Raw genomic sequence first — 72,089 nt, 5'->3', positions numbered from 1 at the left:
GGTCATGAGCAAGAGAGGGAGCTTCTTTCATTTTGGAATCCACACCTTCTGCTGTGGACCCTGTAGCTGCTAGATCCACATGGCTGAATGTACCCAGATGAGCAGCTTTCTCTCTCACCCTCTCTCTCTTGCCCACACAGTTATGCACTTGCTGTTTGTTCATGTGTTTTCTCACCAGGGAGCACATGACCATATGTATCTACCTCTATCATGACCTGCACTCACATGGTGCACTCACCTGTTCCCTCCATGGCCGTGTGGCCCTAGCAGCCATGTGGCCCATGGCCATGCAGCTCCACACACAGACTCCATGAGGGAACCTAAAATGGACTGCAGCTAGAAAACACACACTTAAGCTAGCTGAGTGCTGGGCTGGACTGTACTTTGTTATGGAGCATACTGGGCCGAGACCTTCATCCTGGCCCTGCTGAAGACAAGACTGGACTTCTTCCATGGAAAGATTCAGAGATGGGACATTAAGGAGTCAGGAAGGGAACCCCCTTAAATGTACATCATCAATAAAACATACCACAGAGCCATATCCTCCCACGCAGGTCTCAGCAAATTCTTTTCCTTTAGACACCACAAGAACCATACTTTCACTGGTAACAATACTTCCTGCTCCTAGATTTATTGCAAAGAGCTTGGTTTTCTTCCAGTGCTTCCTGGGACTGGGGCAAAAAACCTGACTTCTCTCCTCAAATATTTTAGCAAAGGTTCGGGCACCAACACTGGAATATATTTTTCCAGGTGATTCACTCCCAGCTTTCCTTCCAGACTCACAGAGACCATGTGCTAGAGCTTATTTCACTGGCTTTTCTTCCTTAAAATGTGACTACAGACCTGAAATTGAGATAAATCCATGGCCGTCTGTGTAGACCTACCCTTGATTTCTCTAGCATTCTTGAAAATAATCCAGCATGGATTGACCTCTTCCATGCCCATAATTTAAATAATTCATTTGTAAGGGGAAAGGACTGAGATGCAACCAGGCAGTGTTCTCCTGCCCTACTTTATTTTTTCTATTCTACCATTTTTTTAAATGAGAAAAAGTGACTTTTTAAAATTTATATTGTTTAAGCTGTTACAGTTCCCATATTTCTCTGCCTCCCCTCCCTCACCCAGCTTCACCCTCTCCCCACCCCAGGACAAGCCCCACATTGTTGTCCCTGTCTATGGGCTGTGTGTGAATGTTCTTTGGTTAATCTCTTCACCATCATTCATCCCATCCGCCCCCTGGCTTCCCAGTAGCTGTCAGTCTGTTCTGTGTATCTAAGTTCCTTCTTTTTTACATCTTTTTAAAAAAATCTTATTGTTTATGTTATTACAGTTGCTCCACTTTTCCTCCTTTGCTTCCTCCACTCAGCCTGCCCCCACTTCCATAATCAGTCCCCTCACGGTCTGTCCATGTTCGTGGGTCCTTCATCTACGTTCTTTGACTAATCTCTTCACATCCTTTCAATCAGTCCATCCTCCCACTTCCCCTCTTACACCTGTCAGTCTGTTCCATAATTCTAGGCCTCTGGTTCTAATTTGCTCATTAGTTTACTTTGTTCAACAGATTCCCCTTTTTTTTTTAAAAAAAAAAAAAAGTATTTATTTTTAGAGAGAGGAGTAGGGAGGAAGAGAGGGAGAGGAACATCAATGTGTGGTTGCCTCTTGCGCTCCCCACTGGGGACCTGGCCCGCAACACACACATGCCCTGACTGGTAATAGAACCAGCGACCCTCTGGTTCACAGGCCGGCACTCAGTCTACTGAGCCATGCCAGCCAGAAGAGAGTCCTCTTATAAGTGAGACCATATGCTATTTGTCTTTCACCAACTGGCTTATTTCATTTAGCATAATAGTCTGCAGTTCCATCCATGCTGTCACAAAAGGTAGGAATTCCTTTTTTCTTTCGGCTACATAGTATTCCATTGTGGAGATCTACCACAGTTTCTTGCTGTAATTTGTTTTTTATTGTTGTTCAAGTACAGTTGTCTTCATTTTCGTCCCACCACTCCCCCAGGCCCCACCTCCCACCCTTGATCCTACACCCCTTTAGCTTTGTCCATGGGTCCTTTATACATATTCCTTGGTGACCCTTCCCCTTCTTTCCCCCATTATTCCCCTCGCACCTCCCCTCTGATTACTGTCAGTTTGTTTTTTACTTCAATATCACTGGTTATATTTTGCTTCCTTGTTTGTTTTCTTGATTAGGTTCCACTTACAGGTGAGATAATACGGTATTTGCCTTTCACTGCATGGCTTATTTTACTTAGCACAAAGCTCTCCAGTTACATCCATGCTGTCCCAAAGGGTAGTAGCTCTTTCATTCTTTCTGCTGCATAGTGTTCCATTGTGTACCATAGTTTTTTGATCCACTCATTTATTGATGGGCATTTAGGTTGCTTCTAGCACTTGGCTATTATAAAGTATGCTGCTATGAACACTGGTGTGCATAGGTTCTTTCCAATTGGTGTTTTAGGATTCTTAGGATATAATCCCAGCAGTGGAATTGCTGGGTCAAAGGGCAAATCCATTTTTAGTTTTCTGAGGAAATTTTGTAGTTTTCTACAGGGTTGCACCAGTCAGCATTCACAGCAAGAGTATACTAGGGCTCCCTTTTCTCTACAACCTTGCCAGCACTTGTTGTTTGTTGATTTGTTTATGATGGCCATTCCGACTGGTGTGAAGTGGTAACTCGTTGTGGTTTTAATGTGCATTTCTCTGACAGCTAGTGATATTGAACATACTTTCATATGTCCCTGAGCCCTCTGTATATCCTCCTTGGAGAAGTGTCTGTTCAAGTCTTTTGCACATTTTTTAATTGGATTGTCCTTTTGGAGTGGAGCCATGTGAGTTCTTTATATATTTTGGAGATCAAACCCCTGTCTGAGGTATCATTGGCAAATATATTTCCCCATATGGTTGGTTCCCTTTCCATTTTGCTGATGTTTTCTCTAGCCATGCAGAAGCTTCTTATTTGATGAAGTCCCATTTGTTTATTCTTTTATGTCCCTTATTCTAGGGGACATATCAGTGAAAATACTGCTGCGTGAGATATCTGAGAGTTTCCAGACTAAGTTCTTCTCTAAGACTACTATGGTGTCTCAACTTACATTTAAGTTTCTTATCCATCTTGAGTTTGTTTTTATGTATGTATGGTGTAAGATGGTGGTCAAGTTTCCTTTCTTGGCATGTAGCTGTCCAGCTCTCCCAACACCAATTGTTGAAGAAGCTATTTTTACTCCATTTTATGCTTCTGCCCCCTTTGTCAAATATTAATTGGCCATAGAGACATGGGTTTATTTCTGGGCTCTCTATTCTGTCCCATTGATCCATGTGTTTGTTCTTTGCCAGTACCAGACTGTTTTGATTACGGTGACCTCATAGTACAGTTGGATATCAGGTATTGGGATCCCTCCTACTGTGTTCTTCTTTCTCAAAATTGCTGCAGCTATTCAGGGTCATTTATGGTTCTACATAAATTTTTGAACTGTTTCTTCTGTATCTGTGAATATGTCATTGGTATTTTAATAGGGATTGCATTGAATCTATAAATTGCTTCGGGTAGCATGGACACTTTGATGATGTTAATTCTTCCAGTCCGTGAACACAGAGTATGTTTCCATTTATTGTGTCTTCCTTAATTTCTTTCTTCAGTGTTTTGTAGGTTTCTGAATACAGGCCTTTTACCTCTTTGGTAAGTTTTATTCCTAGGTACTTTATTTTTCTTGTTGCTATAGCAAATGGGATTGTTTTCCTGATTTCTGTTTCTGATATTTTGGTGGTGGTGTACAAAAATGCCTTTGAATTCTGAATATTGACTTTGTATTCTGTTGCTTTGCCAAATTCACTTATTAGGTTGAGTAGTTTTTTTGGTGGAGTTATAGGGTTTTCTATGTACAAGTTGGACAGAAGCTCCTTTCCAACTTGGTGCTTCTTATTTCTTCTTGTCTGATCACTGTGGCTAGAACTTCCAACATTATGTTGAATAGGAGTGGTGAAAGCAGACATCCATGTCTTGTTCCTGATCTTAGTGGGAAAGCTTTTAGTTTTTGCCCATTGAGTATGATGCTGGCTGCAGGTTTCTCATATATGGCCTTTATTGTGTTGAGGTATGCCCCCTTTATTCCCATTTTGCTGAGTGTTTTTATCATAAATGGATGCTGTACCTTATCAAATGCTTTTCCTGTATTTATTGATGTGATCATATGATTTTTGTCTTTTCTTTTGTTTATGTGATGTGTTACGTTTATTGATCTGCGAATATTGTATCACCCTTGTATCCCTGGGAGGAATCACACTTGACCATGATGGATGATCTTTTTAATGTATTGCTGGATATGCCAATATTTTGTTGAGGATTTTAGCATCTATGTTCATCAGTGACATTGGCCTGTAGTTTTCTTTGTTGTGTCTTTGTCTGGTTTGGGGATTAGGGTGATGCTGGCCTCATAAATACAGTCTGGGAGTCTTCCCTCTTCTTGGATTTTTTGGAATAGTCTGAGAAGGACAGGGGGTTAGCTCTTCTTCAAATGTTTTGTAAAATTCTCCTGTGAAACCCTCCAGTCCTGGGCTTTTGTGTGCCAGGAGTTTCTTGAATACTGCTTCTATTTCCCCAGCTGTTATCAGTCTGTTCAAGCTTTCTGTTTCTTCCTCCTTCAGTGTTGGAAGATTGTACATTTCTAGAAATTTGTCCATTTCATCGAGGTTTTCAAATTTCCTGGCATATAATTGTTCACAGTAGTTTCTTACAATCCTTTGCATTTCTGTGTCTCAGCTGTTATTTCTCCTCTTTGATTTCTGATATGATTTTTTGGGTCCTCTCCCTGTTTTTCTTGATGAGTCTGCTTAAATGCTTGTTGATTTTGTTTATCTTTATCAAAAAACCAGCTCCTTGATTTATTGATCCTCTGAATTGCTGTTTTAGTTTCTGTCATTTAATTCTGCTCTGATCTTGGTTATTGAAAAAGTGACTTTTTTAACCAGAGGAGTAGAATAAGATAAGGCATGATAAAATGATTCTATTCTTGTTTAAACTAGACTGGAAACTAAACTTTTGAACTTTCCAGTTCTGTGCTAATGCCTGGATACCCATCAAATCTCCTGATTACTCCGTGAAGAACTAAGGAAAGAATGTTCACATATCCAGACCACCTGACATTCACTATCCAGACCACCAGTCATTTATAGGATTACCATCTCAGACCAATGTAAAGGGTAAGAATACAGGACTTATTTTTCACAGGTCTGTATACTATAGTGACACTCAGCTTTTCTTTCTTCTTTGCAACACTCTGAGTATTGCCAAGTTGTGTTTTCAGTTTGTAAACCTTAAGACAACTGTTTAAATCTTTATCATTCTGGACAAAAAGGAGCCACACACTAAACCTTACAAGCTGAGGGAGAACTACATTGCAGCCTGATTAACTCAGAGACCTAAAGTAACCACAAAGGATGGTCTGAAATTAAAACATTAACTAAAGGCAGTTTATGGCAGGTAATCATGTCCTAGGCTAGACTCTTCCCCGACAAAAGCCAATCTTTACCTTAACTGAGCCCATCTATTGTCTTTTTGAATCCATGATAACAAAACCTTTGTAATGTCAAAGTAGATTTCTTTTTTGGACTCCTTAAAGCACAGATACCACACCTGAGCACCAGAGTAAAGACCACAAATACCCTCACTGCTACTGAGTTAATTGTTGACTGTTAACTATCCTGTATCCAGCTACGTAAAAGAAGTATGTTTATCAGTTTACCTTTTTAATCCAATCTCAGAGGTCTTTCTGCTTTGTTTTTTTCCTCCTTCCTAAGCTATCACCAGTTGATTTTAAGTAACCTACTTATGGCCTCTCTTGTGATTGTAATTTATAAAGCAGGATGCAGAACTGCACTTTGCTGAAGAATGTTCCAATCCATTGAGGTTTTGCTTCCCAACAATTGGCAGTTTGGTGCAAATAAGCTCATAAAAATTCTTACAGATTTGGATGTTTCTTATGTTGACCTCACTTATTTCTAGCAAAGCCTCTAGATTCTGAGTTTATTCAACACCATAAACCACTTTTCACATTCAGATACTTGGGTTTTATAAACTCCCCCCATGCAATATTCATACCCTTGAAGCCTGACTTGGTAGCACAGCTGGAAAACTCCAAACTTCATTCATTAAACATTTTTTTATACTGATTGCTGTATCAGGTCACAGTGAAGTTGAGAAGTAAAAGTGAATGAAACATGAGACTTCCTTTTTTATCATTTCAGATGAATGGAAAAGATTGCTTTAGAGCAGCTCTTGTGGAGCACATACATAGCGTAATGATGATAGAGGGTGGAAAGAGTAATTCTGTGGGGCTCATGATGGATTCACAGTGGTGTCGTCAGTCGAGCTGGGTTTACTGTGAGGAGTGATTATATGGATAGTGGAGAAACAATCTAGGCAGAGTAAATGCATGTGCAAAGGCATGGGTGTGAAAGAGCTTGCAGTGGGCAAAGCATGACTATACTTTGAGTATGGAGGAGAAGGGTGTGGGCTGGGGCATGGCCCACAGCGAGTTTGAATAGGGTGAAATAGGTAGAGTAGGGCTGGACTGGAAAGGATCCTTATTGCCAGTCTAGGAATCTGAGTTTTATCAAACAGGCAATGGGGAAGCATTACAGGATTTTAAATAGAAGAGTAACATTATTAATCAATTCATTTCTTTTTCTCTTTCTTTCTTTTGTAAAGTAAAAATCATATAAATGGAACCCTTTTAAAATGAAGTCAGAGCTGCCATTCCAGAGAATCTGTCTTGCATGTTTTATATCTTAAATCTTTGGAATGTTAAAACAGGGCAAATTAACCTAAAGCAACATTGTGTGCCGAACAACTGTAAAGATAACAAGAAAACAGATACTATGATCACCAGAGGAGTGACTACCAGGCTGAAAATTAACAACACTGTATAGAATTAGCATCACTGTGTTAGCTTGTCTGTATCAATAGGAATGCCTTCCTTCTACTGATGTAATTGTTCCCCTTCCCTTTCTTATAAACACGCCTTGCTGTTATCTCTTCATCAGAACCCTCTTTAGGTTTCTGCCTGAATCAATGTGCCTTGAATAGTTACTTCTTTTTTAAATATTTTATTTTTAGAGAGAGGGGAAGGGAGGGAGAGAGACATCACTGTGGGAGAGGTACACCAATCGGATGCCTCTCACACACCACCAACTGGGGACCTGGCTTTCTACTCAGACATGTCCCCGACCAGGAATCAAACAGGTGACCTTTGGGTTCAAAGGCTGGCCCTCAATCTACTGAGCCACACCAGCCAGGGCAATAGTTATTTTTTTTATCTCAAATAAATGCTTGTTGCCTTTCACTTTGGCCTTCTATGTATAAGTTAACTATCTCTTTCCTTCCTTCTTTCCTTCCTCCCTTCTTCCCTTCTTTCCTTCCTCCCTTCTTTCCTTCTTCCCTTCTCTCCCTCCTTTTCTCCTGGCTTCTTCCTTTTCTTCTGTCGCCAACATTAGCCATAGAATAGACTGAACACAAAAGAATGGTGGCAGCAGGGACCCTACACAGCATGGGCAGTGTTCATGCTGGTGATGCAGAGAGCTAATTGGGAGGCAGAGATCATAGTAAGAAGCCTGTCAGGAAAAAGTCCAGCCATTATTAATATAAAAAGAACAGTTTCTGCGACACCAATGTAACCTGGCAGCCAAGAAGAGTGGACTAAAACATGCATGTGTGAATAATGATTTCACTGCACTAGTCAGTGGGGGCAGTAGATACCCTTGAGTGAGCATGTGTACTGTGTGGCCATCACACTCAAAATGACTGAACAAGTAGAGCAATGAACCTGCGTCATATTTTGCATTAAGCTTGAGCATTCCTTCGTGTAAACTATTTAGATGATTCAGAAGGCTGCAGCCATGGGCAACTGGTGATTGGCAGCTTCATCACAACCGCACACCCACTCATGCATCAAGTCTCATGCAGAGTTTTTTGGTGAAACACCAAGTCACCCATGTGTCTCAGTCCCCCTATAGTCTACACTTGGTTACCCTGTGACTTCTGGCTTTTCCCAAAACTAAAATCACCTTTGAAAGGGAAGAGATTTCAGAACATCGATGAGATTCAGGAAAGTATGACAGGGCAGCTGATGGCAACTGGGAGGACTGCGTGAGGCCCCAAGGTGGCTACTTAGAAGGGGATTGAGGCATCATTGTATGTACATTGTTTCTTGTATCTTCTATCTTCCTCAATAAATATCTCTATTTTTCATATTACATGGCTGGATACCTTCTGGACAGACCTTGTATATAATGACCAAGAAAATTTGGGGGAAGGGACAAGGAAAAGAATAGAATTCCAGATGATTTTTAGTGTTCTAAGATAACTTGATACCTGATGATATTAATAACCGAAAGAAAGAATATTAGGGGACTATCAGGTTTGAGGATCAAAGAAAGAACTGTTTTGACTCCAAAGGTGTATATAACCCTTGTGAAACATTTAGGTGAAGATGGCTAGTAGACAGGTAGAAATAAAGACAAAGGTATGGGATACATGCCAGTAGCCATACGAGGAATGCATTGGCTTAGTCAAGCTTGCTTATCAGGAAGGCAGCTGTCTGAAGACAGAAGCTAGGATATACCAACCAACATCATAAAAGACTGCTAGGAAGAGACCACAAGGCAAAGAAAATGGAGAAGACCAAGATTGGACAATAGATAGCGAGGTCAATAGCATCGGCTGCTGGTTCCATGAGGAAGTAGAGAATTAGAATTAAAAGAGACCACTTTCTCATTTCCAGATCAACAGTTACATTAGTGACAGGTGGTATAAATGCCAAAGTGAGTGGGATTCAGGCATTGAAAGAGACATGTGAAAACAGCTGACTTAGAATATTCTTTGAAGAGACATAGCTGTGAAAGAGAGACAGAGCTGGAGGTAAGCTGTAAAGGAAGATTACATTTTAAGGACAAAAGAGAACTGAGCATGTTATTTGCTTTTTGAATAGTAACCACAAACAACTTCTAAAATACTAGGAAATTGAGAAGTTTTCTGATTTAAAAAATATCTAAAATAAAAAAATGATTGTTTTTTCTCAAGAGTAAAATAGTGAAGCAAAGCAATTCTGCTTATTTCCATCTTGACAATTATTTTGTTATCTAAGGTCATCTTTAATCCAATAAAGTCTCAAATAAAATTTGCACTTTTCAACTTGACATGTCAACTTAGCACCTGAAAGACAGATGCCCTTTAAAAAAAGCGGGGGGACTGCAAGACTTAGAGGTGGTGTTGTTACAGAACAGACCTGTTGGGGGAGAGGCCCAAATGCCATTACCAAAAGAAGCCCCCTCCCCCGTGGTCTCTGTACCACACCACCCTTAGGAGTTATGGCTCTCAGTGCCAGAGTTTGGTGGAAAGGAAAGGAATTATTTATTCAAAAGTTATACAGGTTTAGAATAATGGCGGAATGTCACCGTTAAATCTCCAAGTCCCTTTAAAACACCCACCAACACAGAGACCTGCCTTCCCTGCCCCCCACACTTGCCCAGTCAGGCCAGTCAGGGGTACCATATCTCAGGAAAAGAAATAGAAGTCCGTGGCCTGGCTAGACTCCTGGTTCCTCTCAGTAATCCATATGTGGCTGGGCAGAACCCCCGCAGGTCCTAGCACCATCAGCTGTGTTGATGCTACAATCTCCAGTTCTTAATCCAAAACCACGTGGTACTTCTTCATAGCCTGCCAGCAAGAAGCCTCTCACCCCTTTTCTTCCTGCATGGTCTTGCATTGCTCCCCTGTGTGACCCCACATAGTCTCCTGTTTTGTCTCAAATTGCCCACCCCCCCATACAGTCTCCTGTTGTCTCAAATTGCAAAGAGAGAACTCTGCATGGCTGCTGTTTCTGGGTTTAAATCCTGGCATGAATCTTCCTCTATAACCCCATTTCCAACTCCTCCCACAATCAGATACACCTGCCAGTAGTCTCGTATTCTCTGCCTTTCTTGGCTGCCATAGTCAGTCCAGGTAGGCATGGCCCTGCGGCGTGGACAGAACATTCTCCAAGCTCCCACACAGGCACTGTAACTGGAGGAGCTGCCTCCCAGTTACATCATGGGTCAAAGTTATGCTTACCTTCTGGCTCCTTTCAGGCTGGAAGACTAGTCTGCTATTATTGATATGCAAAATAATCACTTTTGCCTATCAGGTATGAAGCTGGCCTGTTATTATTGATTTGTAAAGTAACTCAATGGCTTTGCTCCATGTCTGCCATCCCCAAGACAGGTCTATGGGGCTATCCTATATTCCCGGACACCCCAAGTTCTGGACCCCATTACAGTATGACTCACTATACCTTGTCAATGTAAGAAATGCCCACAACTGTAAGAATTTTTATTAATTTATTTAAGCCAAACTGATGACAATTGCTGGGAAGCAAAACCTCAATGGAATAAGAAAGTGCTCCAGGAAATGGCAGTTTTGCACTTTATTTTACATTACAATCAAAAGAGAAAACCTAAACTGGTTACATGAAATCCGTTGATGACAGATTAGAGAGGCAGGAAAAAGCGAAGTGGGGGTGGGGGGATTGGTGGGACTTCTAGGATTGGATAAAAAGTAAAATGATAGACACATACTTCTTTTACACAAGTGGGTACAGGATAGTTAACAGTCATAAGTAACATGATAACAATAACAATGACAGGATATGTGGTCCCCTCTGGTGCGGTGCCTGTGCTTTGAGGGGTCTGGAAAAAGGAAATCTGACATTCCAAAGGTGGGTATCTAAGATGCAAAAAGACAACAGACAGGCTCAATTAAGGTAAAGGCTGACTGTTGTTACAAAAGATTCTAGCCTAGGACATGACTGCCCACCACAACTTGCTTTTAGTTAGAAAGTTTTCATTTCAGACCATCCTTTTTGGTTACCGTAGGTCTCTGAGTTTATAAGGCTGCCACACAGGCCTTCCCTGGGCTTGTCAGGTTTAGTGTGTGGCCCTCTTCATCCAAAATCTGAAATCTGAAAGATGTTTTTCAAAATCTGGGTTTCAGTTATTTCATTTTATTCAGTTATTTTATTCAGTATTGCTCTTAAAATTATACTCTTTTATTTAAAATCTCAGTTAATTTAAGAGGATCTTGTTACTCTAGGTACTTTTTAATATTTCTGATCATAAAATTTTAATAAATAGTAAATAATAAGAATGCTAAATAAAAATTAAAAAATAATATGTAATAGTTAAAAATAAACACAAATATAATACATAAATATAGTAAAAAACTGTTAATTCCTCATCATAAGACTTTAAAAACAGCGACGTGATAAATAAATAACTGAGACGGGGCCGCTGACTTTGGGAAGCCATACTCTGAGTTCCCAGGTCATTACTGAAGAGAGCGAGATATCTGCATGAGAGGTTCAAGGAAACAGCTCTCTCAAATGCCAGCACTGAACAGTTATGAAACAAGTATCAGTCAGTGTGTGGCTTGTGCCATGCTGCATGCAACTGTCTATGTAAGAAACATTTGAACCTGTAGAGAATTTTCGTGAGTTTATTAGCCCAACTGACAACTGCCAGGAAGCAAAATCTCAACATAGTGAAAAATGCTCTGGAGAATGACAGTTTAGCACCTTATTTTATACATTACGATCAAAAGAGGAGGCCTAAGGAGATTACAAGAAATACATTGGTGATAGATTAGGGAGGTAAGAGAAAGCAAAGCAGGGAACCTCTGGGATTGGATAAAAAAGTAAAATGATAGACACTTATTTTTATACAGGTGAGTATAGGATAGTTACTAGTCAGCAATAAACATGAAAACAATAACAATGAGAGGATTTGTGGTCTCTCCCTGGTACAGTGCCTGTGTTTCGAGGGGTGCAGAAAAAGGAAATTTGACATTCCAAAAGGTATGTTATTACAGATGCCAAAAGATAACATGAAACAGGGTGCAGAGTGAGGGCCCACTAAAATTCCCCACGGCCCGTGACTGGCGGTTGGGAGATGGGGGAAGTGGATGATACAGCTTAAAATACTTTGCATAACAAAAAGCCAAGTTAGCAGCCCTAGCTGGTGTAACTCAGTGGATTGAGCACATGCCTGCAAACCAAAGGGTTGCCAGTTCAATTCCCGGTGTAGGGCACATGCCTGGTTGCAGGCCAGGTCCCCAGCAGGGGGCTCGCAAAATGCAACCACACATTCATGTTTCTCTTCCTCTCTTTCTTCCTCTAAAAATAAATAAATAAATAAAATCTTTTAAAAAGATATGGAAAAAAGGAAAGCTAACAGCTGTGCTACTGCCCTGAGTGAAAGATCTTTACCTGACTCTGAGAACTTTCAGAGACTTGTGACATAGCCAGGGGAGGTGAATGTGCTCCCCAGAAGCCCCCGTGTCACAGGAACTCTTGCCTTGACTAAAGACAGCAGGTGAGAGAAGGCTGAAGTTACAGGAAACTGGCAAATGTAGCTCATTGCAGGAGGAGCCAGAGATGAGGTCACATAGGAAGCTCCAGATCAGCATTTAATCTAAGGGCGGGCAGAGAGAGAGAGAGGCTGATCCACCAAGAGGGCTGAGAGAGTAGATAACAATCGTGCTGATCTGTAGGGAAGAGGGCAGCAGTGAAAGAGTTTGCCATGCCCTCTGTAGTGAGGGAGGAGCTATGTCGACTCCTCCGGGAATTCAGCTATCACCTGGGGCTTAGTAAGAAAGTGGTAGGAGGCAGCAATGAGGAGTAGCCAGGAGGGATTTGGCCATGAGGTCTGAGTAAGGAAATAGCAGCCAAGAGGGAGCAAATGGCATGTTGCTGCTCTGATTGTGCCCACTACAGCTGATCCTGAAGCTACCAAGGACTGTCTTGCAAGACGCTGACCTGCTGTCTCACAGACCCGGACTCTATCTAGACTCTTGGGACTCAGGACATATGGAAAGGCCACCTCTCTTCAGACTTGTGCCTTCCTGTACTTCACCATCCAGTGCAATGCGGCACGTGTTTCTCTGGACTATTACTTGGAAGCTGAGGACAACATATTCTAGATCCTGAAGGAGGAAGCTGCTGTGAGATGGTGACTCTGAAACCCACAAGTGTACCTTCCAGAGGGACTGGAGAACTGTTTGTGCTGCTGGCTTAAGAACAGATAAAGATATGGGGAACTATGGGGCCTGATTTCAACTTATAGCCTCATGGGGAGCAAGGGAAGTGCTGGGTCTCATGGGATAACAGGGCTCTGAGCAGAAGTGCTCTCAGTTCCACCAAGGTTTCACCCCTGTAAAAAAAAACCTGTGTCCTCCAACACTAATTGTTGGGTCATGTATCAAAGTGCCATGTGCACTGGCCCCAGTTTGCTCAGTTACAAACAGACAGGCTCAGTTATGGTAAAGATTGATCTTTGTTAGGGAAAAACACTGGCCTAGGATGCGATAACCTGCCATGAATTGCTTTTAGTTAGAAAATTGTAATTTCAGACCATCCTATGTGGTTTCTTTAGGTCTGAGTCTGTAAGGCTGCCATGCAGGCCTCCTCGCAGTTTGACAGATTCACATATGGCCCCTTTTTATCCACACGACAAGCCCCTCCCGATCCTGCTGCCCAAGTGCTGGGAGTGCTCTGGGAAACAGGGGCTGACACTGGAACTTGAAATACAGAGCAGTGACCTTGAAGAACCAGAAGGTTGCCTTGTTGGCCAAACTCAGTGCTCAGGAAGTGTGATCTCCTTGAAAATTCATTGGATTTTGCACAAAGGGCAGGAGGTTTAACTTGGAAATGCAAGCCTGGGCATCAAAGAACAAAAGCAAAAGGGATATGAAATATGCATTTTCATTATTCCTTCTTAGGGAAGGGTAGTCAGAACACTTCATTCTTTTTAAACAAGGCAAGCATTTTTAGCATCTTCTAGGTGCCCATCCACCTTGAGGTACTGAAACTCAGTCCATTATCAGGGAGGTAACTCTTCACAGAGCCCCAGGGTTAGAGCAGCAAGGGGTGAGGGAGGGGCTCTATCACAGTCTGGTCACTCCTGCTGCCTTCCTCTTCCCCAATGCACCCTGTAACTCACATACTTTCTCTCTCCCAGGTGCAATCACCACTTCCAAACCATTATTAAGATCTTCACAAGGACTGTGAGAAGTTCTCATTCCATGAGTTATCTAGGCAATACTACAAGCAAAGTCTTTTAGATAATTTACAACGTGATTCTTGGATATCTTGATGTTTGCTCATCAGTTGTAATAAATTTTATTACATGGACTATATAGTAGTCATAAAATGATAATAGTGACGCACATAAGTGGTATGATTATTTTGTTTATGCCACAAACTTTTACTGAGCACCTACTAGAGGCCAGAAGCTACACTAAGGTCTGGTGAAATGATGATAGAAGACATGGTCCTTGGCCTCAAGGTACCCAGAAGATATTGTAAAATAATAGAATAAATATATGAGGTGTGTCCAGAGAAAGTCCAACCACTGTTAACATAACAAGAACAGTTTGTGTGACACCGATGTAATTTGGCAGCCAATGAAAGTGGACTGGAACGTGAATGTGTGAACAATGATGACTTCACTGTACTAGTCAGTGGGGGTGGTAGATGCCACTGAGTGAGCATGTGTGGCTATCACATTCAAAATGACTGTGCAAGTAGAGCAATGAATATGCATCAAATGTTGCGTTAAGCTTGAGTATTCCTTTGTGGAGACTATTCAGATGATTCAGAAAGCCGCAATTTATGGGTGACTGGCAGCTTCATCACAACAGCACACCTACTCATGCATCAAGTCTCATGCAGTTTTCTTCCGAAACATCAAATCACCCAGGTGATTTAGCCCCCTACAGCCCAGATTTGACACCCTTTGACTCTGGCTTTTCCCAAAACTAAAATTACCTTTGAAAGGGAAGAGATTTCAGACTGTCGATGAGATTCAGGAAAATATAGCAGGGCAGCTGATGGCAACTGGGAGAACTGTGTGAGGTCCCAAGGTACCTATTTTGAAGGGGACTGAGAATTCACCGCCTTATATACAATGTTTCTTGTATCTTCTTCAATAGAAGTCTATTTTTCACAGTATGTGGCTGGATACCTTCTGGACATACCTTCATATATTGGTCTCTGCCTCCTGTTTCTAACTCTGGGCTCTTGAAAACCTCGTAAATTCCTGGGTGGTTAAGAGCACTAGGAGAAGCTTTTGTTCTAGTATTTGGTCTTTGACTCTGGTTCCTGACACAGGGCTCCTGAAACCCTTGTCATTTCCTGGGTGAGAGTAGTATTGTTTGTTCTAATGATGAAACTCCAGGTGGGCTCCTGCATGAAGGCTGCTCACCAGACTGACAACACCACTGTTAGCAGCTTGGAATTTTCAGCCTCACCCTTCTTTCATCTGAAAAGGGATAAGGGTTGAAATTGGAGTTAATTATTAACCATGATACAGACTCCACCAAAAAACCCATAAAATGGGATTTGGGAGGCTTCAAGGTTTGCAAATACATCCATACCAGGAGGGTGATGCACCCCAATTCACAGAAGCTCCTGCACTCAGGACCTTCCCAGACCTCCCACTGTGTGTCTCTAAATCAGGCTGTTTATCTGTATCCTTTAATAATCTGGTAATTGTACGTAGATATTTCCCTGAGTTCCGTGAGCTGCTCTAGCCAATCAATAAGAACCAGGACAGGACAGGGTCATGGAAACCTCCGATTTGTAGCCAAATCAGACAGAAGTTGCCTGGGGACCTACTACTTGCAACTGGCTTCTGAAGGGTGGGTAATCTTGTGGCACTGAACCCTAAACTAGTGGGATCTGACACTATCTCTAGGTCAGCATTGTTAGAATTTAGTTAAGTTGTATAATGCTGAGCTGGTGTAGTGGAGAATCAGCTGGTGTGGGGGAAAACCCCCACACATTTGGTGACCAGAAAGGTCAAAAGTGAAGTGTTTTGTACGAGGAGTAAAGGAGTCTTACAGCAGAGAAACACAGGAAGAGGAAAGAACTAGGTTTTTCCCTATTTAGGAGAAAGTCTAGACTGCGGTTTTTCCTTATATGGATAAGCGGACAAATAAAATATGATGTAATATGTGCTGTAATGACAAAAAGTAGAAGGGACAAGAAAATGAAAAAGCAGCAGAAGAACTCTGGCTGAGGAATCAAGAGTTTTCACATCCCTAGCACTTGACCTGAGGCTGGAAGAACAAGGATGAGCTAAGCAGGAAGGAGGCTATTCTAAACTAAGAGACAGAAAACCCTGCAAAAGTATACATGTTTGAGGAAAGAAATCACTTACTCTATTGCTCTATCATTCAACATGAGGCAGCTTAGACGGAGTGGAGAGACTGTTCCAGGCACAACTGCTGCCGCCGGAACCATGAGATGGATCAGCGCCGGAACAGAGATTGCTTCCAAACAATCCTGCTTGGAGATTGTCTGATTGTAGTCCATACATATTCTGACATAAACCCTTCCCTGTCTCCTGCTACATGCTGGTTTCTGGGACAGGCCGTTGACCGGACCTGGTCAAGCATGTGATTTACCATACCTGGTATCATTCACATACTAGTACTCATGACTGTCCTCCACCCCCCCTTAACCTATATAATTGTTTGGCTCCTGATAAGCTGCATAGTATCCATTTCATCCTGCAGCCACTTAAGATGTGCTTCATATGCTTAGTTTCCATTAATAAACCATACAAATTACTAGACTGGAATGGCCAGTCTCTTTTGTCTTTCCCTACCCTCTGCTTACAGAGATATATTTTCAGTCCTGGAACCTTCATTGGGTCCGTGTGTATTAACAACTGGATGTCTATGAAGTGCCTTATTTGTGATGCCAATAAGTTTCTATTTTATCTTGTAGGCTGCAGGAAGTCTCTGAAGAATTCTGAGCTGTGTGGTCACATAAACAGAGTTACAAATTGGAAAGATTACTCTGCAGCAATGCAGACAAATAGGAGGAGAACAAGACAGAAGTACCAACATTGCAACAGTTCCAATTAAAGGCACCATGTGCTGAACCAGTGGTAGTGGGGCTGGAGGGCATGGAAGGAAGAACCGATTAGGAAGAATGCAGGGCAGGCCCAGGGGATTGTAAGTATGAAGGAGGAATCCAGCATAACTTTCAGATTACTGATTTGGATCATCAGGTGATGGTTGACAACAAGCAAGAATGGGGAAAGAGGAAGGCAAATGAATTTGGAGGTGAAAATGAATTTCATTTTTGATATGGTAAGCTTTGAGTTCCCTGGAAGATTCAGATCTGGCACCAATGTCATTTTGACGGTCATCAGCATATGGATGTCACTGAAGTCAGGGGTTGGGGAGGTTTGCCAAGGAAAGTATGGGACACCCGGGAATGCCAATACATAAGGGAGAATGGAGGAAAAAGAGCCAGAAAAAGACAAGGAGAGGCCCGAAGGGCCAGGAAAGCATAAAAAGAATCAGGGAGTTATTAATAAAAAATAAGAGTTTAAAAGAAGGAGCTGACAGAATGATCAAACAGTATGGTATTGGCAGAAAAATAGACACACAAAGGAACAAAATCAAGAACCCAGAAATAACCCACATGTATATGGGTAACCAATTTTAGGCCAAGAAGCAAAAACCATACAATGCAAATAGCTTTGTCAATAATGGTCTTGGAGTTCAGGAAACACAGAGAGTCCCAAACCAATTAGACCCAAAGAGGACCATACCAAGACACATCATAATTAAAATGCCAAAGGTTAAATAAAGATAAAGAGAGAATCTTGAAAGAAGCAAGAGAAAAACACTGAGTTACCTACAAAAGAGTTCCTATGAGACTATCAGCTGATTTCTCAAAAGAAGCTTTGCAAGCAAGAAGGGCCTGGCAAGAAGTATTCAAAGTGATGAAAACCAAGGACCTACAACCAAGGTTACTCTATCCAGCCAGGCTATCATTTAGAATGGAAGGTCAGATAAAGTACTCCCCAGATAAAATAAAGTTAAGGGAGTTCATCATCACCAAGCCCTTTTTTATATGAAATGTTACAGAGACTTATTTAAGAAAAAGAAGATCAAAATTATGAACAGTAAAATGACAACTCACAACTATCAACAAATGAATCTAAAAAACAAAAACAAGCTAAGCAAACAAATAGGTCGGGAATAGAATCATAGATGTGGAGATCATTTGCAGGGTTATCGGTTGGGAGGAGGAAGGGGGAGAAAGGTATAAAAGGTACAGAGATTAAGAAGCACAATTGGTAGGTATAAAATGCACAGAGGTACAGTTAAGAATAGTATATGAAATGGAGAAGCCAAAGAACTTACATGCAAAACCCATGCACATGAACTAAGGGGGCAGGGAATGATGGAGGGAAGGGGAATATCGGGTGGAAGGGGGCAAAGGGGAAACACTGGGACAATTGTAATAGCATAATCAATAAAATATACTTAAATTAGAAAACCAAAAAACAAAATACACATATCTTTACCAGGAAAAATAAATAAATAAATGATGTTGGGAAAATTTGAAGGCCACATGGGAAAGAAAGATACTAGACATGGGAAAGATGCTATTTCACACCATCCACAAAAATTAACTCAAAATGGGTTAAAGACTTAAATATTAGACCTGAAACAATAAAATGCATATAAGAAAACATAGATACCAAATTATGGATCTTATTCTCAGAGAGGCTTTTGTGAACTTAACACCAAAGTCAAGACAAGTAAAAGCAACAAAAAAGAAAGAAAGAAAGAAAAAAGAATAGGACTACATCAAAATCAAACTCAAAAGCTTGAGTTTTTCTCTGCAGAGAAAAAATAAAATCAACAAAACAAAAAGGTAACCAACCAAATGGGAGAAGATATTTGCAAATAATACCCTCAACAAGGTGCTAACATCCAAAAAATGTAAAGATCTCATACATCTCAACAATAAAAAACTAACAATCCAGTTAAAAAATGAGGAGAGATCCTGAACAGACACTTTTCCCAAGAAGACATACAAATGGCCAATGGGAACATGAAAAAATGCTCAACTTCACTAGTTCTCAGGGAAATGCAAATCAAAGCCACAATGAAATAAACTTCACACCTGTCTGAATGGCTGTTATCAACAAGACACGCAATAACAACTGTTAATAGGATATGGAAAAAAAGTAACTCTTATTCACTGCTGATGGGAATATAACCTGGTACAGCCACTATGGTAAACAGTAAGCAGTCTCCTAAAAACTTAAGACTAGAACTACCTTATGACCAACAGTGTTTCGTCTGAGGATCTACCCCCCCAAAATTGAAAACATTTATTCGTAAAGATACACACTTATATGTATCTCTATGTTCCCTGCAATATTATTCATATTGGCCAAGACATGGAAACGACCTAAATGCCCTTCTCTAGATGATTGGACAAAGAAAATATGGCACATTTATACAAAGGAATACCCCTTGGCCATAAGAAAAGTTGAAATACTATCATTTGTAACAACATGAATGAGAATATCAGGCTAAATAAAAACAAGTCAGATGAAAAAGGACAAGAACTATATGATTTCACTCCTATGTGGGATATAAAAGAGAGCAACAAACGAATAAACTAAACAAACAAACTCAAACACACAGACAACAGTACGGTGGTTGCCAGAGGGGAAAGGGCATGGGAAGAAGGTAGTACATTGTAAAGAGGGTCAAATATATGGTGACAGGAGGAGACTAGACTTTGGGTCGTGAGTGCACAATGCAATGTGCAGATTACGTATTATAGAATTGTACACTTGAAAATTACCTAATGTTATTAACCATTATCACCCCCAAACATTTAACTTTAGGGAAAAGAGTTGAGCCCTGTGTGGTCACCAGTTCAATTCCCAGTCAGGGCACATGCCTCAGTTGAGAGGAGGTCCCCAAGTGGGGGCGTGGGAGAGGCAAGAAATTGATGTCTCTCTCACACATTGATGTTTCACTCCTTCTCTTTGTCCTTCCATTCCCCTCTCTCTAAAAATAAATACATAAATAATCAATCAATCAATCTTGGAAGGAAGGGAGGGAGGGAGTGAGGAAGGAAGGAAGAAAAAGGGAGGGAGGGAGGGAGGGAGGAAGGCAAGAAAAGAAAGGAAGAAATGGAGAAAAGAAAAAGAGCTGAGTAATTGAGCTGCTTGGGGCGATTAATCCCTGTGGGACAGGAGTGGGTGGCCATGGTTGGGTGGCAGTGAGGGTCCTTACAATTGAGTTAGTGTCAGATCCATCTCTGAGGGCACTAAAGGCTGCAGAGGTGTGGAGAGATGATGGCTGAGGGATGAGGGGGGAAGTTAATAACCAAGCCAGACGCTAAAATCCTGCACGCAGTTACCAGGCTGTGGAGGAAAGGTGACTTGCACCACTCGCGCCTCAGTCTGAGCTGGAGGGATCAAGGACGAGGGACTTTGGCGAGAGGACTGCAGGGACGGTGAGATGGGAGTTGATGGCACAGCAATTCCCAGGAAACCAGAACCAGCAACAGAGAGAGTCAGAGGGAGGAGTGCTGGATGAGTTCTAGAGCACAGGACACGGGGTTCCCGGGTAAAAGGAGGGAGATAATCCTGGGAAGGGCTTGCATCGGGGATGGGAGCTGAGCGGTAATGGGAGATAAGCGTGCTGGGAGCCCCTAAAAGCTATAGGCACTGCCGGCCTTCAAGGCACAAGCATCTGCGGTGCAGTGGCAGAACAGTTCCCGCTGGCCTGTGGGTTTAGGGGTGGAAGGGGGAGGCCCAGCCGGGGTCCGCCCGGAGATAGGCGGTTTGGAGTCCCTTCCTTCCCTTTGTGCCCTGCGACCGGTTCTGGCGGGAGTCGTTCTGCGCCCCACCTCCACCCGGCTGGCTTCCCGGAGTCCTTACCCCACAGTTCCTGACTGGCCTCACCTAACTGGCAGAAGATGCTCCCTTGAGCCACATCTTGCCATACCTGGAAGGAAGGGGTCGAGGGACCAAGGCAGGTCAGGGTTGGGGCCCAGGGGCTGAAGGAACTCAGGGATGGTGGGGAGCGAGGGGGCAAGCGGCGAAACAGGAATGGGGAGGTCGGTGCCCTAATCCACGGGGAGCAAGGGGCTGCGGAAGGAGGGAGGGCCTTGGGGGAGGATCACCTGGGTTAATTACCAGGGATGCAGAAAGACTCAGGAGGGTCTAGGGGCACCCTACACAGGCCAGTCTGTTACTTTGTACCACAGGACCTTCTTTATTTCCTTCATAGCCCTAGCCACCATCAGTGGTAATTAGTTGTATTCCTCCATTTTCCTGGTTTCCACTAGAAGGTAACTCCCAGGAAAGGAGGCCAAGTCTCCTAGTATTCCCCAATGCTGTAACAGCACCAGACACACTGTGAATCCACTCTGGAGAGCAGGACCAATAAAATGGCATTGATCTGATCCATATAGCACAAAGTATACAAAATAAAATGGAGTCACTCATGTCAACCAAAATGGCTGTCAGTCAGCCATGGTGCTTTGGTTCAAGAGGGAAACTACCTAAAGCAGAGCAGACACATCTGGCAAGGAGATACAACTAAGATATCTGCACATGTGATCAGAATAACCATGTCTGCAGAGTGGGACCACCTATAGATATGCTCCTGGGGAAATTCCACACTTGCCATCATGGGTGCCAAGCAGAACAGCTATGTACCACCTACAGATTCCTGGGCAAATTCCCCATTTGGCATCAGGAGTGCCAACACACTTATCAGAAGACCCAGTAGGGCGGAGTACACCATTTTCAAGGTATAACTGAGACAGATTCCAGACCACTGCTGAGACAGCTCAGCTTCATACACTGGAGTGCTGCTCCACGTCAATTTCCCTTGGCATCATTTGCCCAAGGCTCTGCCTTGCTGGATTGAGGACTTTGTCTTCCCTGCTGCCCACCTGGCTCTGGAAATCCTTCCTTGCAAGACACTGACAAATCCCTTGCCTATTATGTTGTCTCCTGGACATGCAGACTGAGACTTTGGGACTTGGGTTTGTTTTCCCCCATTGATTGCTGTGTGTGTGTTATATTTCTCTTAGATTGTTACAGTGTGAGTAGGTTATTAATGTATGTTGATGTTCTACTTTGAGTGAACCTGCATTCAATAAAAGTGAGTGAATAGCATAGTGACTGTGTGCATAGTTACTTGTCTATTCCTTGGTGCCGGGCTACTCAGCAGGTAGCTAACAGAGCAGATGCCCAGCTGACTTATAGAAAAGACTACGAATTTTACTGTGTATAATGCCCACTGTTTTGCCCAAATTTTTGAGGGAAAAATAAGGATAAATATTATACACAGTAGTACTAATTCCATATCTATGTAAATGTTTTTAATTTTTATTTAAACTTATGTGTTAAAAGTATAACTCTAGAAAGTAGTAACTATATCCATATGTAAAATAATACCCTGGAATATGATAATCGGTTTTGTTTCTAAATATAAATAAATAATTGAATTTAAAAATTAAAATGGAAGATTTTTTTCCTGAAAGTTTGGGTCAAAAACATGGGTGTGCATTATACACAGCAAAATACTGTATATCGTGAAGATAAGCTCATGATATCCATAAGGGTGGCCAGGCCCAGGAGGCTGGAAAACCAAGGGAAAAGAAAGGAACTGGAGCTTTGAATGGGGAGAGCTCTGCAGGAGGGGAAGGGGGACAGGTAAGATCAGCATGGGGTACTTGCATTAACTATGTCAGTGGCAGAGGTTTTGCACGACAGAAACTTACTAAGAATACCTAATCCCATCACATCTGACCTGCCAACCCACCTGGATGCCACTCAGATCACTGCCAGAGCCCCCTGACTTTGCCAAGGTTATGCCTATAGATCACCAGATCCATGCCAGATCATACCTCGATTGAGACAGTGTGTGTACACTCTCTGTTCATGGAAGTTCTGAGGCCCAGCTTTCTGTTGAGGCTCTAATTTCTAATTACATGTTTCAGATCTTATTTACACCTTAGATCATTTTAACTGTACTTTCAAAAATAAGCACAATATGTAATTCAACTTCAAACATAGTACATAGTAGAGTTTTCATTATTCTATGAAAATCCTTAAAATAGAAGATGTGTCTTAGAAGTTTTGCTTGGTCACTTACTTTAGTGTACTACTCTCAAAGCAGTCCAGATAATTATTGTCAAGTTTTGCTACTCCCTTTGGTGGGCACACAGTGCTCCAATTCAGGAGCTGATCTTCCTATCTGCTTCTGTTGGGGTCCCTAATTATTCACCCTAGGGTGGCATGCTCAAGAGTCAGGGAGCTATGCCTGTATCCTTGTATCCCTTTGTAGACCTAGGGCTTTCTTAGAGCTGTTCCCAACTTTTATAGCAGTTTTCTCCTGTGAATGTTTTGATCAAGGTAATCTCAGCTTCCTATTTTTTCAGTCCTTACTAAGAGTTTTTCTGATCCACCAAAGACTTTCTTCTTGTTTTCCAGTGGGACTAAGGATTTATGTGTTTAATATTCTTTTTCTTTTTCCAGGGATTTGGATGGGAATGTTGCAAGATGGGGCCTGGCCCAGAGCAGGTCTGCTTCAGGACAGCCTGTAGCATGTGCCTTCTTGCCTTCATGCAGGAAAGATTTCACAACAGGAGTCCAGGTGATTCTAAGAGTTTATTAAAGCTGGGAACAGTGAAACAAAGGGAGAATTTAAGGTAGAAGAAGCAACAGAAAAGCCTATGTGGTGTTCTGTTTTGACTCCCTAGAAATGTCATAGAAGAGAAGTGAGCCAAGGAGGGGCTGCTATTAACTCACTGCGAAGTCAGAGAAAAATAGGGCCCTGGAGAGAGGACAAGGGTATGCCTCCGAGGAACTGCCACTGCCTGCTGCTCTCTGCTTGCAAGTCTTGTGGGGACCCTTAGATTTTAGAAGGAAGTAAAAAGTTCATGCCCGAGCAGGGGCGTTGGCATGCTCTAGAATGAGTCAGCACCAGGTCTTTGTCTTCACGGATTTAATCTTTATTCTGTGGGTGAGACTCTTAGGGGAGGTTTTCAGCAGGATATTCATCAGCTTTCCAGGTGTTTTTTAATATGCTGATGCATCAAAAGTGTATAGGAGAGTTTGGGACTATTCTTTGGTCTACTTTACTGTTTTACTTTTATCTTGAGTCTGTCTGTCTTTAACAGGGTTTTTTGTTGTTGTTGCTGGGTTTTTTGGGGTTTTTTTGGTTACTTGTTCCCCTAACTTCATCTGTCCTTGGGTTTAGCTGGCACAAATGGCATTAATTGGGTCTCTGTTCTTTATTTTACCAACCAGGCTAATTTAAGCTACGTATTCTCCGATTAGCCGTGCTCAGAGCCTGGGAGATGGGTGTGACTCTAACCTGTGATGCAGCCAGAGATGGTCTCCAGTTGCTGAGTCCAAGTAAGCATCTTGGAGGTAGTTCCTATGTCATGGGGTCACATCTGCCCAGACTAACAATGGCAGCCGAGAAAGGCAGAAGAGACCAGACTACTGGAAATGTAACCCACTGTGGGAGGAGCTAGGAATGGGATTTGGAGGAAGATCTGCACCAAGATTTCAAAATGCAAGCGTGGTAGCCATGCTGAAGCTCTGGACCATGTGGAAAGGAGAGGGGAAAAGCCATGAGAAGCTCTCTCTCTTGTGTTCTTTTAATCATGCAGTTTAGGAGCGGAGAAGAGGCTCTTGATCATGCCGCTTAGAAAGGAGCAGAAAAGCAGGATATAGCAGATGTGTGAGGTCTTGGCCATACGGTTTGAAAAGAGGCACATGGACCCCTACTGGCCCACCATGAGGACGCAGTTTTAGATTATGAGCAGGAGCCTAGCTAGCCAAGCATGGATGAATGAAGGAAGCCGGAATATAGGTGGGAATATGCCCAGTTATGCTACAGGCTTCTATTTCTTTTCCTGAGAGATGGTATCTCTGACTGGCCTGGTTGGGCAAAGGGAAACAGGACTGTGTGTTTGTAGGTCTTTTTTTGTTTCTAAAGCAAGTGAGATTAAACAGCAGAATTCCACCATTATTCTAAACCTGTATAATTTTTCAATAAATATTTCCTCTCTTTTTCGTAAGACTCTGACATTGGGAACCATGGTTCTTATCAGCGGCAGGCAATAGAAGCCAGTGGTTCTTTTATAATTACTATTCCTAATGTCTGTGAATAAAACAGGCTATAAACATTTGCACTGAGGGAGAGCATGTAATACCAGCAAAAATTTTTCCACTTAACACCTCTTCATTTCAAAAGCCCAACACATACCCATACACACACTCATATCTTCAAGATGATTGCAGTTTATTTTGCAAATCATTCTGTGCACTGGCTCCCATTTCCCACAGTAGTTTGTTACACTCCATGACACCAAGGGACCAAAGGACCAGGGTCTGTTTTTGCTCAGAATTGAGTCTTCCATGTCCAAAATAGTGATTGACACAGAGTAGGTGCTTGGTAAATGCTTTTTGAATGAATGAAGGAAGGAATCTTATTGATTTCAAGCTTTTAAAATCATTCTTTTATTTTTTCTTTAATTTTTATTTGTTTGTTTGTTTGTTTGTTTTTAGAGAGAGAAAGGGAGGGAGAAAGAAAAGGAGGGAAATATCAATGTGTGGTTGCCTCTTGAGCATCCCTTACTGCTGACCTGGCCTGCAACCCAGGCATGTACTGTGACTGGCAATTAAACCAATGACCCTTTAGTTTGCAGGCTGGCACTCAATCCACTGAGCCACACCAGCCAGAGCTCCTTTGTTATTTTTTAAAAATATATTTAAGATCTTCTAATTGTCAGTCTTCGAGATAGTGTGTATTCTGGTTTAGTTTCCATGCTCTCAATTTACTTGTTATGTACTCTTAAGAGTTCACAGTAACACAAAACATTTAAAGACTTTTGTTTTGCTAGAACAGAAACACAATAGATTTCTTCCATTGATACTTGATGTGAGATATTATGAGAGAGGTTAAAGGTTTCATAAAAATGATAAAATGTCATAATTATAATTTTCTATCTTTGGTATTAAGGCATGTAACCATTCTTTAATCCTATATAATCAGGACCAAGGTTGGATTCAAAAAATGATTTTCTTGTAAGAAGATTTAATTGTCTCCAAGACAGTTTCCAATACTTGATATCTATAGCTCCCTGGTCCTTTCATGGGATCCACACCACCCAGATGTCTGGCTGTTGTTTTCTTAAAAGTCCTCATAGCACAAAAGACATGAATAACCTCCTCCCACTGGACAGTAAGGTTACTTGCTCTCCTTGTAAGAAAGTTTACCTTCAATTATTCCAGAGAACCTAACTTGCACCTACTTTTCTTAGTGTGACACATTTACTTCCTGTGACACATGGTTATTTGAGGACCCCTAAATGAATCTCATCAGAAAGGGGGAAAACAAAACCAAATTTTATCTTTTTGGACATCCTAGCACATTTGGAAATGCCTCAAGCACTTCTGCTCTGATAAAGGTCATTCTAAAATATAGACTGCCTCCAGGATTTCCTAGGCTAACAAAACAAAGTGGTCCTGTTCCCTGCTAGCATGTGGGCATCTCAGAGAGAGGCCATACTCTCATCCTTGAATACAAGGAATGCATCCACAGCAAAAAAACCAATTCCAACACTGGTCTACAAACAACAGCAGCACATTCTCATTATGAAAACAGGGGAAACCAACCTTACTTCTGCTTTATTGCTTGGAAAAGGCTATCCTAGGACACCAGAAATCAAGGTATAGAGTTTTACGACAATTCTTGGAGATGTTACAATGGTAGATGGACAGCCAAAAGAGATGGCACAAACCAGAAAGTGCTAGAAAAAGAGAAAAAGAGACAATTAGCCCAAACTGCTCATCAGCAGACCCCTCCCCCCGTACCCCAAACAAACTCAGACACATCCACAGCCTCTAGTTCCACACCTTTCCACATTCTAGGGGATATCCTGGGCTTTGGACCAGGTGTTTTTTTAACTAAATGTTTTATTTTGAGAAAATTATATGCAACTGTAGGCAGTAACACCTAGACATCCCATGTGCACTTTATTCAGTTTCCCCCAAAGAAAACATCTAGCCAAACTATAGCATAATATCATAACCACGATATTGACGTTCAGATACAGAACATTTCCATCACCACAGTCCCCTACTGTTGCCCTCTTACAGCCCCATCCAACCTCTCCCTAACCCCTGGCAACCACTAATCTGTTTTCACTTTTTATAACTGGTCATTTCAAGAATGTTACATAAATGCATAGGGCCATGTACATGCAAATGTACAGTTACACAGTGTATGAAACCTTTTGGAACTGGCTTTTTCCCTCCATAATTCTCTGGAGATTTGCATAGGACATTGTCTATACCAATAGTTCATTCCTTTTTGTTGCTAAGTGTTATGCCATGGCCTATCTTCTTTAAAATTTATTTTAAAATTATAATCGGCATACAATATTGTATTAGTTTCAGGTGTACCTTAAATATCTTACAAAGTGATCACCATGATAAGTCTAGTACTTACTTGCACCATACATTGTTATTAAAATATTGTTGACTATATTTCCTATGCTGTACTTTACATCCCTGCAACTATTTTTATAACTGGTAATTTGTACTTCTCAATGTAGCTCAACATGAAAAAAACAATTCCCATTAAAAAATGGGTGGAGGACCTGAACATTTCTCCAAAGACATACAGATGACCAAAAGACATATGAAAAGATGCTCAACATCACTAATCCTTAGGGAAATGCAAATCAAAACCACAGTGAGCTGTATCACCTTTCACCTGACACAATCACAAAAAGTCAACAAACAAGTGTTGGCAAAATGTGGAGAAAAGGAACCCTCCTGCACCATTGGTGGGACTCTAAACTGGTCGAATCACTATGGAAAACAGTATGGAGTTTCCTGAAAAACTTAAAACTAAAACTATCGTATGACCCAGCAATTCCACTTCGGGAATTTATCCTAAAACACTATTTCAAAAAGGTATACAAACCCCTATGTTCAATGCAGCATCATTCACAATAACCAAGATACAGACATTCATTTTTTAACCTGGAGACCTACCAAGGCAGGAACGTTCCCCCCTCTTCCAGGCACGTGATCCTACAGCACTCAGCCATAGCAGGCTCTGCTTCACCCGAGGGGTGGAAAGGGGGATGGGGAGGGGAGCGTAAGGCGGGGTCAGGGGCGGGGCTCAGTTGGACGGGCCCAGCGTCCTCTTGGTGCAGGGAGTGCGTGGGGCGGGGCCAAAGGCCCCGCGAGAGCGTCACTTTGGAGGGGGCAGTGGGTGGGGCCGAGCGTGGGATAGGAGCCCAGGGAGGCGTTCGCCACCGGACCGCCAGGGCCAGCCCCCTGGGCACCGCAAGTCCTTCCCAACTCTGACTCCCATGCAAAGCGGGTCAGTCCGCCCGCCTCCTGGAGTCTGCGAGTGCGCCACAGGGCCCTGTTGCGGACGTCCAAATCTTCCCTTTTGGAGGCGCGGGTCCGTGTCCTGCCGCTTTTTTCCTGGGTGTCCGCGGACCGGAGGGTGAGTGCCTCCACTTGCCGGGCACCCGGGGATTAGGAGACATAGATCCCGGGACACTGCTCTCGATGGGGACTGCAGGGCAGGAGAGGTTTCTGCAAATTTCAGTTTCGAGCCAGAGTGGAAACACCTGGTCTCTGTGGTTCCTGCTACCGTGGCCCGTTGACCATTTCGAAAATAGAATTTTACTTCACTCTTCCTAAACACTGTCACATACATGTTAGGCCTGGTTGTAAGCGTTTCACAGACTCTCATTCAATCTGCCTTCTACCCTGTTACAAGTAAGGAAATAGGGCATCCAAAAATCAGTTTGTAAAGGGGGTACCAAATTACGCCAGCTCACCACAAATTGGCCTTTGTCAAGTATATTGTGGCTTCTGTTGAACCTTAAAAAAAAAAATCAGTGTCTTTAGTCTTTAATTTCCCTGAAAATATCAGCCAAAAATACATGCAGGGCGTGTATTAAATAATACATGCTTCTGGCAGTGCTTTTTTTTTAGCTGGGGGCGGGGGGGTGGGGGGGTGGGGGGGGAAGGAAATAACTGAAGTGCCCAGGAGTAGAGGAGTGGTCATAAGTGGCCATACAGATAGTGGTGTACCTACACAGTGAAATGTTACCTACTTAGAATGACAGTCACAGAGCCTGTCTTTATGTAAAAGAGGCAAAGTGAAAACACAAAACAGCACCTGGATACTGACTAAGAAGAAATGATGTACATCAAAAATATCAGCCCATTTGATGTGTATATATAGTTTAATAACCACATTGTTCTTTTTTCCTATTGACCTGGGTAAGTGCATAATTCCTAACAAAGAAGAAAAGATTACTGCTGTGGAGTGGGGCACTAAGAAAGGTGAGTGAATGGGAATAGAAGAGCACTGGACAGCAAGTCAAGAGCCTGACTTGAATATTTTATTTTGGATAAGTAACTTACTTATTGAGCCTTGGTTTCTTATTCTGTACAACTAGGAGAATTGTACAAGATGGGGAGTCACAAACTCAAATGCCTTGAGTGCCCAGGCATCTGATATGAATATGTAAACTGGTCAAGCAAAACGATAAGGAATGGTGGGGCCTGGGGATACAGAAGAATACACGTCCTCCTCATCCTAGGAATCTCAGGATAAGGTGTTATGTGAGTCTGAAGTGACACTGATAACCTTTCAAAAAGGAATCAGCACATACCACATTCCGTTTAAGATGCTCAAATGGCTGTCGTCTTGTGCTTAGAATAACATCCCTGCCCCTGTCCTGCAGCCCCCGCCCACCTCTGACCACATTGCCCACCTTAACTCTCTCTTTTGTTTTTTACCATGGGTCAAACAGTTTTTAGAATACTCCGTGTCAGTTCTACCATATGCCTGTTATTTGCTCTTTGCCCAGATTTTTGCCTGGCTTGGTCCATATCATCCTTTATGCTCAGAGTTATCTTCTTGGGCCTCTCTGTTCCAAAGTATCAATCACACTCCTGCCATTTTATCTGCTAAAGTACTGTATTTTCTTATCATTATCACTATTAGCATTATTATTAGTACTTATCACTATCTAGAATTCTGTTGTTGCTTTGCTTGCTTGTTTTATCCGCTTCCTCACCCCACACCCCCAGAATAAAATTCCTCTCCGCTCTTTTATTCACCACAGTAGCCTCAGCATCTAATGTAGTACCTGGCCAGAGGGTGGGTGAATCCTCCAAGGCAGGGACCCAGCTGAATGAATGCATAAATCAGTTAGGAATTCTGTCCCACTCACTACTAGTAATAGAGGCTCAACTCCAAGGGCTTAAACACAATTTGGAATTTGATCTCATGTAAAGAAGTCTGGAGGCTGGCAATTCAGAACCATCTCACAGCTCCAAAAAAAGCATCAGGAACCCAGGTTCCTTTCATGTTTCTCCTTTACCATCCTTAATCCATGACCTCTACCCTCAGGATAACAAGGTGATTCACTGAGCCCTCACTATCATTCCACAGTCCAGCTTGGAAGAAGGCCAATCACAGGTGGCCAAAATGGTACCTCCCTTCCTCTCCCCACCTCCCCTGCAACAGAGTCAGCCCCTTTAAGGATATGTCCACCTCAGTGGCCATACCTAAGTGCAAGAAAGGCTGGGAAATGTAGTCGAGCTCGGCTCATTGACCCCTGAATAAATTCAGGGATTATTAAAGAACAAAAGGGGACTGGGTAGCCAAAGAAGCAGGTTTTTAACTGTTCAATAGTCAATTTAAGGAGATTGGAAAGGACTTGAAATCACCTTTGGGATATGAGCCATTTGAAGTTTCTATCTTCTGATCAATAAGAGCTGTTTGCTCCCTCTCCATTTCAAGTGCCCTGCTTTCTCCCAATGCAGCTTCAACCAGTTACTGAAGTCTTTCTTTCTGTGTCCAGGTCAGGGAGCCCATTCCACTGCACCCTACCTTCACTTCTTGGCAATATTCTGCATATCCTAGCTCTTTACTTCCTGGACAGTGTCGAGCACCCTGGAAGGTGCTGATTCAGGCTCTGCTCCAGATTGCAGTGTAGCAGTGGATAAGCCTGATTGCTGCTTCTGTTTTGATGTTGTTGTTATCCTGCAAAGATGCATTCATGTTAAAATTGTCCTTTGAGCAACATATCCACACTGCCCCTGAGTCACAGGCTCTGAACTGGTTGTTTTCCAGCAAAGAAAGCAGGTTTGTTGGAGGGCCCTGTCTTCCCCAGAATGAAGCCAGTTAGTGAGGATTCAGGCCTCCCTCATGCCTGTGAGAGCTAACATTTTTTCAGAACCTTATTATGTGCCAGCTACCATACATATTATTCTCTCTCTTGTTCATTGTAGACCATGGTAGTCATGACAGCTATCAAATTTCTTACTAAAACCCCAGCTCTTTATTCAGTGACATTGATTATGTGGAAGGAAAACCTGGGAGACAGAGGAAGGACAGAGAGGCACGATGCTGCTTCCTCTCAGATGTTTCATTTCCCAGGACCTCTCCTCTATGGCTGCCTTCACAGAAGGTTCTCAAAAAAAAGTATTGGTTTTGACATCCTGTCCTGTGAGGCCTAAATCTCCAGAAAGTTCCTTCCCTGTTTTTTTTTTTTTTCGATTCCCAAGTTTTATTCAAGAACTCATAAAAAATGTGCCAGATAAATTAGTTTTGATCTTCATCTTCCTCCTCATCATCCTGGTTAATGTGGAAGTAATCCAATTTGTAACTTTCTTTGCTGCTAGCAACTACTTGCAACCAATCATGGAGATTATTCTTCACATATTTTTTGGTGAGAGAATTATTTCAAATACCTTTTGGGAGAAGGCGCCTCAGAAGTTACAGTGATCTTGCTCTTTCTGTTTTCAATGGTTATTTCCCCTCCACTAAGATTCCCATCTTTTCCATTCACTTTGATTCTCTCCTGAAGAAACTTCAAAATTGGCAGCATCCATGGTTCTGTCTTCTACTCGGCAGGTGCAGTCAAGGGCAATCTTCAGAACTGCCTTCTTATTTTTGCCCCCCTTTGCCACAAGCCTTTTCACAGGCACCATGGTGGTGGTGGAAGCAGAAAGGGTAGTTCCTTGCCTCTCTTGAAAAGCCTTTTTTGGTATGTTTGCATGTCCTCCACAAAGTGGTGGTGAGGCTTAGAGCCAGTACATCAGCTCCACCAGCTTGTCTCCCCATCACCCTCAAGTGTTTGTTTTTCTCTTCTAGGTTGTTGAAGTCACTGAGGAGAGCAACCACATCTGAAAGCCCCGGGCCCACCACACAGAATCCTTCTGTGCCCAGGATCAATAGCAAACCTTCTTTTTTGACCTGTCAGAGAAAAAGTTCATCATCCTAGAACATGGCAGGTAACTATTAGCTATGGGGGGTTAAACATTTTTAAATTATAATTTTAATTAAAAGTGGAATATGTTTTAAAAATCTGAACAACACTGAAGTGTATAAAACTTACTTTGTTTATAATGTAAATCGCTACCTTGAATTACTTATTTTGTATTTTCTTTTAACAGATATATAAGGAGATTTTTAATGGATTTAATTTCTTTTAATTTTTTAAATTTAATTAATTATTTTTTCAAATACATTTGTCTCTGCCTACCCCCCACCACTTTCCCTTGCCCCTCTCCTTCCTTCCCTCCCTCAACTCTTCCCCTTTACTTTTGTCCATGAGTCCTTGTTATATGTTCCTTGACTTTCCCCTTCCCTTCCTTTTCCCCTGCCCCCCCTTCCCTCTTGTCTCTGTTGTATTTTCTTACTTTTTTAATTACGTATTTAAATCCTACAAAAATGTAAGTTCCTCGAAAGTAAGGGCCATGTGTATCCAGTCTCTGGAGTGATCCCAGGAAATAGCAGATGCTCAATAAGTAGTTGAGTGAGTGAGGCTCAGGAGTAACCATGGTTAAAAATTCAGTGTGACACCCCATCTTAAGTTGTGTCCCTGCTCATGAAAAACACCCCATTCTGTGACATCTTTTTTTTCTCTCAACAATATAACATGAAAATCCTTTCATTTCAGAAGGTAAAAATTCACCTTACATGTGATAATATACATTAGGTTTTCTCTGCGTCAACACTACTGACATTTTGGGCCAGATAACCCTTTGCTTTGTGCATTGTAGGATGTTTAACAGCATCCTTGGGGCTCTATCTACCAGATGCCAATAGTGCCCGCTCACCCCCAGTTGTAAAAAATGTGTCTCCAGATATTGTAAAATATCTCCTGAGAGGTAACATTGCCCCTAGTTGAGAATTATGGATGTAGATATTTCATTTGTCTGCATTTCCCTATTAAGCCCCAAAGTAGAGTCCATTCATAAAAAATGAATCTGAGAAATTAAAATAAAAAATGTTACTCAGGTTCTGGCCTAGATGGAGGCATAGGTAGGAATGCTTTGCTTCCTTGCACAACCAAAAGAAGGATAACAACCAATTTAAAAACAATAAACAACCTGAACTGCCAGAATAGCAAACTGCATGGAATTCCGACAACCAAGAAATTAAAGAAACATTCATCCAGATGGGTAGGAGGGGCAGAGATGGGCAGAGGACTTGCATCAAGACTGCGGGCTGTGCGTGAGGAGGGGCTGGCTGACTGGGAAACTAAAGACTCAAAACCTGTAGCTGTGAAATACTGTGGGGGCTGCGAAGGCAGGAGAAACTCCCAGTCTCACAGGAGAGTTTGCTGGGTATTGGGGCTAGAGCAAGTGTGCTAGCAGCGTTGTTCTCTCTCTGACCCCTCTCCCCCAGAGAGCTCCACAGTGTGAATTGCCCCACCCTGGCAGATACCTAAGGCTGTACCCTTACAACTTAATAGGTGCACTGAGACAAAGAAATATGGTCCAAATGAAAGAACAGATCAAAACTCAAGAAAAAGACCTAAGTGTTGAGGAGACAGACAACCTATCTGATGCAGAGTTCAAAACACTGGTAACAGGATGCTCACAGAGTTGATTGAGTTTGGTCGCAAAATGAAAGAGGAAAGAAGGCTATTCAAAGTGAAATAAAGCAAAATATATAGGGAACCAACAGCAAGGGAAGGAAACAGGGACTCCAATCAACTCTTTGGAACAAAAGGAAGAAATAAACATCTAACTGGAACAGAATGAATAAACAGGAATTCAAAAAAATGAGGAGAGGCTTAGGAACCTCTGGGACAACTTTAAGTGTTCCAACGTCTGAATCATAGGGATGCCAGAAGAAGAAGAGGAAGAGCAAGAAATTGAAAACCTATTTGAACAAATAATGAAGAAAAATTTCCCCAATCTGGCAAAAGAAATAGATTTCCAGGAAGCCAAGTCCCAAGGAAGTTGGACTCAAGGAGGAACACACCAAGGCACATCATAATTAAGTTACCCAATATTAAAGATAAGGAGAGAATCTGAAAGACAGCAGGAGAAAAGGAGAGAGTTACTTAAAAAGGAGTTCCCATAAGACTGTTAGCTGATTTCTCAAAAGAAACCTTGCAGGCAAGAAGGGGCTGGAAAGAAGTATTCCAAGTCATGAAAGGCAAGGAGCTCCATCCAAGATTATTCTATCCAGCAAAGCTCTCATTTAGAATGGAAGGGCAGATAAAGTGCTTCCCAGATAAGGTAAAGTTAAAGGAGTTCATCATCACCAAACCGTTATTATATGAAATGTTAAAGGGACTTATCTAAGAAATAGAAGATCAAAAACTATGAACAATAAAATGACAAAAAACTCATAACTATCAACACCTGAACCTAAAAAACAAAAACTAAGCATACAGCTTAGAACAGGAACAGAATCATAGGAATGGAGATCACATGGAGGGTTGTCAGTGGGGAGGGAGGGGGAGAATGGGTAGGAAAAGGTACAGGGAATAAGAAGCATAATTGGTAGGCATAAAATAGGGGGAGGTTAAGAAGAGTATAGGAAATAGAGAAGCCAAATAACATATGTACAAACCATGGTCATGAACTAAGGCGGGGGTAGGGGGCGTGGATGCTGGAGGGTAGTGGGGTGCAGAGTGGAGAGGGAGAAAGGGGAGAAAAAAATTGGGACAACTGTAATAGCATAATCAATAAGATACACTTTAAAACATTTTTTTAAATGTTAATCATTAATTTAACTCATGTACTTCAACCTTTATGCTCAGTTGAATGCCCCAAAATTGTTTGCTTATACTAACCTTTATATTTTCTCCTTAAGGACCTAAACTGAAAATTTTAAATCAAAAGTTTAAACGTTTTGGCCTTAGTCATCACCTGGGAAAATATAAGCAAATCACCAGAGCTGCCTCCCTGAAAAAAATCAGTACATAATCTTACATGAACAAGCAAAACACTGTTTTAGAGACTATTGGTAATAATGACACATCAGGACCTGCAAGACCTGACTCTTTTTAGACTTCTTGTCATACTCACCACCAAAAGCAGGGTTCCTCATGGCCCTGCCTTCCCTGTAGTAGTACTAGGAGTCCAATGTTGGTATCTTGTTGTTAAGTGTGAAATTTCGATGGAACTGAAGGAAGCGAAGCAGAACTGTCTCAGTAGCTGACACCTGCCAACGTAGGGTTAGCACAAAAGATTAGTTATGGTACTTTTTTTTATTCTGATGTTCAGAAACAGGGCTATAACTTCTCATAGGGGATAACCAAAATAGATTGGAATTTTAAAGAACTTGGTTTTATGATTTTTGAAGAATCATAACTTGACCCATTGTATATTTGTATATTAGTAAACTCAAGTAATGATGAGCTATGATATGATTGGATTAAAAACTCACTATAAAGGTTGATATTTCTTAGTTTCAACTGTTGTAATGCTACACGTTTTATTTTTGTCTTAGTCTTTATTAAATTTTGACAAAGAGGAATTGCTCTTTAAGAGAAATTATTTCTTTGAATTTAGGTAAAAAAGTACTCATTGTCTATGCGCACCAAGAACCTAAGTCTTTAAATGGATCCTTGAAGAAAGTGGCTGTGGATGAACTGAGCAAGCAGGGCTGCACTGTCACGGTTTCTGATCTCTATGCCATGGACTTTGAGCCGAGAGCCACAAGGAAAGATATCACTTGTAAGTCATGGGTCACAAGCTCTGTGTTTTCTAAAGCTTCCTTCTTTGTGTGTGTACATTTTTTTATGGAGCTATAACTGATATAACATTAGTTTCTGGTTTACAATGTAATGATTCAGTATATGTATATATTGTAAAATGATGACCACAATAAGTCCAATTAATACTTATCAACTCACAAAGTTACAAATTTTTTTTCCTCATGATGAAAACTTTTAAGATTCACTCTCCTAGCTACTTTCAAATATACAGTACTGGCTTACTGACTGTAGTCACCATGCTGTATGTAACATTTTTATGACTTATTTTATAACTGGAAATTTGTACCTTTTGACCTCCGTCACCTGTATTGCCCATTCCGTAACCCCTGCCTCAGCCAATTACCACTCTGTTCTCTATATCCATGAATTCAGTTATTTTAGTTTGGTTTGGGAGACTTTGTTTGCTCTTTTTTGTTGGGTTTTTTTTTTAAGATTTTATTTATTTATTTTTAGAGAGGGGAAGGGAGAGAGAAAAAGAGGGAGAGAAACATCAGTATGTGGCCACCTCTCGCACACCCCCAACTGGGGACCTGGCCCGCAACCCAGGCATGTGCCCAGACTGGGAGTTGAACCAGCAACCCTTAGGTTTGCAGGCCAGCACTCAGTCCACTGAGCCACACCAGCCAGACCTGTTCTTTTCTTTTGTTTTTAAAATTCCATTTTTAAGTGAGAGCATACCTTTTTCTGTCTGACTTACTTCACTTAGCACAGTATCCTCTCAGTCCATTAATGTTGTTGCAAATGGCAAGGTTTTTTTATTCTTTTTTTGTGGCTGAATAATAGTATTCTAATGTATATATACCACATCTTCTTTACCCATGGCGTGGCTATTATAAATAATGCTGTAATGAATATGGGGATGCCTATGTATTTGTTTTTAAAGTAGTATTTTTGTTTTATTTGGATAAATACCCAGAAGTGACATATCTGAAACATAAAGTAGTTCTATTTCTAATTTTATGAGGAACCTCCATACTGTTTGCCACAGTGGCTGCACCAGTCTGCATTCCCACGAACAATGCACAAGGGTTCCCTTTTCTCCACAACCTCACCAACACTTCTTGTCTTTTTTTATAATAGCCATTCTGACAGATGTTAAATAATATCTCACTGTGGTTTTGATTTGAATTTCCCTAATAGCTTGTGAAGTTGAAGGTCTTTTCAGGCACCTGTCGGCCATTTCTATGTCTTCTTTGTAAAAAGTCTTTGTAAAATAGAGGACTTCTATTCAAGTCCTCTGCCCATTTTTAAGTCAGATTATTTCTTTTCTTGCTTTCTATTTTTTAATTAAAAAAAGCTTTGAAAAAGACAGTAATTATTGCACATAATATACAATTCTCAAGTCAAGAATTCCACGGTTCAATTTTGTTTCCTGTCCCTCAGACACCCAATTTCACTGCCTCTGAGGTAACATGTTACACATTTTCTCAATATCCTTTCAGGAGTAGTCTGTGCTGTACAAAGCAATTACAGGTATATTCTCCATTTTCCCCCCACTTTAAAAAAATATATTTACATGTAGTATATTTTATATGTTGGTTTGCACATTGCTTTCTGTTTTCTTTTTCTTTTTTTTTTTACTGCTGCAAACTATTCCATTGTATGGAGGTCATAGTTTAAAGTAGCCCCTATAAAGGGCACTTTAGGTTGTTTTTCATCTTTTGCTGTTATAAACAGTGCTGCAGTGAATAATCATGGCCATACGTGTTTTCCTACATATACTAGTATATCTAGATGTGAAATGGCTGGCGTGAGAGAATGTGCATTTTTAATTTTCATAGGTAATATCAAATTGCTTTCCATAAATGTTATACCAGTTTATATGCCTACTAGCAGTGTTTGCAACTGCTCATTCCATCACTATCACCACCAACAATATTACCAACTTTTTGATAATTGCCAATCTTACAAGTGAAAAAACGGTCTCCTGGTATAGTTCTAATTTGCATTTTTCTCATTAGAAGTGAGCTCTACTATCTTGAGGGAGGAAGAAATTTTCCTCTGCTTTTCTAGATTCTTCTGGCTGGTTTAATAATCAAATAGACATGAGACACATCAACACGAGAAAATAACCAGCCCTCGCTGGCTAGTTCAGATGGATAGACCATCATCCTGATACACCAAGGTTGTAAGTTTGATCCCTAGTCAGGTGACATATAAGAAGAAATTAATGAATGCATAAATAAGTGGAACAACAAATCTCTTTTTCTCTTTTTATTTCCCCCTCTCTCTAAATATCAATACATTTTTTAAAAAGAGAAAATAACCAAATTTAATTATGTATGTATGTATGGGAACCCCACATACACGAGAGTCAGAGACCCCACATACATGAGAGGTTCAGAGACAGAAAAGGAAAATAAGATATATATAGCATTATGAGCTGAGGATGAGGTAAGTTACCCTGGGGCTTCACAGTGGAGGAAGGTCATTCAGAGGAAGGTAAAAAGAGCAGATATTCAGTAATTAGAAGTTAGCCCTGCCATATAGGTGGATCATAAAAAGTTATTTCTGCCAATAACACATTATTGGCAAGGCCCCTAATTTAAAGTCTACAGGAGAGGAAAAGTTTCTTTCAAGCCATTAGGGTCTAAGTTGCCTTCACCTCAAAATAATTCACATGCCAAAGTGGCACGCATCTTCCAGAGGCCTGTTATAAACCTCTTCAATCTTGCCTTTGAAACTTCCTGAGAAGTTTTACATTTCAGAAGGTTGGGTGGATAGATTGTTCCAGATCTGATTAAATCAATCTCAGTCCTGAGAAAAGTTTAGTTTATTTAAACAGTCATGTCTCATTTCAGGAGTCGGTGATGCAGGTGGTTCCCACAGTTAGGCCTATGTTCTAAGGAGCCAGGAATTTATTAAGAGGCATCTTTATAGAAACAAAATAAAAACAAGCATTAATGATTGGAGCTGACTGTGATCCCACTTTCTAAGTTCTGAAAGCAGTCAGTTGAGAAGATTTCTAGATGTCTAGCTCAAAGCATCTTCAGATAGAGTGAAGTCAGGCAATGACAGTCTGACATATTCTCCTGATTTTTAGTTTGAATATCTCTGGTGATCTTTCTGCAGCAGGCACAAAGGTTGTCCATATATAAAGTGTTGTGGTGATTTCTCTGAAGTTTATATCAAGTTGTCCCATTTTTACCTTGCTTGGCTTTATGAAAAGGGCAGTTTTAGTTCTCAGTGATTCTAAATCAGAAGGTGGAAGAAAAATCAAATTATTAATTGGGAGAGTTATAGCCAGATATTGGAGGAAGCTAGAAGACTTCTAGATTCAGTACAGTTTATGGGTAGAAACAAAACCTCAAAAGACAATGAATAACACTGAACTCTTAACATCCACAAAAATGTACTATTGAAATGTAATTTTTTTCTGAAGTCACCAGCAGTTTTACCAGAAATAATCAAATTAAGACTAATTTGTTTGCAAAATAGGTGTAGTCTCAATAGACTTGACCTGTTATTTATATAGGTGCAACAATAATGTAATTAACCACCTAGAGCTCTTTTAAATCTCTTTTGCTGGAATTTTTCATAAGGAATCTTCAGATTGAACTTTTTAAACCCTCTCAAGGCTGGAGAAACAAAGGTAAGGACTTGCCATGATACTTTGCCTGCAATACCTATATTTTTGGGTGAATTCCTCTCTTCTTGAGGTCCCAAAAGTATAGTGAGGTTCCTGTACCTGCCAGGAAGTGACCTTCCTTATTCACTTAGAAAGGTTTCTGGTTAACCTATAAGCAAGGTGCCAGGCCAGTATTTCTAAGGGTTTTATTGTCTTCCGTAAGTCAGTCTTAATTCCTTAAAGCTCTTGTCACTTCTGAGTCTGTGTGTGTCTTCTCATATAAGACATTCCAGTCAAAGCCTTGGAAATTTAACCAGTTTTCAAATGCATACTGTTAAAGGAAAGGCTGTTATTAAACTTGTTCAAATGACAGTATTGCCATGAAAATAAGAGTACTCACTAGAGTTTCTGAATTCTGGAGGGTTCAGGTATTGAGAAAAAGATAAATGTTTCAATTATGCTAACACAGTTCTTATTTACCGTATGGTTCAAAGTCACAGGCAGCTTAAGAGAAAAATTATTTTATTAAATTCATTAAAAATATTGAAGGACCAGCAATATTTCAAGCAGAAGGTCGTAAAAGTTACACTCATCCTCACTAGTTCATTCAGTCTTTTGTAATTCAGACTTATTCTTTTTGAATTCTGTTTTCCATTCACTCTCCTGACCTTGCCTGATGATTGAGAGTGATAGAATCAATGATGATTCCAAGAAGTTTGCAAGACTTTCTGTGGAGGCTCATATGACTTGCTCAGTGAAGTGGGTGCATTGAGCACTAGAGACTATGGAAGGGTATATACCACATGGGAAACACAAATTGACAGTTTCTGTGCCACTGTGAAGGCATCAGCCTTGCACCAGGGAAAGGCTTAAATCCATATGGAAAACAAACATACAACAAGAGCATATTGATAACCAAAACTAAGTGGCAGTTAAATGAAATCCAGTGTAAATGTACTATTGTGGAGAAAGGAATGCAAAAAATAAAAAAGTTTGCCAAGGAGCACAAAGAATCAAAGGGCAGTCTTGGATTTCCCATGACCCTAACTATTTATTTAATTTATAGCCATTGTTTACTTATCTTAATTTCTCTGATATAGGAGCAGCCTCTTGCCATGCTACAAGGGTATCGAGATGGCAAAAGTCTGGAAATGACAAGCCACTTTTGCAGGAGCAGAAAAGACTTCATCTACATGTACCACACAGTCTTTATAGATTTGCAGTGGCCATTGCATGAAAGTCAGCCAGGGTTTTTCAAATACAGGAGGGTAGCTCCTATCATTGAGTAGATTCAGTTTTCTTAAGTAATGAAAGACCTAATTAAGACAACATAAAACACAGTATTATTTTGACAAAACACAGAATATTTGCTTCCTCAGCAGAAAACTTTTCACAGCATGAGAAGACCAAGAAAACTTTGTCTTCTTAGCAGAGAGGAGAATATTAAGTTTTAGTCTACTGTTGATCTAAAGCTTATTTTTAAAACTCTTTTAATTTAGTCAATCTTATTTAGCTCAACCACAGATAAAATTCCTTTCTCAAGATTTCTATTTCATAAACCTACAACTTTCTGCATCCATTTTAGTTCATCTCTTGTTCTCTTACATATTCTGAAACAACCAGAGAAAATTACCTTTATTTTCCTTTTTGAAAACACATCTCTTGCTTTTTTTAAAGCCAAAATGTAACCTGCTTCTCTTGTATACACAAGTTTCTATATTAGTTTTTAATAGCTTTAATTACATATTGAAAAATTTTCCCCTTTTTCCTCAATCCCTCTATTTCCTATCTTCACTCCCTCTAGCTGTTATCTATGAGTCTGTCTCTATTTTGCTTGTTAGTTCAGTTTGTTCACTAGATTCCACATATGAATGAAATTATTATATGGTATTTGTCTTTCTCTGACTGGCTTATGTCACTTAACATAGTGTTCTCCAGGTCCATCCATACTGGAATTCTTAATCATTGTAAAAAAACTTTAATTTCTAGTGATAAGTAAGAAGTAAGCAATTGTGAATTGTACCAGTATTCTTTAGATTGATAAATTTATAAATACATTTTGTAATTTCTAGAAATATGTGATTTTTTTTTGTAGTACAGTCTCAGTGTGGCACAAGACATGTCTACTAACAGATCAAAATTTATTTTTTCATTTCTCTTCAGTAATAAGCCAAAGGTAGATAAATCTATGTTCAATAATTAATGTTTTATTATTTTATCTTATTTGAAAATGATGTGGATATTTAATGAATTTAACCTGATTCATCATTTACCTTAACTTGACTGTAAGTTTCAAGTTATCAAAAGATTTAGGAAACCACCCTGGCGGGTGTGGCTCAATGGATTGAGTGCCAGCATGTGAACCAAAGTGTCACTGATTCAATTCCAGTCAGGCCACATGCCTGGGTTGTGTGTCAGGACCCCAGTTGGGTGCATGTGAGAGGTAACCACACATTGGTGCTTTTCTCCCTCTCTTTCTCCCTCCCTTACCCTCTCTAAAAATAAATAAAATAAAATCTTAAAAAAAAATTTAAGAAACCATTTTTAAGTACACATAAAATATAAATATTACTGAAGAGTTCACCTAAACCCTTTTTTCTACTTACATTTATTTAACTTAGTTCTTCACAATTATATTTAGATTACTTATGAAAATTTCCTTATACTGCATTATTTTTCTTTCTGAAAAATTTTGCAAGAAAGGTAAAGCCAGGCAGAATGAAAATATTATATGCTAATAACTTTAAATACACACCTATTTAACCAAACCAAATTCAAACTAGCTTTAGTATCAAATATTTTCCCCCCAGATCACATGATCCTAAGAAGCATTTGGGTTAGTGTCTGTTATATTTTTGAGAATTTTAATGTAAGAGCTTGTTTTTTAATCCAATTTGTAGAACTCTGTTCCAAATTAGTAATATCACAGAAACAGAAAATACTACACAACACTCATGAACATACAGACAGACCCAGGAGCCTTCTAGCCTTTGTTTTTAAATTACTGCCATGAGAAGGGTATGATAGTGTACTGTAAGATCTACTGCATATAAAGTTTATCAGCTCATATGGCTAAAGCTTTTTCAAATGAATATTTGAGGAGAAGCCAATTAAGATTTGTGTTTGTTCTTAATAAGGGAGCCTTGTAGTCAGAGCAGGAGTGTGTGCTTTCAAAAAAGAAAAACAAACCTCATTTCCTTTTTTTTTTTTTCCCCCAGTCTTAAGAATTGAGGTCTGTAAAGATAGGTGTACTCTGAGCTGCTTCTAAAGCTGAATTTCTTGTTTTGCAAAAGTTTGTAAGACAAGAATAGTAGCTCTCAATTCCCCCCAAAAATTGGTTTGTAACCTAAGTGACATCATAAATTGATCTACCTACCCACCCAACTATACCATCCCTAATTTGTTTCTCTACCTCTGGGTATGGTACATAGTTTTATTTCTGATCATATTCTTCAAAATGCGTTGTTAAGTTTCAGCTGGGACAACCAGTAAATATCTGACAACAGTAAATAGTTCCACGGATTCAAGCAAGCACAAAGGTTACTACCTTCCAGAATCACTCTCTCTGATAGCCAAAAGAAAGAACTGACAGCCTGCATGTCCCACGCAGGCAGAAAGCCAAGCCATGCAGGCAATACCTATCCCTTAGAGAGAAGGATCAATAACATATTGGTCTGTTTTGGGGAAAGAAGAGACAATGTGAAATTTTATTTTCCTCTCTTAACTGGGCTCAGAAGATAATCCATTCACAATATTTTTGAGGATCCTCCCTGGGTTCAAGAAATTCTTGGCTTCCAGTCAAGATGGCTGCATAGGTAAACATGCTACTTGTCTCCTCACACAACCACATCTAAATTACAACTAAACTGCAGAACACCATCATTTAGAACCACTTAAAATCGAGCTGAATGGAAGTCCTACAACTACGGAATTAAAGACGAAACTACACTGAGACTGGTAGAGGAGCAGAGATGTGGAACGGGCTGGTTCCACACCCACATGTGGCAAGTAAGTATCAGGAGGAATATCTTGGCTGTGGATGTCACCCCTGAGGAGTGAGGGTCCCAAACCCACACCAGGCACCCCAGCCCAAGGTTCCAGTGGCGGGAAGAGAAGTCCTCTTAACCTCTGGCTGTAAAATTCAGTAGGGATTGAGGCTGAGGAAAACGTAAGTTTCTGGAGTCCCGGGAAGCTCCTCTTAAGTAGTATTCCTAATTTGGCTGCTCACTTCTCAAAGAGACAGGTGTTAAGTGGAGAGGAAATGTTGCTTTACTTAGGAAGCATGCAGCTGGGGAAAGTGGCAGGCTAACATCTAAAAATCATCTTCAAAATTCTTCACCAAGCAGAAGAGTTGTAAAGGGGAGGAAGGGGGAGAGGGGTTTCCAGGAAACAGAGAAAGTCAGTTTCTGTGACTGAAGAAACAGGTGACACTTTTTTACATCAGACTCCTTCTGCAAAACAAATTCATAAATTCTTCTCATGACCCTTAAGTTATCTCCTCTTGCTTGGCAAAGAAACAGCATATCAGCAATTTATTTAACAAATTGCATTTATTAGAACAAAAAAAGTTGAGCAAGAAGAGAGGTTAACACATGAACAAAGGCCTGATTAAGAATTAAATGATTTAATTCTATCTGCTCTAAAATAATAGAGGCATTAAAATCACAAAGGGGTTGATTACAACTTGATTAACCAGCCTGCCTACTACCATAAGCAGGTAGTGGCCAGGTTTCTCATTGTCATTTCTGCCTTCCAGCATATTAGAATTTTCCAGACTGAGGCAAATTGAGAACTTGTTTGAGGACCTTTAAGTAACCAATAGGGTGTCACTTTGACCTATTCAGCCTTTCATAATGCTGTATTAAAACCTGTTTTAACCTCAGTAATGTCTGTTTTATTTATCCCAAGTGTTTAAATAATCAATAAAAATTTCCACCCTGCTGGGACAAGTGACTCCCTGTGACTGTTTTCTCTTTGTTTCGCCCCTATAAATATTTGCTTGTTTAACCTGCTATTTCTTTATCATCTTTTAAATATTTTTCACCTTGTTGGGATGTGATGCTTGACCTCCTCTCAGACTCTCCCCATTCTCTTGTTCATTAAACTAGTGTTTTATTAGCCTAAGACTCATGAGGGAAAGCTGAGACTGCAATGTGATGTCTTCCTTTTTTATTATTAAGGGAGTTCTTAAGGCTAGGCATTATATTTCTTTGTATCTACTTTTTAAATCTGGTCTTTCCATAGGTACCAATAAAATAGTTGTTATGATGAGAGCACTCTAAATTTTTTCCAATTTAGAAGTTTTTTTAATTTAAAGAATCCATTGTCTGGCCTTGATGAGTAGGTTCTTAATAGTGACTCAAGTCAGTACGTTTACTTATGGCTTAACCTAGGGCCACGTGATAGTGTTAAAAAAAAAAAAATGGAGTCCTCACAAGATCCAGAAAGTTTACTCCAAGAATAGTCTCGGACATTAAAAAGCCAAAGACCCCTTCTGGGACCTCTCATGCAAATTCCCCTGACTAGCACAGTCAGACATAAAAACAAAGATGCTGGTCTCAAGCTTCAGGTAAAATCCTGTGCTTCTGACCTACTGGCAACAGCTGCCCAGAATCCCCAGTCGGTTTGGCTGTCAAATGCATGCTGATATGTGCACCTTCTGGATGGCAGAGACCATAGAGGAGGTCAAAAATGGAGCCCTCAAATCATAGAATGAGACAAATGATGCAAGAGACAGAGCAGTGATCACCTCTGGAAGGGAAGGATCTAAAAACGTAGAATATTCATACCAAATAACCAATACTCGGTACGCTCAAGGAAGTAGTTTCACAAATATTTCCTCCTGCTAATCTAATTTTAGCAAAGGGTAAAAAGGACTCTCTCCAATCTGCTTCTACCATAGTCTGCAGGTAGAGATGTGAGAATATGACCTGGCAAGATTTCTTACCTTTTTTTTGCCAGCTTATGTTAGAGGTCCCAGGATCTCTCCTGCAGCAGCTTTGTGGTGAGGAGTGCCCAGCAGTGAGATATCCTGCTCACACTATCTTTGTATATATTTAGGAAACATTCTCTTCCCCCTCCTCTGCAGGATTACTGACAAAAATTGTATATATGTAAGGTGTACAAGATGTTTTAAAGGCATTTTTAAAATATTCTTTTTGAAAAGCTAAATACTTTTATCTCTATATCAATATTTTATGTTATACTTTTAAAAATAATATTTTAATAAATACTAAACATTTTAATGTTAAGTGTTTTATGTGAATTATCTGATTATAGCTCTTGCTCACTTTTTTTGTTAGATCCTTATTGGTTTTAAGACTTCTTTATTATAAAATTAACCTTTAGTGTGGGATATGAACTGTAAATACATTTTTACCTTATTTATTTATTTATTTTGGTTTTGACTTTGGTTATGGTGTTGTCTTTTTTTTTTCCATGTGGGATTTTATTTATTTACTTTCATTTAGTTGGCTTTTGATCATAGATTGAACTTTTTGACATCTGGATTTTGTGGCATATTTATATAATTCTATGCTTATTGTCAAAAAGCTTTATAGTTTTTTCTAGTATTTAACTGGTGCTGGTTCTACTTTTTAAATTTAAATACCTTATCTATTCAAAATTTATTTTGGTATATGATGTGAGGTATGTGTCCAGTTTATCTCCAACTAATTACCTAGTTCTCTCATCACCATTTATTGCATGATCCAGCTATTTGCCCCTGATTTAAAATGCTACCTTCATTGTGATCTAAATTTCCGTGTACGTTTCACTCTATTGTACAGTTGTTTGTCTTTTTTTAATATCTATTCATGACTCAGTACTGTAACCGAGCAAACCAGGGCCCGTCTATGTGGCGCCTTGATGCATGACCCAAGAATTAGCGTTGAGGGAAACAAGTTTTTATTTACAGGATTGCAACCTGGGTTGGGGGCTGAGAGCACTCCTGCTCAGAGTCCTGTTCTTCCATGAGACCCAGAACTCCCCTTGTTCCCCACCAGGCTATAAGCCAAAAGCATACCCAAAAGTTCCCAATATCCTTATCTGTTGTTAAGCCAGCTGCACAAACAGGTCTCCATCCCCTCTGGAAGGTACATTCATGGGTTTCAGAGTTGCCATCCTCCAGCAGCAGCTCTCTCCTTCAGCATCTGGGGTATGTTGTCCTCAGCCTCCAGGTAATGGTTCAGGGAAACATGTGCCATGTTATGCTGGATCATGGTGGAGTCCAGGGAGGCACATGTCCCAAGAGAGTGGCCTCTCCCTATGTCTTTCAGAGAAGCGGAAGTCTGTCACAGTTCAGCATTCCAAACATCTCCCACAAATCTGTGCTTGGTTAGCAGGTTTCCACAGTTCACAGCTCCATCAGTTTTGCCAGCATCTTCTCCAGGCAGACTTTTCAGCAGATTTCCTCTTTTTTACTCCAGGTCCTTCCTCACTGCAGGCTGCATGCCTCCTTCCTTACTAGACCAGGCTGCATGGCAGAAACCTGACTACAAACCGCATAGCCACTTCCTCTCTGAGACCTCATGGCTGAATACCCTTACTTCATGGCTACTTCCTCATGGCTCCCTCCCTACTTTTTCAGCCCTCATGGTGGAATTCTCAGAGAAGCAGAAGTTGCTCCTCTCTCACTACAGACAGCATGGCGGAATCTCTGCTTCACAGCTCCTTCCTCATGGCTGCCTTCCTGATGGCTGCCAGGACAGCCCTTCTACTCCCTTTCAGATTACTTGCCTGCTACCCCTCCTCTCTTTTAGCCCTCATTGCTGCTACCTACCTTTCACAGCCTGCTCTTATTTTTAAATGCTGAGCCCGGAGCTTCCTGCATGACCTCATATCCAGCCTGTCCTACCATGTGCTACTTTTGCCAATTCCCTCATATTTTTTCCCTTCATCAGCTGCCATCTTTAGCCAGGACAAGCATCTCCTGTGGCACACAGACAATCAGGGTGGGCCACCTCCCCTGACTATGTCGTGAGTCACTGAATACACCTTTGCCCTGGGCTAAAGCACAGCTATCAAGTAGGTATCAACTTGCCATTGTTATGAAAAGTATTTTAACAACCATATCATTTCTTTCCCCCATCCACTAACAGTGGGCTGTGGGGAACATATTTTGCTATTTTGGGGCACCCCCCCCCTCACCCTGTTACAGTACCACATGGTTTTATTTATTTTAGCAAATAATGTAAGTTAATATCTAATAGAATTAGGTCAATCTCATTTTCCTTACTTTCTATTTTTTGTAACTGTTTACTTTCCTATAAAATCTTTTGAATTAGCTTACCAGATTCAAAAAGTAATCAGATATTTTTATTTGCATCCCAATAAATTCACAGATGAAATTTTATGATGTTCATTCCTTCTACCTAAGAGAATGGTATGGCATTTTATTTGCTCTTGTCCTCTATACAACCTTCCAGGTCTGGGTGTAATTTTCTTCATACAGATCTTCCTAATTCACACTAACTGGTTTTTGTTTCTCGCTGCGTGTGCCTCTGCATCCACGTGTGTGGTTGCACCCAGCCACTGCTCACCTTCTTACTGTTTGTGGTAGTTGTTAGCTGATGCCCTGGGCCATTCCTAAATTACAATCACATAACTTACAAATAATGATAATTTCACCTCTCCTTTCCCAGTATTTTAACACCTTTAATTTTCTTCTGTTTGTAATTGTGTTAACGAGATCTCCAGATTTAATATTTAGTACTGATGGTAATAGTTGACATCCTTGTCTTTTTGTTTTTCTAAATCAATCAACTATTTTCACTTAATGAGCAGAGGCTAGGAAAATAGAAGATATTTCATTAAGGATTCACTGATTTTTAAGTGACTAAAGTAACAGCTTATTGTAAAAAAAAAATATTTTAAAATACAGCCCTGGCTAGTGTGGCTCAGTGGATTGAGTGCCGGCTTGCGAATTGAAGGGTTGCTAGTTTGATTCCCAGTTAGGGCACGTGCCTGGGCTGCAGGCCAGGTCCCCAGTGGGGGGCTCAGGAGAGACAACCATACATTGCTGTTTCTCTCCCTCTCCATCTCTCTTCTTTCCCTTCTCTCTAAAAAATAAATAAAATCTTCTTAAAAAATAACAAAATAAAATAAAATATGGGCGAACATAAGGTAAAAAATACAAGGACTTTTCTTACAGTCCCACATTGAACCCAGAGACAAATAAGCGTAACTTTTTGGTATGGATCATTATAGATCTTACTGTAAATATCAACAAAAGTTTATATATAGGGTTTGAAATTCTATAGCTACAGATACAAATAGAGCCTTTTTCATGGGAGCTTTCAGAAGTCTTTTTAAAGATTATATAGCACTCCATGGTATGTATTATAACTTACCTCTTTCGATTTATATTTATGTTGTTTCTGACTCTTATTTCAAGCCACATGTCAGTCTTTTATGGCTCTGGATTTCCTTATCTAGAGAGACCTCTCCACACCCATACTTATAAAATTATTTTCTTGAGATGCTTGGATACCTTTGCTTTGATACTGTTATGGAGGTAATCAGGAAAAGCACAGTAAACAAGGGTAGGATTGTACTGATTTAAGCACAGGCCTTCTCCACTGATAACAGTTTCTAGAGATTTAGATAACTTTCTCTTCCTGGTACAGTGAGGGAAACACCCTTACAAATGGCCATTTCCCTTACAAATGTTAAGTGTCCTACTACTGTCAGTGTAAGAGTATCCCACCTGTAGAGAGCTTTTCTAGGTTTTTTTGAGTCAAAACTGACAACACTTTTGGGAAGTGAGATCTCAGATACTCCTGAGAATGATAGTTTTTCCGTTTCTTTTATGGGGGTGAACCCCCCTAAAAAGTGGAATTTATCTATAAAAAATTATATATTCTATGTTTAAACTAGCTGCCAAGGACAATGTATAGGGGTTGCTTAAGGCAGAGATAACCTTTTACTAGAGAAGTATATGAGCTTGAGGTGTGACTACCCATCATGACCTGCCAGTTAGGAATTTATGATCAAACCACCCTGTGAGGTTCCTCTGGTAGATTTATTACAGAACCCCCTTTTTTTTCATTATAAAAGGTAACTTATACTTGGTGTCCAGAGCTTCTCTCATGTCTGCTGTTACTTCAAATTAACTAGCCTGAAATAATCAATATCCCCAAAGAGACATATTTTGGGGTGGCAATCTCTGCTTTCCTTCAATATTTATTTTTTTAAATTTATCTCAAATACATTTGGCTCTTGCACATTTTATTGTCTCTTTTTATTATTGTGGCAGTTCAGAATGAGTCACCTCAAATGTGTCTCCACGCCTGTGGGTTGTTTTGAGATAAAGGCAACTTTAGCTATGGGCTCAAGAGAAAATTCTGCCCCTCCCTTAACTTCCTAGAAGAACTTGAATTAGGGGCCTTGCCCATAGTAAGAGAATAGAGAGAACCCCTTTTGTCCTATCTATAGGGTAGGACAAACTTCTATTTACTAAACATCTGTTTTTGTTATCTTCCTTCAATGACCCTTTGAAGCCCCCAAGACATCCCTAGCTGAGAGTGTCCTACACACTTTTCTGTCTCTGAATCTCCCATACATGTGGGGTCTCTGACTCTCACATATGTGGGGTTTCCATGTGTAGGTATGTATTAAATTTGTTTATTCCCTCTTGCTAATCTACCTCATGTCTGTTTGATTATAAAACCAGCTCCCGTGTCTGCTATAGGTCCCACATACCGTGCGTGGCCGAACCCTACCTGGTAACCTCCCTGTGAGTGCACAGCCTCTTGCCTACAGCAATTAGCCTCTTAGGGATTCCTGTCAGTACTGAACCTCATGTATAGAAGCACTCAGTATGTGTTTTTTTTAATGAAAATGAAATAGAGGTAGATTAAAAGAAGAAGCAAAGAACACTAAAATGTTTTTAAATTTTGAATCTGTTGAAGACCTGGTGGTCCAGTTCTCCTTTAGGCTCTTCTCCAAGTGGCCCGGAGTTTGCCTGCTCTTCCCCAGACCCCAAGTGTTGAGGGGTTCACACCTGTGCCCTCATGCTCCCACTTTAGGTCCCTGCGGCATTGAATTAGTCACTGGCCTCTCTTAAATCTGTTTCCTCTTTGGTAGATTGGGAATTACACCCATCTCATCAGTTGTGAATAGAGAAAGTGAAATGTGTAGAGAGAGGACAGCACCTGATAAGGAAGATCTCAATAAACGGTAACCTACTGTTAATACCGATTAAAGCCTTACGATGGATCATTTTGGTTGACAAGAGCCAATTAAAGGTGTAGGTTAAGATAACTTATCTTTCATTGTCGTTGCTGCCAGGTGGTACTGTTAAGTTCTAGTCCTGAAAAACTTCCTCCCACCCATTGCTACCAGCTGACTTCACCCCTTGCCCCAGGCTAGCTCTTGAATCACTGCTGCTTGAGTAAGCTTTTCTAAACCCAAATCAGAGAATTTATTTTTTCTCTTAAACAGTATGGCTCTCCACATACATGGAATGTTTCATCTCCTTAGCAAGGCTCACAAGAGCATAAGGCCCATCTCTGCAGTCATGTCACATGCATCCCTTCTGGCCCCCTTTCCACCCCTGCTACTCAGATGTGCTCCTGGTGGCCCTTTTCTGGGCTGGCCAGGTTGTCGGACACTCTGCCCAGAACGTCCTTCCTCTTTCCCCTAGTGTTCCAGGCTACCTGGTGAACTCCTCCGTCTTCAAAACCCAGTTCACAAAGCTAATCCCCAGGGAAGTGTTGGCTAAACCACCCAAACAGAGCTGGTCACTGCCTTTTTAAGCCACCACCATACTTAAAACACACCGGAGTTAGACCACATGCCCCGGACTGAGCTAGCTGACCAATCCTGTTTTGTATGTTAATCATTTGTTTAGTTTTTTATCTAATTCTACTGGATTTGAGTCCCTTGAAGGTAAGGACAGTAGCTTCCTTTCTTTTTATTTCCGTAGCCTGACCACCGGGTTGGGTCTCAGTGGGTGGCGACGTGCTTTGGGGAATGCAGGGCTAATGACTGTAGAGGGAGTGGCCTGGATGGGCTGTGGGCACTCTTCTGAGAGCGAAAGCCTTGGGCTTCTTCTTTTGCAGGTGCTCTCTCTAATCCCGAGTTCTTCAGTTACGGGGTGGAAGCATATGAAGCCTGCAAGAAGAGGTCTCTCACTAGGGACATAATTGATGAGCAGAAAAAAGTTCAGGAAGCTGATCTAGTGATATTTCAGGTTTGTTTTCTTCTCATTATTATAATGAATTAGATTCATTCTAAGTGCAAACTCTTTCCAAATACTGAATTTTGTGCTCCTAGAAGTGGTGTTGATGTTTTTAGCACATTTTCACACTCAAATGTCTACTTGGGTAATGAGAGCCACATAAACAATATCACTAATTCAAAATCCTGACCCCCAAAGTACATAGGAAGTATTTTGCCTTTAGCTCAGTGGTCCAAGAAATTTCTGAATCATGCATATCATGGTGCCTTCATTCACCTCTGACCCCTACCCCGACAGGCAGATTTGTCTATACCAGGTCAAGTGCAGCCTCTGCCTTAAATATCCCGATCATTTAGAGGAAAACCTTTAGTCTCCTGCCTCTCACTGGTTGCCTCACCCACTATCCCTGCGTTCATTCACAAATTGTTCTAGGGCTGTGTGATTCTGTAGAAAGAACTGACCCAGGACACTGCTGCTGAGGACTCTTAACTCATTATGGCCACCCCCTGCCACAGGCTTGCAGTCATGGATGTGACCCTAAGCCTGGCAGCAAAATAAACACTTGCTTTCTGGGAGTCATTGGGTTGATGGAAATCCAAGTCAAACTAGAAAAAAAGGGGAATTTATTCTAAGGGCCCTGGTCACTTGGGTCCCCTGGAACCAAGGACAGACTGTGGCATGGGAGAGTGGGAACAGAGGCTTGGACGCCTCTGCTCTTTCTTCCTCTGAGTCTCATCTGCTTCTCTCTGCCTACTGGCTCTGTCCTCTCACTTCCCACCAAGGAGTGGAGTCTCTAGATCCAGAATCTCAAACATAGAACTGATTGGTCCAAATTATCTGTTTCCCAACCCTGACTGAGTGCTGGAAGTGGGCAGGAAAACAAGACCACCCTATTCTGGCACCAAGACAATAGGGCTATATCAACACTGGCCTCAGAACCACGTGCCGCTCTCTCGCTCTTCTCCCTCTCTCCCTGGGGTCAAGTAACTGGGTAGCTAAAGCAAGCCAAGGCCTGTTCTTTTAATAATAGGTTTTTTTTAATTCTGCCCCATGTCACGTCTCTTCTTCCATCCACCACCCAGCTCTTTCTGATACTTTGTCCAGGAGGCCTATATTGTTAGTTTCTTTCATTCAACACTACTGTTACTATCACCATAGCTCACTCTTCACTGAGCAGTCACTCTGTTCTGGATCCTCACCACAATGCTGTGAGCTAGGAACTAGGAGTAGCTCTGTTTGCAAATTAGGAAAAGGAGGCACGGAGTGGTTAAGTAACTTGCCAGTATCACAAAGCAGTAGTTTTTGAAGCTTGGATTTCAATGCCAAGTTCTGAGTTAGATTTATAGTAAAAGCACATGAAGCATAGGCTTCCTTTCACCTTTAGTAACAAATTATTGTCTGTGTCCATCACTTTTCATTGATCACAGTGTGGGATATAGTGTTTGGGCTTCCATGGGAACTGAGAGAACTTCAAGGAGATATTACTGCTGATGTGTGGAATCTAAGGGTAGGGCTTTAGTTTGTGTCAAAATTTGAAGCCTCTCAGAACCTAACTCAGTTTGACTCCCATATGCCAGCAGCTCACCCGCAGGCACACAAAGGAGCAAACCCTTTTGCCACACTCTTCTTCTTCTTCTCTCCATTGCATCAGTCACAGAGACTGCTACCATAGAGTCAGTGCCTAGCAGAGCTTCCCAGTGCTTTCCTGTCTGCTCAGGAAGCAGCATACGGGAGATGTCCCTGAGGAATGCAGAGCCACCTGTCCACTCTGCCCCGCCCCACTCCACCAGCACACGTCCATCCGCACTGCATGCCTCAGAGTGAAAGGGAAGAAATGTCCTCACTCATGCTGCCCTGTGGGTTGTACTTGCCTGCTCAGTCACCCTGGAAGAGGACAGCAGGATTCCTTTTGAGTCACCAGAGAGACTAAACTACGAGTCCTGAGACAACCTCATCATTTGTTTGTCCTTGGTGTTGTCCCCAGTTCCCGCTGTACTGGTTCAGTGTGCCGGCCATCCTGAAGGGCTGGATGGACAGGGTGCTGTGCCAGGGGTTTGCCTTTGACTTCCCAGGATTCTATGACTCTGGTTTTCTCAAGGTATGTGTTCTGGGATAAGGATCACATAGACCGAGAGAGGGATGGGGTACACTCATCAAGTTATACCTCTAGTTTGCTTTTTCAAAAACAAATATTGACTGGACACCGACTATGTGCAAAGAAAGCACTGTGTGCTGTCCATAGGTAGAAAAAAAAAGCCTTGTTTCTCAAATTTGTCAAGTGAGGGATACAGATGCATCCACAACTCTCCGGTGTATGGCTAAGGGCCTGGGCTGGTGTCAGGAGGGTGGACTGGGCCATATGGTGTGGTCAGCCCTGGCTCTGAGAGGGTTGTGTGCTCTGTCCCCAGCCAGAGTCTAGCCCTGGCCTCACCCAGTTCACCTCTCAGAGGTTCACAGGGATCCTGGTAGATACCTAATACATGGTAGCTGTGAATTTCTTACTAAAATAATTTCTTACTAATATACATGATTTTTAAAATTCAGAAAGCCTCAGAAAAATAGTGCATGTAAGGAAAACACTGAGTCACAAAGATCCAGCTTAGACTAGAAGTAATGCTACTGTTTACTGATTGGGGCCATGCACAGGCGCCGCCTGCCATTCATTCAGCCCTCCCAGCTGCCCAGGTTGCGCCTGGGCCTTAGCCACTTCTCACCCCACAGCCCCGAAGCCTGCTGCCTACTAGAAGCAGGAGCAGGGCAGAGCTGGGTAGTGGCCCAGGCTATTCCTTCTGATTGCCCCTGGTCATTGTAATGCTTTGTGCTGAAGTCACAGTAGCATTTATTTTTCTCCTCTTCTGGAGTTCACCCGAATACATTTGTTTTCTTCACTGCAGGATAAATTGGCCCTCATTTCAATAACCACGGGGAGCACACCTGAGATGTACACGAAAACTGGAGTCAGCGGAGATTTTAAATACTTCCTGTGGCCCCTCCAGGTAGCCATTGCACCTCACCCCGTCTCTCCCTCCCCCATAGCTTTCCCCAGTACAAAAAAGAGATGTGCCTGAAGCCTGAAACACAGACCATTTTGACTCTACCTGGATACAGGAAATTATAACATTTTATCCTCTTTAATTTTGTACTTAGTGGCAATGCAAAGGTTAGCCAATAGGAAACAAACGTGTTATAATGATATGCTTCAATATTGTTCGGAGGGAAGCTAAGCCAAACCTGGTTAGCTGAACCAATTGCATGGTATACGGAATTGTCCCAGGTGGCCCTGCAGGGACACTGAGTGCCACAGAGCTATAGTGTCCTTCACAGGCCATGCTCAAACCCTGGCTAGAAGTGCCTGGGCCTGGCATTCTCAGCAGCCTCACCTGCCCTACAGATGAGGTCCATGGAGCCAGGGGCAGTGCTTCCTCCCCAAAGTCTGCCACTCCAGGTCCCCAGGACTCAGGGCTCAGAGCCCACTCTCCCAGGTGGGTGCCAGCTGCCCGTGTGCGCATTGCTGGGCCCGAGGGACAGCCAAGAATGGCTCTCTGCAAAGGGGCAAGCAGTGGGCAAGGCATGTCAAGCAGGCTGAGGGGAGGAGAAAGGGAGCTCTGGTCAGGCCACCAGATCCCCGTACAGAACTCCACGGAGAACTGGAAACTTAAATGGGAACTGCTCTTCCAAGTTGTTAGGCAGGGACTCTGTTGAAGAAGGGAGTGGTCACATATTTAAAAGTTTGTGAGCTGGCTTTTAAAATGTGGCCATGATGTGAGCCTCTTGTGCTCTCACCGCCCTCATGGGACAGGCCTGGAGAAGAGTGTGGGATAAGGGAAGGAATGCAGAGAGAAGTGAGAGATATTTCTTGTGAGATGGGGGCGGTCTTCTTTGAAAAAAGATGACACAGTGATTCCATTTAGTGATGCTGTGCTGAAGGAAATGGTAATCTGCAAGCCTGCAGTTGATTCTCCACAGGCCAACAGGTCTCTTATGTGCCATTATCCAAGCTTAAATTCTTCTTGTTTTTTAGAAATTTTTTATTTTTTCAGTTTGCAAAAGTATATATTATAGAAAAAAGGGAGAATATAAAGTATAAAAATAGAACATCCTCTTAATTCCACCATAAAAAATGATCACTTTCAATAAATTCATGAATTTCCTTATGGCTCATATATACTTTTTATTATTAGGTTTATTTATTTTTTTACTTAAATGGTATACCATAAATGTTCCTTCAAATTTCTCATTGTTTTCATTTAATGTACATCTCAAACAACCTTCCATGGTGGCACATTATAGGTAGAATAATCTCATTCTCGAATAATCTATTACATGAATGTATCATAATTTGCCTAATCAATCAAAATCATGAAGGTTAGTGTCTGAATCAATAGCAAAGATTACAGATTAATCTCAATTAACAGAAGAGAATTTGGAACCTCCAGTTGCCCAGAGTTCACCTCCCCGGTAGAGGCCAGCATAAAGGTTATGGGGCATTTGAGTTGTTTTCGGTTACCCAGTAGCATTAAAGTTGTTCGGTTGTTTTTTGAAGTTTTATTTCATACCGGCTCCCCTTTAATTGTTTAACCGAATGATATGTAAAGGGTATGGCTTCTAATTCATTATTTTCTTTCTTTGTGGCTATAGCATGGTACACTGCACTTCTGTGGATTTAAAGTCCTTGCCCCTCAGATCAGTTTTGCTCCTGAGTTTGCATCAGAAGAAGAAAGAAAGGGGATGGTGGCATCTTGGGCTAAGAGACTGAAAACCATCTGGAAGGAAGATCCCATCCCCTGTACACCCTCTTGGTACTTTGGGCAATAACACTCTGTGTCATATATACATCATGTGAGCAACACACTAGGAGCTGCGAGCACATGTGAAGAGAAGATGATACTGTAATAAAATTAAATTACAACGAAGTTAGCTGGATCTGTTAAATGATGTGCATGAATTGGTGTTTTCAGGGTTTTACACAACCAGACCCAAAATTTCAGTAATCGGCTAGTTGTATTGAATTCTATTCTAATATTATTTATCCAGGTTTTATTTTCTTTTCTAATATCTTTTTATCCCCCTATATTCAGTCTTCATGGATAATGTTGTGTTCAAATATTTCTCTTCACATTAACCTGCATTTGTTAGCTTTGTGTTTTATTTCATAACTTGAAAGTATCTGTTTTTTTCATAGGAAAGTTTAATCTTTGCATAGCTAGTGTTTTACAGCTATGGACTTATTTCTTCCACCTTTTTTTTCTTAACTTGCACCATGACTGTGAAGTTTTAAATGAACAGCCATTTAAATATACTTAAAATCACTGAGTGCTGATTACAATGAAAATTTCCAAAGAGTAGTCCGATCGCATCCTGCAATATCTTGATGCATGTGGTCATGTAACATTTCTAATAATTACCCCACGGGGGTAGATGGAGGTGTCTCCATAAAAACAAGTTTAAGATATTAAATCTCCTCCTCCTCATCATCATCACCATCACTACTGAGGACAAAGCCGCTGCTTGTGGACAGGGGCCCTTCACCCGCTGCAGGCCCCTTCGCACCGGTCAGGGCATGTACTTGTCACTGGAGCCTCCTCATCAAACACCATCTCGTTGGATTCCTCGCCTTCCAACACTTTCCACCTGCATCATCTCCCTCCTTCTCCTCAGCATCATCAACCCTTCTCCATCTGTGTTTTTTTCCTCCTCTTTTCCATGTGATACAGCATCGGAATACTTTTTTATATTCATCTTCTCCCTTTGCATCTGAATCGTCACACTCTCAGAGCTTTCCTCATCACTGCTCAGACCCATCATCTTCCAATTCTAATTTTTCAGGGTCATTTCTCCTAACATTTTTTTCAACACCATTTTCTTCTCATTTTTTTTTTTTTTTTTTTTTGGAGGCATCTTTGAACTGTTTTTCACAGTAGTCTTCAGATTCTCTTCCCAAGACATCTTTCTTAGACCCTTTTTGGGGCTATTTTCCTCTTCAGATTCGTTTTTGAAGTCACCTTCAGACCTTTTGCAGGGCCTTTCTCACCATCATCTCTTCTGAGGCTCTTCTTTTTAGGTTCTCCTTCCAGACCATTCTCTATAGACTTCAGGCACTTCCTTCTTCACACTCTCTTTTTAAGGCCATGTTCTTTAGCGCCTTTTTCAGAAGCATCTTTTTCAAAATCTCCCCCATCTTCTGTTTTTCCAAATATCTTTTCATGTATAGTTTTTTGAAAACATTTAATCCAGTATTTATTCCACACTCATGATCATTTTCTATAATCAGAATATGTCATAAAAACAAGTAACTTTCCAATAATCTTAAATAATGCAGCATAGAATTACTTTTAATGTCTGTTCTAGATGAACATGGAAACTGGACTGAATGGACCACTTGATGTATTGAAGTATTAAAACTCAGCAATTTTCATTATCAATGAAAATATGTGAATTTTTAGAAAAGGACACTACATCAAACTTTCACAATTTCAGTATTTTCCATTTTTAAAAATGCTTTGGGCCCTGCCTGGCATGGCTCAGTGGATTGAATGCCAGCCTGTGAACCAAAGGGCCGCCGGTTCAATTCCCAGTCAGGGCACATGCCTGGTTGCAGGCCAGGTCCCCAGTGGGCTGGCGTATGAGAGGCAACCACACATTTGATGTTTCTTTCCCTCTCTCCTTCCTTTCCCTTCTCTAAAAATAAATAAATCTTTTTAAAAAATGCTTTGGAAGCTTGAGGCATGAATCTAATCTATTTCTCTACTCATCTGCCCACCCTCTCAGTTTCACATTAGTTTAGCTTTGCTGCAAGAATGCTAATCAAGGCATTATTTTTTTCCCTTTCATCTAGTACTTTAAAATCTGAGAAATTCAAGAAAAATCATATTTTTTCCATTTTTAAATCTTTTATTTCTCAATTACAGTTGACATAGATTATTATATTATTTTCAGGTATACTGTCATGTATTTTTTTCAAGTTCAACTAAATTTTAGGCAAACGAACAGTCTCCTTTTGAGGTAAAATGCTAAAAGGACATTTGATCAAATCATAGCCTAATTTAAACCTCTTCATCAGAAACTAACATCTCATAAATTCTACTGTTAACTGTGGAGAATATTAAGTGTAACATATTAATGAGCCTTCCAAGATAATACAAGTGGACAAGAATGTAATCTTAAAACCAATTGCTGCCTTCATGTACATTGAAAACATAACTCTCCTGTAATAGATGCAAAATCCATTCTCAAAGTCTTTATTTAGCATTCTATTAAAAGCACAGCCATACCAACTTCAATATATAAACCATAAACCTACACCTAAAATACAAAAAACAGCATTAGGGCCTTATACAAATTTAACAAATGGGCACCATGCCAAAGGGATTAAAATATTTTTAGGACATGTACAAACTGTACATCTCAAAAACAATAAAAATACAAGAACAACCTGCATCATATAATCAAACTCAACGACTGGGTAAAAACATCAAGGCAGTAAATGGAATTACAAAGGCACTTCCCTACACGAAGGAGGAAATGAAAATGCAGCCTACAGGGAGCTTGAAGAGTGTGTACTACTGCAACAATCACAACTCTGAAGGAAAGAAAAGCAAATTTAATCAAATATTTATAGGACTTAACATGATCTACTTCCACATAACATTTTGTTAGTATGCTATTTTTCTTGTCTCTGGCTCATTTGACAATCATATTTGTCAGACTGGTCCTTTCTGCCATCTCAGTTGTGCTCACATTCTTTGCTGCTGATTAATGTATAGTTTCTTTATATGCCACGTTATTGTGGCTTCTTGAATATTCATCCTCAATGTGCAAGGGTGCTCTGGAAATGCCTTACTTTAGAAGACCATGAGCTTTAAAGCAAATACAAAATTTGAACACAGAATGCCTGTCCCTGTTGGCCTTGGGACATTCAAGAAAGTCTCCTGTTCTTTCAGCCTTTCCTTCCTTTCTCTTAGGGTCTCCTCAGCCTGGTCATTTGTGCCTATCTCATGCTTAACCAGGGATTTGACAGCCACCCAACCATCTTCCATTGAGGTTTTGAATACAATGACTGGCTTCCTCAATGACACACAGGTTATACCATCTGTGTGTCAAAGAGGAGAGGCTTCCTAATTGGCACAAACATTTTTTTAAAATTTATTTTTATTGTATTTTTTCTGTTACCATTTATCCCGTTCTTATCCTCTTCCACCTACACCCCTCTCCCCATCACCACACTGTTGTCCATGTCCTTGACTCCTTTCTCTTTTTTTCCTCGGTCCCCCTACCCTGTAATGAATGCCCCCTGCCCCAAGTTGTCGTCCTATTCTCTATAAGTCTGTCTCTATTTTGCTTTTTAGTTCAGTTTATTCATTAGATTCCACATATGAGTGAAATATATGGTATTTGTCTTTTTCGGACTGGCTTATTTCACTTAGCATAATGTTCTCCATGTCCATCCATGCTGTCACCAAAGGTAAAATTTTCTTTTTCTTTTTTTACAACTAAGTAGTATTCCATTGTGTAAATGTACCATAGTTGTTTTATCCACTCATCTACTGATGGACACTTGGGCTGCTTTCAAATCTTGGCTGTTGTAATTGGCCCAAACTTTGAACATTCTCCTTAAAGGTTTCCTCTGACCTCATTCAGCACCAATGGACCATCCTCAAAAGCCAAAGGATGAAATATCTTTGACGATGACAACTTGTTCATGGTGTGTTCAGAATGGTCCGACAGTCCAGCTGCTTTCATTTCAGAGGAAGCTGCCTCCTATGGTGCTTGCCCCTCTTCTTTTCTGAAACCTCGCATTCCCCTTCAGTTGAAATTTCACCACCTCCATATGCAATTTCTAGCTTCTGATTTCACCTTCGTCCAAAACAATGCAAAATCCAGATTCCCTCTTAAAATAACTTCAAAGCCCCTCTTCTTTAAGATTGCCTTGGTTATTTTTGTAAAGCTGGACCTTAAATTCTGTCTGAGGCTCTCTCATAATCATGCCCAGTTTAGAGAGAAGGTATATAAATACCTCCACTATAACATCTGGAGGCAAAACAGTCTTACGTACATTTGTGTTCCTATCTTCAACATGAAGTCTTTCTTTTTTCCTCCTCTCTTTTTGAGATCAGTGACTCTGGGGGGTTTTTTGGGGTTTCTTTTTTTTCCTTTGCAAAGGTTTCTCGGTATTGCTAGCACCATGTTGTATGTTTTCAGTAGAGTCAGATGTGCCATCATTGAGAAGCCATAATTAGCCTGATATTTAGTGATGAAACCTTCAGTGATCATGGGCAAATCAAGTCTTCATGTCCAAAGGTGTCAGCCAACTGCTGCCTGAAATACTGATTTCTCTGCTAGGATCCTCTTGAGGCTTATTAACTCTTCAAAGGCTTTTCATGCTTTTAGAACATGTCCAGAATCCTTGAGTGTATCTGTGAGGTGCAGCATGTGACCCTGCCTCCTATCCAGACTCTGGATGCTCTGTGTCTACACCCCAGCCATACCTGACTTCTTCCCACTCCTGCCAAGGGCCCACATCCATCCTGGGGCAGGGCCTCTACTGGGCTGCTCACTCTGACAGGAGTGCTTGCCTCATTTTACCACCCTTTACATGTCACCTTCAGTGTCACTTGATGAAGGAAGCCTTCCATGACCCTTGGATGGAATTGGATGCCCTGTGCTGTGCCTTGCATTCCTCCTGGCTTTTAAAACATCTATGTGGCATTTTATTTATACAAGAAACACACAAGGACATCCTTCTTATACACACTTCAAGCACTAGGATCGTCTGGTTAAAGTCTGGCTCCCTCACTAGACTGCTGACTCCATGAAAGCAGGGACAGACCAGTCTTTCCCAGTTGTCCCAGTTCAGGTAGTGCTCCCTCAACATTTGTTGGAGAGGTGAGGTCTGCACCCTTGTGACCTGGCCCATGCCTGGGCTGGATCTCAGGCAGCAGTTTGGCTCTCGGCAAGGCTGCAGCATCCTTATGCATGAGTATGCATCCCCATGAGCACCAGGTGGAAAGGAGGCATGGACACCTGACTGACTAGACCATATTGCCCACTCCCTGGCTTCTCCTCTGCTTCTGCACTGCAGAAACCATTCCGTGACTTGAGGTGGTTTAGGGAGGACAGAGATAGGCAGTGCTGGAGAAATTCCCTGGATAGCCCTCCCCCTCCTCTTCACTGATGACTAGGGATGCATTCAGGCAGCATGAGCTCACCGTGTTCTACCTTACATTCAGCACACTGTAGCCACAGTGAGTGTGGCAGGCAAAAAGGGAGCAGCACCTGACTTTAGAGCCTCCTGCTCTGGCCCTTGTGGAAGTGCTAGACCTCAGAACCCTTCAAGGCAGGAAGCAGACGCCACACTGCATGGTCTATAAAGTCATAGTGTCAGAGGGGTAGATTGTGTAGCCAGCCAGGGGACCCTACCCCTTCCCAAGTGGGGCTGAAAGGACTGGCAAATTCAAGGGAAGACTCCTCACTGTCCTCTCCGTTTCCCAAAGTCAGATTTCCCTGAAACAACTTGGCTTCGAATATGCCAAGGATATTAATTTTGCCTTCCAAGCAGGATTGTTAACACTTCAAGGGCTAGGACCATAGATCCCGTATCACCTAACAGCCTGTTACATTGACTGATGACCTTTAAAATCTCGGTGCTGAAAAACTTAAAATGAAAACGTTACCAAATAATGTGAGGCAGGAGATAGTCAGGAAAGAGGAAACTCCAGAGGTGCCCCAGGGCTAAGATAAAGAACATCGATAAAGAGCAGAGACTCTGTTCTAAGACCTGTAGTTCCTGCATCTGGAAAAGCACTGAATCCTAGTGAATCAGGAACCCACCTGCACAGAAGATGCTTCCTGACCCCTGCTTCATTATAATAGCATTATAATAAATTAGCATTGTGGGCCCCTCTTCCCGGTAACCAATCAAGGAAATCATGGGAGACCACATGCGCAGTAACTTTAAAATAATATAACTACTTGTACATGCACAATAAAAGCCCACCAAAACTAGCCAGGAGAGACCCACCCTAAGAGAATAAAAGCCTTCTAGCTCCTCAGGTCAAGTCTTTTAGGCCCTGCTCAGCTCTGCTCTGTGCAGAGTTGGCCTGCTCCCATGTTCTGTGTGGCTTAATAAATGTTCTTTCTCTCATTTTTTGCTATAAACTCTGTGTGTTTGGTTCAATTTTTTGTCTGCGATCACCAAGTTCTCACCTGTGACAAATGGACCCGTGCGTGGGGGGGTAGGGGGAGCAGGGGGGGCACCCAGATGCTATTACCGAAATGCCGTTACTGCCCCTGCTTTCTCCAGGGTCTCTTGGTTGTAGGTCCTTTGCCCAGCGCCCAAGAAATTATGACTCTCAATGGCAGAGTTTGGTGCAAAGGAAAGGAACTATTTATTCAAAAGTTATAAAGGTTTTGATTAATGGCTCAATCAAAATCCCAAAATCTCAAAATCCCTTCAAAACACCCACCATTTAAAACACCCACCAACACACACAGTCCTGCCTTCCCCACTTTGCCCAGTCAGGCCAGTCAGGGATACCATCCTTCAGAAGAAAAACAGAACAGAAGTCTGGGACTCGGCTAAGCTAGCCTTTCGCCATTCCCAGCACCATCAGCTGTGTCACCGGAATCTCCATTTCTTAATCCAGAACCATATGGCACCTTCTCATGGCCCACTAGCTAGAGTCCTTTCTCCCTTTTTCTTCCCACATGGTCTTCACATTGTTCCCCAGAGTCTGAGTTCCTTTGTCTCTCCCGTAGGCCCTGTCTCCTCTTCCCAGTTACATCCTGTGTTAAAAGATTTTCAGACCTTCCTGGTTAGCCTTGTTGAGATGCAAAATAACCATCTTTGCAAATGAGGTCTGAAGCTATCCTGTTACTGATACACAAAGTAACTCTCAATGGCCCTGCTCCAGGTCTCCCTTCCCCCATGATGGCCTGTCTTGGGGTGGGGAGAATATCTTATATTTTTCTTGGACACCCCAAGCTCTGGACCCCATTACAAATACCCTTTTGGGGGGACCTGGCAGTGCCCCATTACAAAAATACATTCAGCAACAGGAGGGCAATAGAAATTGTTAAAAGAGAAAAAGAAAGAAAATGCCTATAGCTGTATCTGTGTTTTAAAGTATTGGTTCCAATTTTCTTAGAAGCACAGGACAACTGTAGTTCAGATAATTCTCCCTACTTATTTAGTTAGGTCCCAGAGCCTAGCTGGGGTGAGGGTTGGTTGAAAAAAAGAGAGATAAAAGAGACTCGTGATGCTCAGTGTAAGAAATGTGTCAGGAATTTTGGAGTAGTCCCTGGCAGCTCTGGAACATGGAAGAGGGAAGCAGGCACAGGTCTCAGGCGGGAGCACATGAGCCACAGAAAACAGTGGCAAGATTGGGATGTATGACCAAGACGGCCTATGAGAAATTCAGTGGTGGGACCATATAGGAACTGTGGGAACGCCCACGCAACTCCAGGCAGCCTCCATCTGTTGGATGTGTGCACTAGTTATTTTTGTTTTGCCCTTAAGGGAAAGTGTTGCTCCAGACAAGAGTAGATGATGTTGTGGCAGGATAGTAAGTAGCTAGGAAAAGTCCTGGGCGTGGAATAGGGAAAATGAGACAAGAAAATTAAACGAGGTCGAACAACTTTACAGCCAGCTGGTGAATGACAATACCTTATCTCCCCTATCCAAGGACAAGGGAGAGAAAATGGTTTATACCTCTCTTCTCTAAATAAAGAATACATAGCTTAAATCTCCCTGGTCTGGAAAATAGAGAACAGAAACCCAGTTAGTGCTATTTGTGCCAGTTAAACCCAAGGGCAGATGAAGTCAGGAGAATAAATAACAAAAACCCCGTTAAAAGCCAGGCAGACCCAAGATAAAAGTGAGACAGGAGATGGTCAGGAAGGAGGAAACTCCAGAGGTGCCCCAGGGCTAAGATAAAGAACATGGATAAAGGGTGGAGACTCTGTCCTAAGTCTGGTAGTTTCTACATCTGGAAAAGCATTAAGTCCTAGTTAATCAGGACTGCACCTGCACAGAAGATGCTACCTGGCCCCTACGTTATTATAATAAATTAGCATTGTGGGACCCTCTTCCCAGTAGCCAATCAAGGAAATCATGGGAGACCCACCCTAAAGAATAAAGGCCCTCTAGCCCCTGTGTTCGGGGCTGCCGCCAGGCTCTTCTCCACTCTACTCAGAGGTGGCCTGCTCCCATGTTCGGTGTGGCTTAATAAATCTGCTTTTTCTCGCTTTCTGCTATAAACTCTGTGTTTGGTTCAATTTTTTTGTCTGCGATCACCAAGAACCCGGTTACCTGTGCCCACCTGTGACAGTTTTTGGCGAGCCAGCCACGAGTCGACACCGGAGTGGTAAGCCCCTTTTGCTGCCCTGCCACCCACGGATGCCCCTTTCCATTGCCATTTATTTTGTTTTGGTGAGTATAATGTTCCCTGGTGGAAGGTCGCCTGCTTAATCGTGGCCACGGGTCGGGCAGTTAAAAGCCACAAGGGCGCCCGCCGCTTGAAGACACCCCTGATAGGATAACCTTGGTGCGGAATGGGGTTAGCTTAGTCCCCGCCAGGTGCAAGAAAATGTCCACACACCAGTCAGGCACACTGTGAAAACCGTAAGACACTACCCAACCCTGCGGTGACTCCCTCATAGGCATAGTTTGACCTTCCATATGGGATATCAGTGACCACCTTGTCTGCGCTATGATTCCCTTTTGCAGTCTCCTTGTCAGGCCCACAGAGAGTCTTTTACGCTTGTCCTCCTGGGTTGATTTTGGCCTTTATACCTGCACCCATACTCCACTTGCCTCTTAGTTTAGGTAGGGTTTCTGGTGTCTTTATATCCAGAATGTTACCGAATATTAGACCTGTTTGGGAAGGGGACTACTTGTTCAAGCGTTGTGTAGGTTTTGGGTAGTGAATGTTGCCGTTGGCTTTCAGAGTCCTTTTGGGACATTAACCAATGCACAGTCCTGCCTTCCCCCAACTTTGCCCCGTTAGGCCAGTTGGGCCAGTCTGGGGTGCCTTCCTTCAGAGTAAAGGGAGTGTCTGTCCAGAGCCCAGCTAGGCAGGCCTCTCGTGGCTCCCGGCGCCATCAGCTGTGTCACAATGATCTCCATTACTTAGTCCGGAGCCACATAGTGCGTTCTCATGGTCCATTGGAGGAAATCTTTCCTGTCCTTTCCTTCCTGCATGGTCTTTGCATTGTCTCCCCCACCCCTTCCCCCAGGAAGCGAGCCATCTCTGAGCTCTGACGAACACGCCCTGTAACAGGGGGGCCTGCTTCTTAGTTACATCTTGGGTTGGAGTTGTGGCAGACATTCCTGGTCGGTCTTGTTGATATGCAAAATAACTGTATTTGCATGTGAGGTGTGGAGCTGTTCTGTTAGTGATATGCAAAGTGACTCTCAATGGTCCTGCTCTTTGTCTCCCACACCCACTGCGGCCTGCTTTGTGAGGGGGGAAGAAATGCCCTGTGTTTTTCTTGAATACCCCAAGTTCTGGACCCTGTTGCAAATCCCCTTTTTTGTGGGGGGGCCTTCAGACAACTCTTGAGGTCCCTACTGGGGAAATTTCAGACTCCGGTAAAATTTCTTAAAGCTCTAGAAAATTAGAATACCTGAGTGTCCTCCTTGTGATTTGAAAAAGAATAATTTTGTAATAAGGTCATCTTGATGCCTCTCGTTATTTTTGTGCAGTCATTGCAGCACCCCTGGGCCTTGTGTGGATATGTGGGACTCACAGTAACTGGCTAAAAGATCATTCAGAACTCCAAGAAGCTAGAAACTATTTTGCTAGTAAGACACCTCCTTTACCTCAGACCTGAAGTCTTATAGTAAGATAGGAGTTGAAACATGTTCAGATGACTTAGGTAGAGCAGTGGGTCTGGGATCATCAGGATTATAGGCAATTGCCCAAGAACGCTGGAGTGGTTCCTCCCAATAGTTCTACAAAACTAGACTGTGGTGATCCTCTAAAGTCTTTGATTTCTGTCAGCAGACACTCACTAGGATTTCTTTCACCAGAGACATCTGGTAGTTCAGTGGGATCCCGGGGGCTGCCCTTTGGCCCACTAGGAAAGCTCCTGAGGCAACCAAGGGACTCCTCTAGATTGCAATGGAGTATCTTTGTGTTTTTTCTTTCTTTTTAGGATCAGCGCAGTTGAGATGGGAACCACACCTTTCATCTCTTCCAAATCACCATTGCGTTGCATTCTTAGCAATTGGAATAAATTTGACCCTAAAAATCTAAAAAGGAAGAGATTAGTTTTCTTTTGCAACACCATTTGGCCCCAGTATAAATTAGGAGATGGAGAGATATGGCCTGCAAATGGGAGTAGGAATTATAGTACTATCTTACAGTTAGATCTATTCTGCCAGAGGGAAGGCAAATAGTCCGAAATTCCTTAGGTGCAGGCATTTGTGGTTCTGTACCGAGATCCCTCCTTTTGCCCCTGCCCTGCCCTACCAGAACCTAAGGGCCCAAGTGTTGATCAATTAGAAGATACCCTCCTCAGTTCCCCACCTGTCTCTCACGAGAGATCAAGGGGACCCCAGAGTTCAGGAGCCTCTGCTCCTACCTTAGAGGGATCAACCTTTCCACCACCCTATGCTATGAATGACTTAAAGCCACCAGCAGAGGCAAAACTCAGGCCAGGAGGACGTACTAGGAGTGGCGCTTCTTATCTCCCTACCACCTACCATGCCCATACTCTTACCTTTGAGGAAGGTAGCAGGCCTTGGGAGCACTATAAGAGTACAAGTGCCCTTCTCTATAACTCACAACAATGTAAAGACAGGCTAGAGAGTTTTTCAGAGGACACTTTGTGTTTCGCTAGTAATTTCTAGACTCTTACTTTAGCCTTTAGTATGTCATGGAGGGATTTGTACATAATTCTGAGCACCTACTGCTAGATGAGAAACAGCGGATCTGGGAGGAGGCCTGTAGACATGCAGACCAGCTGCATACTCAGAACCCCGGCACTAATCAGCCTGCCGCCCAAGCCGTCCCAGACCAGGATCCTGACTGGGGCTACAGTACTCAGGCAGGTATCTGGAGTAGGCAGTAGTAGCCGAAACCAAGAAGAAATCCCAAGTTTGGTTCTGGATGCAGCAAACCCACTAGTATGGGAGTCAGGGATTCCAGGAAGAGCACAGCATGGGCTCATAGTTCCTTGTTAATCTCCTTGCAACACTCCCATCTTACCGGTGATAAAACCCACTGGAGAGTATAGGCTAGTGCAAGATCTAAAGTTAGTCAATGAAGCAGTAATTCCTTTACATCCCTTATGTAAGTAACCCTTATACCTTGCTCTCGCAGGTACCTGATAACGCTCAGTGGTATTCAGTGTTAGATTTGAAAGATGCTTTCTTCTGTGTCCCTTTGCATCCTGACTTTCAGTATTTGTTTGCTTTTGAGTGGACTGATCCAAAGGTGATGATACATTAGCAATACACTTGGACAGTACTGCCACAAGGGTTCAGGGACAGTCCCTATCTCTTTGCTAGGGTATTAGAAAAGGATCTTAGAGAGCTACAGTTACAAGGAGAAAGCCTTAAAAGATTAGTAATGTTTGATGACAATATACTGAAATCATTGTTGTTCTGGATAGTTACCTTTCTTGGGCCCTTTCTATTAGTATTTGTTTTCTGTGTGAGGGCTTAATTACTTCCTTCTAGGTGGAAGCATATCTATAATGTCCAAAATGAAAATCTCTTTGTTGTTTCTATTAACTCTTCTCTACTCACCTACACCTTGTATTGGGGAATGGGATGACAATTTTTTAGTAAACGCTTCTTGCACCTTAGCAGCAGGAGAAAATCTGGCCCAGTGTTGGATATGTCATCCTAATCCAGAAACTCCTTCCAGATATAACACTCATAAAAGCCTACTATAATAGCTAATGAATCGTTAATCAATGCTTTGAATTCTTCTGCTAATTATACATGTTCCTCTTTTTCTTTAAGAGTCAGGTGGGAGCACAATCCTCCTTTGTGCTTCCGTATGATCCCACTAGAATTAAAGTAATTTAATTATTCCAGGACCTCTCTGAAATGCAACAGTACTATAGGATGCACCCCATGTTATAATAATACTCATACTGGGGCCATTAACCCATTGGAAGCCCTGGCCTCTCTCTCAAGTTCCAGATATCTAGGGAATCTTTCTGAGGGAGAAATTTGTAAACCTGAATTGGTTGCTTATAGTATGCTACCCAAATCATGATTCTAACTGCGTTCCTAATGGTATCCATTGCTGCTTTGACAAAACTCATAATGCAGATACCAATGATACTTCAAAATGTGTTAGTTGGAAATTAAACCAACCTGTTCAAGGGGTATTAGCAAAATTCCTGCCACCCCCTGCAGGAGGGGAAGATCAGGGATATAATCTAGGCCCCCTTAAGGATTGCCTTTCCCCCTTGCCATACGCCCTCCTTAACAAATATGTTTGCCAATGCCACAGTCATTGCAGCACCCCTGGGCCTTGTGTGGATATGTGGGACTCACAGTAACTGGCTAACAGATCATTCAGAACTCCAAGAAGCTATTGCTTACACACATCTCGGCAACTCTAAACATGGAGGTGACTGTACCTTAGGGACCCTGGCACCCCAAGACCTTGCTGTTATAAACCTAACCCAGGGTCCTGGAAGTCTGTCTCTAGGGAGAAAAAAATGAACTTTTCACTTAGTAGTGGGTAGAGCTGTTGCCACTACAGCTGCTGCAGCCCCCTGGGGAGGCTTTGCCTACCATGAAGCCACCCTAAGGAAACTCACTAAGATTATAGAAGTCTCCAAAGAAACTGCTGATGCTCTAGCTGGACTATCAAGATCAGTAGACTCACTGGCAAATATAGTTATGGACAATCACCTTGCCCTTGACTATCTTCTAGCAGAACAAAGTGGGGTATGTGCTGTTATCAATAAAACCTGCTGCACCTATGTAAATAATTTTGGAATGGTTGAAACTAACATAAGGAAAATTTATGAGCAGGCAGAGTGGCTACACAGATATAATCAATGGGGGCAAGGAACTAGGGATACCCTGACCTCCTGGCTCCCTAGTTTAACATGGCTACTACCACTCTTAGGGTCCCTTAATAACATTACTGATCTTATTACTTTTAGGACCTTGTTTGTTTAATTTACTTGTTAAATTTGTATCTTCTAGACTTAAGCAGTTCCACTTCAAATTGATGATGCTCCAGGGTTTCCAACCACTCTCAGAATGACGTTGAAGCTGACCAACATACAGTGTCTGTGATGGCCTCAGGAGTTCCTCTTCAACCTCTAGATAGAATAGGGCGAGAGTTTCGTGGTTCTCGATAGGCAGGGACTACTGCCCCATATAAGGCAGAAGAAGTTACAGAAGGATGACCTTCGCTCTTCAACAACCCCAAAAAGATTTTTGAGAACTATGTCTCTCAAGAGAGAAGTTGAGTCAGGAGATAGGAAGGAGGAAACTCCAGAGGTGCCCCAGGGCTAAGATAAAGAACATGGATAAAGGGGGAGACTGTCCTACGTCTGGTAGTTTCTACATCTGGAAAAGCATTAAGTCCTAGTTAATCAGGACTGCACCTGCACAGAAGATGCTACCTGGCCCCTACGTTATTATAATAAATTAGCATTGTGGGACCCTCTTCCCAGTAGCCAATCAAGGAAATCATGGGAGACCCACCCTAAGGAATAAAAGCTCTAGCCCCTGAGTTCAGGGCCGCCGCTTGTGCTGCTAGGCTCTTCTCCGCTCTGCTCAGAGGTGGCCTGCTCCCACGTTCGGTGTGGCTTAATAAATCTGCTTTTTCTCACTTTCTGCTATAAACTCTGTGTTCGGTTCAATTTTTTGTCCACGATCACCAAGAGCCTGGTTACCTGTGCCCACCTGTGACAAAAGTAGACAGTAAAGTAGACCAAAGAATAATCCCCTCATACATTCATTTTGATTCATCAACATATTAAAAACACCTGGAAAGCCGATGAATAGTCGACTGAAACCCTTTCCTAAGAATTTTGTCCATAGGATAAAGACAAAAATCCCTCAGGACAATGTCTCAATGTGGGCTCACTCCAGAGCATGCCCATGCCCCTCAGGCATGAATTTTTTACTTCCTCCTAAACCCTAGGGGTCTGCATGAGACTTGCAACAGGGGAGCAGCAGGCAGCAGCAGTTCGTCCTGGGCTTACCCCTGGTCCTCACTCCAAGGCCCTCTTTTTCTCTAACTTTCCAATTAGCTAACAGCAGCACCCCCTTGGATCACTCCTTTCCTATAGCATTTCTAGGGAGCCAAAGCCAAGCACCGCCTAGGCTCTCCTGTTGCTTCTTCTACCCTAAGCTTTCCTTTATTTCACTGTGCCCAGCTTTAGTAAACATACTCTCAAAATCGTCTGGACTCCTGTTGTGAAATCTTTCCTACACGAAGTCAAGAACCCACACACTGCCAGCCTGCATTAGGCAGATCCAGGCCAGTCCCTGCCTGGAAACAACGTGGGACCACTTGAATTGTACCAGCATGAGCACTTTGCTCTGACACTACTAGCTGGCTCAGTGCTGCCGAGAGCTCTCAGTCAACAGACAATGAGAGCTATAAACACAGCTGGACCTTTGGCCAGGCAATGCCACTTCGAGAAATGTATTCTAAGGAAATACATAGAAAGCAAAAGTACTTTTCTACCTTGAATGTTTATTTTTCTTAGCAATGCTAGTTATAATAATGAATAGTAAGAGCTAACATGTATTGGATGCTTAATATGTGTCAGGGGCTGATGTAAATCCTTTACATATACTATTTTCTCATTTAATTCTCATAAACTCCTTAGGCATAAGTACTATTGCTATTCCCACCTTACAGATGAGGAAACTGAGGCAAAGTTAGGCTAAGGCATTTGCTCAAGGGTCACAACTATAGAGAGACAGATGGTGGGATTTGAACCCAGAATATCCGGTTCTTCTCTGGAAGTAACCTAAATGCCTGTGATCAGGGTAATGACAAAGAATGCCATGGTCTTCCACTTGGTTGTTATGATGGTAGACATTATGAACAGTCATCTGTGTCTGTCACACACCAATTCCCATTTCTTCTAATGGCAACACCCTGATTTTTCCTTTGGGAATCATGCCCTTTCATCAAGTCATGTGGTTTACATAAGGATGACACTGTACCAAAGAGTGGCACCTGATAGACGACCAATCAATGTTTCATGCTCCCCCAAATCCAAGCCAGGCAATGAAATTAAACTCAGGAATTCACTGATTTACTGGGAAACAGGAGACTTTTTGCTTCTGGACTAGAGCTGTGACTCTGTAAGCTGGTCAGGGGACATGACATAAAATACATTGACCTGAAGATGAAAGCTTATCTAAACTATATAAAGAG

General features: G+C 41.7%; 1 protein-coding gene and 2 pseudogenes across 3 annotated transcripts; 1 reads left to right on the top strand and 2 right to left on the bottom strand.

The window, feature by feature from the left end:
* The first annotated feature begins 28,228 nt into the window (after positions 1-28,228).
* Positions 28,229-56,629, top strand: NQO2 (N-ribosyldihydronicotinamide:quinone dehydrogenase 2). 3 transcript variants are annotated; one of them, XM_054591974.1, is made up of 9 exons: positions 28,229-28,422; positions 29,216-29,273; positions 29,390-29,555; positions 32,098-32,237; positions 35,760-35,924; positions 51,596-51,726; positions 53,699-53,812; positions 54,609-54,710; positions 56,353-56,629. In XM_054591974.1, the coding sequence occupies exons 4-9, from the start codon at positions 32,231-32,233 to the stop codon at positions 56,527-56,529; spliced, it is 696 nt and encodes a 231-aa protein (XP_054447949.1). In that variant the 5' UTR covers positions 28,229-28,422; positions 29,216-29,273; positions 29,390-29,555; positions 32,098-32,230; the 3' UTR covers positions 56,530-56,629. The 3 variants fall into 3 exon arrangements, with proteins under 3 accessions (XP_054447949.1, XP_054447948.1, XP_054447947.1); XM_054591973.1 differs by lacking the exon at positions 29,390-29,555; XM_054591972.1 differs by lacking the exons at positions 29,216-29,273; positions 29,390-29,555.
* Positions 31,546-31,934, bottom strand: LOC129085582 (60S ribosomal protein L22-like; annotated as a pseudogene).
* A 3,650-nt stretch (positions 56,630-60,279) lies between the features above and the next one.
* Positions 60,280-60,984, bottom strand: LOC129085581 (HIV Tat-specific factor 1-like; annotated as a pseudogene).
* Between the last annotated feature and the right edge of the window lie 11,105 nt (positions 60,985-72,089).

Source organism: Pteronotus mesoamericanus, unplaced genomic scaffold (genome assembly GCF_021234165.1).
Source record: "Pteronotus mesoamericanus isolate MK-2021 breed Mesoamerican mustached bat unplaced genomic scaffold, CSHL_Meso_final scaffold_31, whole genome shotgun sequence".
Taxonomy (NCBI): Eukaryota; Metazoa; Chordata; class Mammalia; order Chiroptera; family Mormoopidae; genus Pteronotus; species Pteronotus mesoamericanus.
Note: the sequence above shows the minus strand (reverse complement) of the source record. Positions and strands in the feature narration are given on the sequence as shown.

Excerpts from the sequence above, each read along its gene's own strand:
- NQO2 (XM_054591972.1), top strand. Across the intron at positions 35,925-51,595 it reads CACAAGGAAAGATATCACTT|GTGCTCTCTCTAATCCCGAG; the intron begins GTAAGTCATGGG and ends CTTCTTTTGCAG. Across the intron at positions 51,727-53,698 it reads CTGATCTAGTGATATTTCAG|TTCCCGCTGTACTGGTTCAG; the intron begins GTTTGTTTTCTT and ends TGTTGTCCCCAG.